At 47.4% G+C, this 72,089-nt stretch overlaps 2 protein-coding genes across 2 annotated transcripts; one reads left to right on the top strand and one right to left on the bottom strand.

Moving 5' to 3' along the window:
- The first annotated feature begins 23,837 nt into the window (after positions 1–23,837).
- On the top strand, positions 23,838–28,162 carry LOC135914164 (myb-related transcription factor, partner of profilin-like). The gene is made up of 4 exons (XM_065446905.1): positions 23,838–24,108; positions 24,770–24,958; positions 26,149–26,384; positions 28,130–28,162. Exons 1-4 carry the CDS (start codon positions 23,838–23,840, stop codon positions 28,160–28,162), a joined length of 729 nt encoding a protein of 242 aa, XP_065302977.1.
- Positions 28,163–28,689: 527 nt separating this feature from the next.
- Positions 28,690–35,580, bottom strand: LOC135914165 (putative nuclease HARBI1). Its single transcript, XM_070528516.1, has 3 exons — positions 35,002–35,580; positions 33,762–33,973; positions 28,690–28,711 (listed from the first exon to the last, which is right to left on the bottom strand). Exons 1-3 carry the CDS (start codon positions 35,578–35,580, stop codon positions 28,690–28,692), a joined length of 813 nt encoding a protein of 270 aa, XP_070384617.1.
- Positions 35,581–72,089: the final 36,509 nt, after the last annotated feature.

Below are 72,089 nucleotides of genomic sequence, written 5' to 3'. Positions count from 1 at the left end.
TAATTATTTGAACTTGTTGTATTTTTATCGATTATTGTACCCACCCCTTCTGAAACGCCCTTCTGGGCCCTGAGGGGACTGTAAATAAATAAATAAATGACCCTGCTGAACAAACATGCGTTCTCGCTGATCTAATAATGATGTGCATGACTGCTCACTTCAAAGCAGGGGGTTCCAAGCTGAATTTCCTGCAGATACTAAAATGGTTAAGAATGGACAGAAAAGCTTTAAAAAAGTAAATTATGGGGTTTTACGTGCCAAAACCACTTTCTGATTATGAGGCATGCCGTAGTGGAGGACTCCGGAAATTTCGACCACCTGGGGTTCTTTAACATGCACTTAAATCTAAGTACACGGGTGCTTTCGCATTTCGCCCCCATCGAAATGCGGCCGCAGTGGCCAGGATTCACAGAAAAGCTTAGATACTAAAAGTGGTGGAATGAACAAAAGAGTAGCAGTGCTTGAACAAAGAAGAAAAGCAGTTGACCGGTACGTGGAACATCTCGTGACAATGCAAAAGTCACTTGAAGAGCTGACCGCTAGAAACGAACTGTTAGAATCTCGACTTAATGAACAAGAAGACTGGTCACGTCGTGACAATTTAATCATTTATTTCCTACCGGACACCAAGAAAACTTGGCAACAAAATGAACAGAAGATAGTTGCAATTTTCACCTCGGCTCCTGGCTGCATTTTTTTTTTCTAATCTGATCGAGCGAGCACATCGAACTGGTCGCTCAGCACTGAATAAATGTCGGCCAATAATTATAAACTTCAGTTGCTTTAAAACAAAGAAATGGCTTCTTTCGATGTGGAACCCGTTTAAACAAAAAGGAATTGGCGAAGAATGTTCGCCTGCTACACTCATCGCTAAAATGAAGCTTCTCAATTTGGTAAAAGCCAGGCTTATTCTTCTGCGCTTTTCAAACTCCGTCATGCCAAGTGCTATCTGAATGGGAAGTGCAGTTGTTTTAACGCCACTACTACCTTCGTTCAAGAATTCGTGACACAGCGCGACAACACTATCAACACTGACAATCATTCACCACATACGACGCGTGGATCATCGTAGGAAAACGCGAGAGGTAGTAGCTGTCTACCATCATCCAACATCAACGGTCTTGTTTAAGGCTGATCCACATGACGGACCAAGTCTGTGGGCCGATCGGTCACGGGATGCGACGTCACGGCCCGCCGCGGTCCGGTCCGGCGCAGAGCGCATCCACACGGCGGACCGCTATAGCAGACGGCAGAGCAGACCAACCAGCTACACTCTCGGCCAGAGTGTTATTATTGTTATCATTCCGGCTCCAGTCCCACAAAGCCGGGAACTGCTCAGCGAGGTATACAAAATGAAAAATACTCCTCGTCACTCCAAGAGGACACGGCGTTTAGAAAATGTATCTGCTGCACGCACGTGTAGGCGGAACGGCGGCCATGAAACGACTGGCTTGACTGGCTTTTGCTGAGCCGAAAACTAGATTGGATTTGGCTGAAGACACTCTGTTGCCGGACAACATTCGTTGGCTACGCCAAAATCGCTGCGGTTTGGATGCGGTCCGCCGCCAAAACTGAAGCGGGGAAAGCCTCGGCGATTTGTTGAACCACGAGAGCCGCAGTCTTGCGCGGGCCAACGGCGGTGCGCACGAACTGGTGACGTCTAATCACGTGATGCGCGGACCGCGGTCCAAAAGTGCAATTTGGGCCGTCGTGTGGATCGGCCTTTACGAGCGTTTGTAGCATTCTTAAGAAATACGACTCCTTATCACCCGCAATAGGCTCATGCGAAGCCCAAATCGTTGTCTTAACCGACACATGATTGCCAACTCATGTCAGTGACGCTAACCTTTTCATTGCACACATAAGTAGATTTTATACAGTTGCGATCGCACTGCGTACACACGAGGCGGTGTTCTCCTGGCCGTATCAAAACACACACCGCCATCTCCCATCAGCCTCATGGGGGTCGTGGAAACTGTGTGGGCTTACATTACCCTTAGTCATCAAACCATAGTAATACGCGTGTTTTACCGCCCAGCTTCTACGTCATCTTTATTTGCCAAAGAATTACATGACACTGTCTACCGTGTATGCAATCACGTTCCTTCATCGCCCATAGTAATCCTCGGCGACTTCAACTTTCCAAGCATTACGTGAAACAATGACCAACTCTTGCTGTCGCCTTTTCCCCTATATGCTCAGGAATTTTTAGAAGCATGCTCTGTTTTTTTTTAGTTTTTCCACTCGTTAGTGATCCTATGTGATCCTCTGCCAATGTATCAAATACCCTCGACTTAATTCCAACCTCCCATTCTGACCTAATATCTTCGATCCCACATTGACCTCGAATAAGCGATAATTGTCTTCTTTATTTCGCTTTCAACTCAGCTAGTTCCAGGACGACTCAACAACGGAATCATCACCATCATCACCATCATCAGCCTGTTCTATATCCACGGCAGGACGAAGGCCTCTGCCTGCGATCTCCAATCCGCCTCTCTCATGGCGCGATGACGCATGCACCCTGCCGTAGTGGTTTAGTCGCGAAACGTTTCGGAAGGGTTGCACGCATTGCCGCGCGCTGGGAAGTCCCCCGAAAAAAGAAGCGCTCGGGCGCGCACTGCCACAAACACTCGTGCCGTGTACCGTGTTGAAACTCTACTGGTAGCTCGACGGCGGTGCGGTGCCCAAAACGTGCGTAGCGTAAGGCCTCAACTCCATTTTAAAAGAGAAAGTGGCCAGCTGCATCGTCCGAGTTGCCCGGACTGCACCGTGAGCCAGGTAGTTGCCGCATTTCATTGATGGCTACCAAATCGAACAAAAAACCCGTGCATTACAATTGGGCGACACTAACCCTTAAGCCGCGTCGCGCAGTGGTGCAATAAATGGCAGATGGTTATGAACACAGATAAAACTGTTTCCATGACTATTACGAAGAAAAAGGCGCCATTAAATTTTGAATATCGCATTAATAACGTACCACTGCGTAAACTGCATGAGTATCGATACTTGCGCCAATCAATAACTTCAGATCTTAGCTGGCCAACGCATGTTCCAAATTTCACCAACAAAGCTACAAATAAACTGTTCTTTCTTAAAGGGACACTCCGTCACTCTACCCCCAGCACAAAGCAACTCGCATACGTCACCCTTATTCGTCCAGTTCTTGAATGCGCCAATATAGCCTGGTTTCTGCACGTGAAAAATGAAGCGGCCAAGTTAGAAAGCGTGCAGCGGACGCAAGGCTGTCCGGTTTATCTTGAACAGATACCGTCGCACCTATTCCCCAACGGAACTACTGCATCGTGCTTGGCTCCCGACAGTGAACAATCGAGCAAAGGTACATCGCTTGAAATTTTACCTCACATGAGGTCCGGCTTTTTCCCTTCACAGCGACCGTCAACCTATAGATTTCCTGGAAGTAACCATCACCACTACTGCGGGAAGTCATCCAGACTACGAAGTGATCAACATCTCGGCAAGTGCTTCCTCATCCATCCATAAAACGCCACATTTCGTGTCCGGTTCGCCAGCCGCCGCGTTAACCCTAACGCCGGTTCGGCAGCCCGGCATCTCTACCAACTCATCAGGTAGCTATGGAAATAGAAGAGGAGGGGACTGGAATCGCCACCAGAAGAACTAAACGAGGCAGGATGGCTCGCCGCCCATAGGAACCTACAGCGAAGGAAACCAAACCTTAACGAATCCAACGCCATACCGCGTACAAGAAGTAATTCGGTAGCGCAGACGCCGTCGTCCCGTCCGCGTCGGCAAGTGCTGAAGCCCCCACCGCTGCCGGAAGACGACTTCAAAGTGGTTCTCCGACCACGTGACGGATTCAATACAGCCAGCTGGAGCTCCGCGCTCATCACCGACAACATCATGAGAACGGCCGCTCGGGAAGCGGCGACGCAACTAGAAGACACGATCCGAATAACACCAGCCAAAATATCATTATTGTCAGCACACCAAGAGAAGACAACGCCGTCATGTACAGCCAAATCAAGGAGCTCAAATTAGAAGAGAAGAGATTCAGCATGACTACCTTTATTACGGCGCCCGAAAACTCGGCCAAAGGAGTCATCCATGGGATTCCGGACTACGACACACAAGAAGACATTATTAGAAGTTTGGCGCGTAATAGCCCTCGGGTCCTGCACGCCAGGCGCATGGGCAAGGCGTCCTCAGTTATCATCGTTTTTCAAGGTGAAGAAGCACCACACTACGTGAACTACCGAAATACTTCGTACCAATGCCTTCTGTACAAGAAGAAGATCGAAGTGTGAGGAATCTGCCGAAAAGTCGGCCACCGGGACGATGTGTGCCCCACCCCGAACGAAAAATGTTGTATCCGGTGCGGCAAGCAAAACCTGCCAACGGACCATGACTGTGAACTAGTATGCGTTATCTGCAACGGCAACCATCTCTCCGCCTCAAAGCAATGCAAGAAGCGTTTCCAAATCCCCTACATCATCCGACAACGAAAGTGGCAGAAACTATCGGTGGAAGAACAGATCCACCCCAACGAGGGCAGGCAAAGTAGATCGCGACAACGCCGATCGACACAGAACAGCCAAGAAACCAGTGCAAGCATTTTTCCCGGAGGATCGAGCAGTGGGAGCCGATCTCGATCTTACCTGAGACTAAGCTCAACTCCGAGTGCCACCGACTCCTACGGGACATCGCGGAACCGGTCGAGTTCCGGGAGACGAACGACCCCGACTAACAGCGCTCCGCAGGTGAGCTGGGCTAACATGGTCACTTCTCCCAATGCTCAGTATCCTAAGATGCAGGCTCTCGAAGCAGAACTCCAACAAATGAGGCAGTTAATAGAACAATAGGGAACCGAAATCACTAAGCAGCGTGCAGAAATCACCCGACTACAAAAAAGACAATAGGAGCGCAGTCAGACGCCGCACCCAACCCCACCATCTAATGCCTCACACAACACCACACCACCACCACAGAAACGTAAGGCAGAAGATCATACAGACAGCTCTTCAGACATATCCCCACAATTCGAGAAACTAGAACATATGATTACTGAACTTGCCAACCAGATGCTTCAGAAATATCAGGAGAATGGTGCTCACTTGCAACAAATAAGCGCACGTCTGCACGGTCTAGAAACCAGAACCACCAATCTAGAGTCTCGGGTAGCCGCGACCGAAGCCAAAGTACTTCGCTGGGAGTCGAGATTTGCATCCACGGCCTCCGGCTCCCTTAAGGGCGTGGCATCCAAACCCTATGACCATCCATCTCTATCCGAAATCTCCAAACCAATCGCTGAGCCCCCGCCACCTCAAAATGGCTCACACTCCTAGCTACAAGATCTGGCAGTGGAACTGCCGTGGGTTTCACCGCAAACGGCAAAACCTTCAGCAGTTCCTTGGGGGTAAGGCGGCCCCGGATATCATTGCCCTTCAGGAGACGGGAAGCCACGCAAAATTGGCAGGGTACAAATCCTATAATGCTTCTGGGTTGGATTCCACCACCGCTATTCTAGTTCACAGAAATCTAACAGTCAATAAACATGATATTGAAGAAGTCGACATAGACCGCGTCCTTATTGAACTCACCCCTAAATGTAAGGAGGGTGAAAGCATATTCATTCTTAATGTCTATAGTAGCCCAAAGTGCCGACGTCACAAGTTCGGAACTCTATTCAGGAAAGCTCTCAGGATCTCCCAGCAACAGGCCATATTATTATTAGGTTATTTTAATGCTCCCCACACTGCATTGGGTTACCGCACAGAGGTAGTCAAAGGCCGCAATCTTTGGCTACAAGCCCAACAACAGCGACTGACTCTCATCACAGATACCCACACACCCACCCATATCGGGAATAATGTCAGTGTTGACACCACTCCCGACCTAACTTTCATCAAAAACATAGCAACCATGATTGGACTAATACCGGGGAAAGCATCGGTAGCGATCATTATATCATAGAAATCCACATTCAGGTGGGTCCACCCCGCAAGAAGGGCAAACGAGTTTCGCTCACTGAATAGGACCGCTTCTGCCAGATTCGGGAGACAACCGCCACCGAGCAATAAACGATCTCGAGGCCTGAATCAGGGATCTCCGAGATTGCGTGAAACGCACCACGAGGGAAATCCATGAAGACGATGGTCTGGTCGAGGTAGATAGCCGCCTCCTACACTTCTGGGAAGCCAAAAAGAGCATGCAAACCCGCTGGAAAAAGAATATACTAAACCGTACACTCCACTTGCGCATCACGCAAATCAACATAGAAATCGAGGAATACGCTAACCAATTAACCAAAAACCAATGGGAAAAGGTATGCGACAGCATGCAGGGACAATTCGGTCTAGCCAAAGCGTGGAATCACCTCCGATATTTTATGGACCCGGATAAGAGTGAATCCGAACAGAGGAAATGCCTCAATAAGATCACTCACCAATACCAGGGCACGAACGACGAGCTCCTAACAGAGCTCAAAACCCGGTACATAGGCACAAATGCACAAATCCCCCAGAAGCCATACACTGGTCCAGAGAATCTTAACCTAGACGCACCCATCCTAGAGGCTGAAGTACGAGCCGTCTTGCTAAAACTCCGAACTAAATGTGCACTAGGCCCCGATGGCATAACAAATAAGACACTCCGAAATCTAGATGACGTATCTATCACTGCCCTAACAGAGTACTTCAACCGCTGTTAGGAAACAGGTTCTATCCCCTCGCAATGGAAGCATGCACAAATAATATTCATACCTAAACATGATAAGCGACTACAGCTCGAGAACTTACGCCCGATCTCTCTGACTCATGCGTAGGAAAACTCATGGAGCACGTTATACTTACATGCCTCCACAATTTTGTGGAGGACAAGAACTTATTCCCGAACTCCATAATTGGCTTTCGTCCAAAACTTTCCACGCAAGACATCATGCTTCAGCTTAAACATCAAGTTCTGGACCACATACCCAAGAATGGTACCCGGGCTGTCCTTGGCCTTGATCGTACAAAGGCCTTTGACAACGTAGCGCTTCAGGCTATTCTAGAGAATCTGCAGTACCTAGGTGGGGGCCAGAGGACCTACAACTACATTAAAGATTTCCTCAACCACCGCACAGTGGAGCTAAGAATGGAAGAACTACAATCGGACAAGATCCCTCTTGGAAGTGGTGGCACACCACAGGGATCAGTCATATCCCCCTTCCTCTTTAATTTAGCGATGATCCGATTACCGGAACAACTTAACCAGATTCCACATCTACACCGCAGTCTGCATGCCGACGACATCACGCTGTGCTTGGTTAAACGTAGCTATGGAGATATAGAAACCACGCTGCAGCAAGCTGTAGACACGGTTGAAAAGTACGTTACCGACAAAGGCCTAGCCTGCACCCCGCAAAAATCAGAACTCTTCCTACTCAGAGTCCCTACAAATCGCAAATCCGACACTGCGCCATCCCCAGAAATCACTGTGCGTGCCGGAGGAGGCGCGATCCCGGTGGTGACCACCATCCGTGTACTAGGCCTCTTCATGCAAGCTCACGGGCGCAACGGCAACACAATTCATAAACTGGAAGCATGCGTTCAGCAGACGATGCTACTCATTTCAAGAATTGCCAACTGACACTCTGGCATGAAAGAAGCCAACCTCATAAGGTTGGTACAAGCCTTCGTTCTCATCCGCATCACCTACATCACCCCGTACCTCTGCCTCAAAGCGGCTGAGAGAGAGAAAATAGAGGGAATTATCCGGAGGGCCTATAAACAGGCTCTTGGGCTACCTATAAGAACGACGAACGTTAAATTGCTAGCCCTAGGTGTGCACAACACCCTCGATGAACTTATAGAAGCGCACCTTACAACTCAATACGAAATGCTGGCTCAGAGTGCCGCCGAGCGAAACACCCTCCAGAATCTCGGCATCAACTACGAGTCGATGCAAAGCATTAAAGGGACCCTGAAACGCTTTTGACTATTTTCTACAAACGTACTGAGTCGTTAGAGTAGGTCCTTCTGATCATTAATTGACACATCTAAGTGCTCTGCGTAAAGCGTGTAATTTATTATAAGGTTTTAAAAATGCACATCGATGCCGATCGCAGCGCACTGCTCGGCGGAATTTTAAGCCGCCCCTACCCATATGACCGAAATAACCCATATAACGTCAGTGGGGTGAGCTATCCGATTGGCTGACCAGGGCGCGTGATCGATAATTTTTCCAACTTTATGATAAACAAATGATCTTCGTAATAGTTGGAATGTTAGTTAATTTGTTTTTATAAAGAGAAAGTAGCAGAAAGAGAATGCACAAGAACAGTTTTTCAGTACACTTAAGCACTTCCGGCACACAGCAAGTGTCGTCTGCTTGTGTTACAACGTACTCCATTTTGACGAGAGCTCCGCGGTCAGAGTTGGTCTCAGTCTTTTCGCGAGCACTATGATTCGAATTTGTTGCCTTGTGGACTGCAAACGTAGCGACTGGCAATATGTCAAGCTGCGACATCGTGTCCCACTGCGGGGCAGCGTACGAGTGAACTGGCTGCTGCGCATCAGACTGCCGCTATCCTATCGGCGTCAGGATTTTGCACGTTTGTGGCCGTCACTTTACACCGGAAGATAACTAACGCACTAGCGTTTCGCGAGTCCCGTATTAGGGCAAACGTAAGCGCAAGGGGACAGGGTCTGGCCGCTTGAATGTGCCGTAATGGGATGCGCCGAGATGAGCAGAAGGGCGAAGATGAATGGTCTGCACGGTGCAGCCACCTGGTGGCATAGGGCTCAACCATACACAGTAGCAGCAACGAAGCGTATTCTTTTTTGCTGCCGGTGCGTATTTTTCGCAGGAGTGTAATCATCAACACGTTGTTTTTATAAATGTTTAAAATGTTTTACACTTGGTTAGAGCAATATTAGAGCTTTGTTTGGCTGGTTAAGCGCTGCGCCAACAAGTGTCTGGACCGTGCAGACCGATCAGGCCGCTCACGTACGTCTGCGCCAAAGTTCCTTCATCAGCTTGAGTTTATGCCTCCAGTCATTTGCCGATATGACCAGCTTGCCTGTGGCTAACGGAATACCAGACACGTTCGGCGCTACGACAGAATGCTCGCAACGCACGCTGCTTCGATAGCTCTCGCTTGGGGTCGACAGCCAAGCGTCTAGCGGAGAGGTTTCGCGCGGACGGGGGCGGGCTTCAAAACAACCGGAAGTGGACGATGTGACGTCGCATCGTGACGCAGGACCAGTGAAGGCGGAGCTTAGCCCCGCTCGCTCGGCGAACGAGTTGAGGAGGAAAAGCATGGCTGGGGAGGAGGGTAAATTCTAATCGCTTGCAGCTCCATTAATACGTAACGCTTCACTTAAATTGTGGTGCGAATGTTCTACTTAAGCTGTACCCTACGCGTCTACAAAATTTGTCCGAACCGTTTCAGGGGCCCTTTAAAGTACACATTCCTCACGATCAGAGGTGCCATCTGAAAATTAATCCACTCCCTAAAACATGCACCCCGACTTCCACAAGGAGAGGAGTGCCGAGCGGTCCAAAGCTCTACATCAGAAATTCCAAGCATTCTTTATTCTTTATTCTTTATTCAGACATATCCCCGCTTAGCCCGAAAGCGTTACAGCAGGGGGGTTACAAGCATGAAAAGAATACATCTTGATTTTCACTGCACACCTGTTCACATGACAGTCTATTCCACTGAGCGATAGTTTTTACAAAAAAGAGTTGGCATACAGGCCCGTCCTAGCCCGGTATTCTCTAATTTTGCACTGGTGGTCAGTGCGTGCCGATATATAGTTTGGCGGTTTTAAGTACATTTCCCTATCAATTCCAGTTTTGTTATGATAGATTTCATACAGAAGCTTTAGCCGCAGCCTCTTTCGGCGAGACGACAGGGACTCCCAGTTGAGCTCTGTTTTCATTGCTGTGCAACTGTGCCTCCTCCTGTACCTACTCAAGACGAACCTGGCTGCTCTGTTTTGTATTTTTTCTAGTTTATTTATCAGACATATCTGTGACGGGTCCCATAGGGTACAAGCATATTCCAAAATAGGTCGTATACAAGTTATGTACGCCGTGCTTCTAAGGTTGGAATTTGTGCATTTTAAATTTCTTTGAATGTAATTCAGAGCAACTGCCGCTTTGCCAACTACATAGTCCACGTGTGCCCGCCAAGAGCAGTCGCCCGACAGCATTACGCCCAAATACTTAGTCTTGGATTTAGTACTTAATATATGATTCATTAGACTGTAGCTGGCATCGATTACTTTTTTCTTCTTAATAAACCGCACATGGACGCACTTTCCGGTATTCAAATTCATTTTCCACTTTGAGCACCATTCGCAAATACGATCTAGGTCGGCCTGCAGTTTGACAACATCGTCTTCATTATCGATTTTTCTATACACAATACAGTCATCTGCAAAGAGCCGCATGTTAGAGTCAATACCTAAGTTAATATCATTATTATATATAAGAAAAAGAAGAGGCCCCAGAACTGATCCTTGCGGGACGTCTGATGTGACCTCAAGATAATCTGAAGTAGTACCATTTAGGACCACACGTTGACGGCGACTTGACAAATAGTTCTTTATCCAGCTAAAAACACTAGAATCTATACTTAGCATTCGAAGTTTATGAAGTTGTAAAGAATGGCAGACAGTATCAAATGCTTTGCGGAAGTCCAGAAATATGCAGTCTATTTGTGCACCCATATCAACCACTGCCGCCAGGTCATCATAAAATTTAATCAGTTGTGTCGAACATGAAAACCCCTTGCGAAATCCATGTTGTCTGTTTGTAAGCAATGTGTTGTCCGTTAGATGTTCCATGATAGCCTTATATATTATGTGTTCCATGATCTTGCACGAAATCGAGGTAAGTGAGATAGGCCTATAATTAGTAACTTCTTTTTTAGAGCCCGCTTTGTGAATAGGGACTACATTTGCAATTTTCCAGTCCTGTGGCATCTGACCAGTAGTCAATGACTTGTGAAATATTAAATAAAGGTAAAGCGAGATGGCGTGAGAACACTGTTTTAAAATTCTCGGAGAGATACCGTCAGGGCCAATAGCCTTACTTTCATCAAGGCTTTTTAGCAGAGATTTAATGCCGCTAACACTGAGTTCGATTGGTTTCATAAGAGGAACGTTGCTTTTGGATGATTTTGGGCTGCATGCAGATTGAGAAAGAAAGACTGATTGGAAATATCTGTTTAGGCATGTCGCTTTTTCTGCATCGTCAGAAAGAATGCGTTCATTGTAAATAATTTCATTTATTCCAACAGGATCAGACCCACATCCCTTCAAATATTGCCAGAACGGTTTAGGATTTATTTTCATTTTGTCATTTAATCGTTTAAGATACTCTTCTTTTGCTTCTTTCGACAGGTCTTTGTATTCGCGTGTTAATTCTTGTAGCCTTTTAAAACACGCGTGTGTTTTTGTTCTTTTATATCTTTGAAACACATGCCTTCGTTTTTTAAAGACGTAGTCTATGTCTATGCAGCAGAATGCATAGAACGCAACTGTGTGTCCCTTGCAGTAGTGGACTCCTCAGGTCAAATACGCGCTGGTGGCTCAATTCACACCAGAAGCTCCGAAACAGCGGAAGAGGCGGCTATGGCTCTGGCAATAGCCTCCACACATTGTCACCACATTATTAGCGATTCCAGAGCAGCAGTACGCAATTTTGCGAAAGGTTGGGTCTCGGCTCCCATAGAACACATAGTACACACCAACCAACACCCACGGCCAATCCAGATCATTTCGGCACCAGCACACTCGTCCCTACCCGGCAACGATGCCGCCCACACCGCCGCTCGAGGACTCGCCAACCGAGCACCCGGATGGCTCACGCTAGGATCAGAGAGGGATCGCATGGTCAGTTACCAGGAAATAACTCAGCACTACAGGTTAGCCAGGGCAGTGTACCCGCCAGCACACAAATAGCTTAACAAGCGACAAGAAGTAGCTTGCAGACGACTTCAGACGAACACCTACCCCAACCCCGTAGCATATCACTGCTACTACCCGTACCAATACCCTAATACATGTAAGCATTGTAAGCAAAAAGCGGATCTATTCCATATTATGTGGTCTTGCCCAGCCGAAAATCACACAAATCATGAAATAAGTACTGAGCAGTGGGAGGCCCTGTTGCTCAGCTCCGACCCTGACCTGCAGGCCAAGGTCATCGAGAGAGCTGAAGAAGCCGCCCGGACCCAGGGGCTTGTGGCTGCCTAACAACCAGGTCATCCGTCAATACCTTGTTTTTAAATAAAGTCTTTACTCACTCCCTCACTCACTCACTCAGGCTTACTGTGCCACAATTGGTTTAAGGTCGATCCCTCAGCCTTTATAAGCATCAACCATTACAGACAGACATCACAAACATGCTGTCACACTTCAGGAATTTTCGTGCTACAATAACAGGTTTTTCTATTCCTTCTTGCCACTTGCAGTGCGCGAGTGGAACAAACTGGATCCGGTAATTGCTACACAACGCTCCCGTGAAATGTTTGTGGACATAGTAGAAGAAACACTACTCTGGCCAAACGCACAATGAATATTTTTCCTGATATGATATCTTTTTTTGTGTTGATACCTTCTTTTCAGTGTGTACTGATACACTTGGTTCTGCATGTACATTAAGTGCCTAATCGTACCACTTGTTTTATGTACAGTACTCACGGATTGAAATAGGACATTCGGAGCGCGTGGCCGTCGCTACATGCAGCGCCCCCGTGGATGCTCATGGAACCAAGGTGCTGCATTGTGGTATAGCGCGAGGAGGAGAACATCTACGGAGCAGAATTACTCCTTCTGGTCGCCAACGGGCCGGCCTGTGGTTTACCATACTGCCTGCGTGGCGCTGCACGGCTTGCGCGTTCGTGTGCCGACCGAAACGGTTCGGCGTTGCGCATTGCCCGTTTTGCGGCGGCGTCTGCTTGCGGATCTTGCTTGCGCGTTTTGATGATGCGGCACGCATGCTGTGCAATTAAGACACAGGATTCAGCTACGCGATAGCGCCGTACGTGCCTTCATTGACATGATCAACACTTGCACAAAAGAAAAGAAAGTTTATTTCGTCTGTTTTGTAACGACAAAAAAGAAAAGAAGCAGTCACAGGCCTGTCCTCGTGCAACATTTAAACGAAGTCTCAGTATTTTGTTGCTTCGCCCCTAGCAGCGAATACGGCGGCATTGCTGCTCGTGTCTGAAACGGAGACGCGTCTTGTGTTCGCTTCTGCTGACGTCAGTACGACCAACAATGCCAGGTGTTATCATTTCGAGGCTGAATAAAGAAGGCAGTTTCTCGTCGGCTACTCCACAGGTGTTCGCACGAAATAAGCTATTCTTTAGTGGAGATGTTTATCATATCTACAAACGCACACAAGGCGCAATCTCGCAGCTGGATCCCATGTCTTGCTTGCACAGCATGCGTGCCGCATCGCCAAAGCGCGTGCAATGATAGCATCATCTGCTCGCGCAGGTGTGCACCGTCGAGCCATTTCAGTCGGCACACGAAGGCGCGCAAGCCTTGCAGCGCCCCACTGGCAGTGTGGAAAACCACAGGCAGGCCCGTTGGCGACCGGAAGGAGTAAATTTGTTCCGTAGATGTTCTCCCCCTTGCGCTATACCACAATGCAGCACCTTGGTTCCATGAGCATCCACGGGGGGCGCTGCATGTAGCGACGGCCACGCGCTCCGAATGTCCTATTTCAATCCGTGAGTACTGTACGTACGCTGATACACAATAAGAATTATACTGCTCGCCTATTTTTGTGTAACTATCCTCGGGCTTGCACTGTAATTATTTCGAGCAGTCAATTGTGCCGCTCTGTCTCCTGGTATACTTGTTTATTCCAAACTATGTACCAACATGTTGTTGTACCAATCCCTGTCAGAATCCCACCTGGGATTGACAGTATCTTGAGATAACCTAAAATAAAAGAATAAGTACATTCCGTTGCTTACGAAGTCTTGCAGCGTGGGTTCTTTCTTGCTGGTGGTGGCAGAGCGTGCCTGACTTCACGTACTCGTAAGGCGCGGTAAAACTGGGTCGATACGAGACCGACAAGACGCTCACTTCAACGACTAAGCGTCTATTGTACGTCACCGAAACCTTTTTATCATACCAGGTCCACAACGACGCAACTGACGAGCACGAGCTGTACTGCGACTGGCTTTTTTGTCGACGGCCCCGGCAAAATCAGCATGCCGACCATCGTTCGACCGAACCACGCGCGATCGGCAGTCCAACCGACAACGTGATAGCGACAGCGTCTTAGTTTGTATATACAATTGATCGTACTCAAAATGAGTCCAACACGCCTACGAAGTCTAAATGCACAAGCTTTAGCCCTCTCAAGCCGTGCCCATGAAGTTTGAGCCAGTGTGATCTTGTTCAGCGAAGGTTAACTTGGCGCCGTCGAGTTCATTCACCCGCTACCGGCGGAACTGAAACGTAAGCAGTTAGGTCGAACAAAACTGCTTTTATCATTAAGTTCTGGCCTTAGCGATTCGAAATCAACTACACTTCGCACGGTGCGCGCACAATAGGCGGTAAGCGGCGACACAACGCTTTGCCAACATCTGTACGTCACCGTACCTTTATAAAGGCTTTCGGCCGAATTCACTAGGTATATGGGTGGGCCTGTACATATTGCTTTGCCGACAGATTTCTCAATTTCAGAGATGCACTGTTTGCCTGTGCGTCAAGCAGCAAACAAGAGGCTGTGTATAAAGAGGCTGAGCAAGAGGCTGAGCATAAACAACTGCCTCGCTTGGTTATACCAACGCCGTGTGAGCGATGGCGTCCGCGAGTTTTCATGAGAGAACAACACAGCCTACCAATGAGCATTTATGCGAGCACAGTTTGCGCTATTAATGCTCTGTGCCACGCTTAATCTGTACGTATGATGGAGTTGAAGGAAAGCGAAAACGAGTTAATTAACAGCCCGTAGTATATGCATCTGGATCACAGTGGCCCTTGCTTAAGAGGTTCGGCCAATCATATTTAATCATCTCAGCGTGTAACACGGCACATATGCGCAGATATGCATGTTTTACTGCGTTTTGACACTATTTAATGGCAGCGATGCACCATTTCTACAATATTTGACGATAACAACGATCTGCGGCTGTAGATGTCGATTTAAACAAGTGCACCGCTTTTATAAACCCAACGTAGAAGGCTATGCTTGAAGACTCGAATATGTGAAATGTCTAAATAATGTCTAAAATATTTCAAAAAAGTGGTGTCCAAGTGCACAAATCAGTGACGAATTCCAAGGCAGCCGTGTCGCCTAACGGAACTCAGCGTGCCTTTGTCGACCGCACTGTTTGCAGAACAGCACACTCAGGCCTGCTCACCCAGTAGCCGGTGAGTGCTGCATGGCTTCCAGGAACTACATGCTGTTCCGAAGAAGCCATTTATAAGGACTCGCGATCCAGGAAACGCACAACCGACGCGCACTCCATAGGTCAACCGGACAAAGCCCCGGGACTTTTCCAAAACGTTTCATTGGCGTGCGGCAGAGGGCAGCACAGGAAAATGAAAAAGGCGGATTACTCCTGTCCTGCGCCAATCGATTCCAACTAGCGCCCGCGAATTTCCTAATTTCATCGCTCCACCTAGTCTTTTGTCATCCTCGATTGCGTTTTCCTTCTCTTGGTACCCATTGCGTAACCCTAATGGTCCGGCGGTTATCTAACCGGCGCATCACGTGACCTGCCCGGTTCCATTTTTTTCCTCTTGATGTCTATTAGAATATCGTCTATACCCGTTTGCTCTCGGATCCAAACCGCTCTCTTTCTGTCTCCTAACGTTATGCCTAGCAGTCTTCGTTCCATCGCTCTTTGCGCGGTCCGTAACCTGTGCTCAAGCTTTTTTGTCAGTCTCCTAGTTTCTGCCCCATATGGGAGCACTGGTAAAATGCACTGATTGTACAGCTTCCTTTTCAATGATAATGGTAAGCTTCCATTCAGGAGCTGGCAATGTCTGCCGTATGTGGTCCACTCCATTCAATATTCGTCTATGTATTTCCTTCTAATGATCAGGGTTCCCTGTGATTAATTGACCTAGGTAAACGGAATATTAAACATGATTACAAAAAGGCCGACTTTGAAGCAATTAACCGAGAAAAAAAAACAAATTTCTAGGCGACTTCCTCCCCGTTTTTGACAACCGTTCAGTCCAAACTAAATGGAACTTGTTCGTTACTAAAGTGAATGAACTAACCAACAAACACATACCTACTCGCAAAATTGTTATAAATGCACAAGCGCCCTGATATGATCCCCACATCAAGCAGCTTGAAAACCAAAAGAAACGATTTTTTCCCTTGGCTAAAAGCTCACCCACTGAATCGAGATTAGCTACTTACAAATTAGCATTTCATACTTACGTAACTACAATAAAGGCTGCTAAGCATAAATTGTTGTCTGCCACTGTTCCATTAGTGGTAACAACTACCGTTACAAAAAATTTGAGAGCTATCAATCTGCCATCTAGTGACCACATCGCCTTGAACGACTCTTCAGTTTCCCGTCTTCCACGCGAGCACTGTGCTACTCTCTTCAACGAAACTTTTGTTAAAAACTTTTCCACAAAGTGTAAGAGTGTTCAGCTTGCCACAGGTGAATATGACTATATACATATGTATCCAATTATTGTTGAAATGTCTGGCGTCCTAAAACTAATTAACTACCCCGAAATAAGCTCTTATCTCGGCTATGACTCATCATCATCATCATCCTCAATCTTTTTTATGTGCACTACAGGAGGAACGCCTCTCCCTGCGATCTCCAGTTACCCCTGTCCTGCGACAACCAATTCCATCTGGCGCCTGCGAATTTCTTAATTTCATCACCCCACCTAGTCTTCTGCCATCCCGGACTGCGCTTCCCTCCTTTTGGCACTCTTTCTGTAATCCTAATGGTTCTCTGGTTATCTAAACTACGCATTACATGACCTGCCCAGCTCTATTTCTTTCTCCCAATTCCAATTAGAATATCGCCTATCCCCGTTTGCTCTCTGATCCACACCGCTTTCTTCCTGTCTCTTAACGTTACACCTAACATTATTCGTTCCATGGCTCTCTGCACGGTTCTGAACTTGTTCTCGAGTTCCTTTGTAAGTCTCCTAGCTTCTGCCGCATATGTCAGCAGCGCTAAAATGCACTGATCATACAGATTCCTTTCCAATGATAGTGGTAAGCTTCCAGTGAGGATCTGTCAATGTCTTCTGAATGCACCCCAACCCATTTTTATTCTTCTGTATATTTCCTTCTGATGATCAGAGTCCCCTGTGAGTAATTTACCTAGGCAAAGGTACTCCTTCATAAACTCTACAGGCTGACTGGCGATCCTGAACTCCTGTTCTCTTTTCAGGCTATTGATCGTTATCTTTGTTTTCTGTATATTAATATTCAACCCCGCTCTTACACTGTCTCTGTTGAGGTCCTCAATCATTTGTTGTAACTCGTCCCCAGTGTTGCTTAACAGGACAATGTCTTCCGCACACCGAAGGCTGCTGAGATATTCGTTGTTGATCCTTACTCCTAAACCTTTCGTATTTAATAGCTGCAATACTTCTTCCAAGCACGCAGTGAATAACATTGGATAGATTGTGTCTCCTTGTCTGGCCCCTTTCTTTATAGGTATACTTTTATTTTTCTTGCGGAGAATTAAGGTATCCGTGGAATCTCTAGATATTTTCCAATATATTTACGTAAGCCTTCTGTGCTCCCTGATTACGTAATGCCTCTATGACTGGTGCTATTTCTACTGAATCAAATGCCTTTTCGTAATCTATGAAAGCCGTACAGAGAGGCCGATTGTGGTGTTCAGATTTCTCTATTACCTGATTGATGACACAGATGTGATGCCGTATCCTTTCCTGAAGCCACGGCCTGTTCTCCTGGTTCACTGAAGTGAAGTGTTGCCCTTATTCAATTGGAAAATACCTTGGGGAATATTTTATACAATACAGGAAGCTAATGGGCCAACAGTTTTTCAATTCTTTAACGTCTCCCTTTTTGCTGATTAGTATAATGTTGGCATTATTCCACTTCTCTGGGACCCTTGAAATCGTGAGAAATTTTGTATAAAGGGCCGCAAGCTTTTCAAGCATGCTGTCTCCCCCTTCTTTGATGAAATCCCCTGTTATTACATCTTCTCCTGCCACTTTTCCTTGTTTCATGTCTTGCACGGCCCTTCTAACTTGATGGCTAGCTAAAAAAGGAGCCTCTGTAATCTGTTCATTACTACGTAGAATGGAGGCATCGTGGTTGCTCTCTGTACTGTACAGGTGCACACGTTTTGGCGTCCCCTGTGCCAAGTTTTCTTCCTATTGATTTCATGCAGCCTTTATTTTTTACTGTTTCCTCAGTCTCTCTCACGTTATGATTCCGAATATCCCTTATTTCCTCCCTCTTGATCAGTTCTGACAATTCCGCGAATTTGACTGATCCCTTGACTTGGGCACATTCATTCTTTGTAATTTTTTAGGTCTTTCGTTGCTTGGGAGAGCTTACTTATTGGTTGCCTTGGTGCGTTACCTCCCACTTCAATTGCTGCTTCTGAATTCAACTTAGTTACGGTTTCCTTTATTACCTGTATGTCATCTTCTTCTCGCTACACATTTTACACAGACTACATATTTGTCAGTGAGTACTAGCCTGGATTTGTCTGCTTTTACCCATACTGCGTCTAGGTTGGCCTGTTTCTTCCTCACCAATTTTACTGTTCCTCTCTTCAAATTGAGGTGACTGCTAGACATCACTAAACTATTGTGGCGACGAGCGACCACGTAGACCGGTAAAGTCTCGGGCTCTCGCAGGAGAGGAAGAACTGACACTCGATCCCTTGGAGTAGCATTCTTTTAATAATCTCCTTCGGAACGCTAGCCCGTGCCGGAGCGTGCAAGCCGCTTGAGCCTCCTGTAGACGCGAGCGTCTACGTCATCGCCCGTGCGACGCCGATGCTGCTGCCGCTACAGAGGGCTCCCCCCCCCAGAGAGGAGGAAAGTTCGACGAACGATGGAAAGTCCACGTGACGCGGCGTGTGTTGGCGTTGGACTTGGGTGTCACGTGCGCAGGCGCCCGCGAAGGATGCAGCAGGGTCGCATCGCATATTGGTGGAGCTGATGGCGCGGGTGCTTCGATGTAGGCGGGTTTGAGACGTTCGAGGGCAATTGTGTCTGATCGGCCGTTGACATTCACAACAAATGTCGTCGGACGATGCTTTAGAACACAATATGGCCCGGAGTAGTGTGGTTGCAAAGGCTTCCGCACAGCACAGTTACGCACGAAAACGTGGGTAGCAGAGGTGAGTGCGGGAGAAACGTATGGGGACCTTGTTTCTTGTGAACGTGTAGGCACGGTGCGTATCTGGCTGAAGAAAGCTTGCAGTTCGGCAACCTAGTCGGCAGGTGATGGCATAGGGGTTTTGGTGGTGGCGGCAAAGAAATCGCACGGAAGGCGTAGGTGAGTGCCGTAGACTAGCTGAGCACAGGAGCAACCTAGGTCACTCTTGAGTGCGGCTGTGATGCCAAGTAAGACGAGGGGCAAATGCAGGACCCACTTCTCCGGTTATTCATGTGCCATAAGGGAGGCGTTCAGATGCCGGTGAAAACGTTCAACTACTCCATTGGACTGCGGGTAGTAAGCAGTTGTGCGAAAACGTGTTGTTCCGAGTAGATTGTGTAGCTCGTTGAAGAGCGCCGAGTCAAGCTGCCGACCGCGATCGGTGATTATTCTGGATGGGCAGCTGAACCTTGCGATCCACGTAGACACGAAAGCTGCTGCAACTGTGGGCGCTGAGATATGAGATATAGTTGTAGCTTCTGGCTACCGTGTATAACGGTCGATGCATGTCAGTATGTAGCAGTAACCTTTCGAAGGTGGGAGAGGGCCGACGATGTCCAGGTGTACGGTGTAAAAACGAGCATCCGGTGGAAGAAAAGATTTGCCAGGCGGAATGGAGTGGCGCTGGATCTTCGAACGTTGACCCGACAAACAGCAGTGAACCCAAAACGCAATCGCGAACTTGCGCGTTTAGCCGAGGCCAAACGAAATGACTGGAAAGAAGCTTCTGTGTCGCGCGTATGCCAGGGTGCGACAGGTTGCGCACGGTTTCGAATAGACGTCTGCGAAGGGATGCCGGAATGTATGGTCTAGGTGTGTCGTTAGAAGTGTCGGAGACGACGGACGTACCATCTGGGGTCACAATGACGTCTTCCAATTTCAGGGGCGTTGAATAATTCCGGAGTGTACGAAGTTCAGTGTCGTCACGCTGTTGACTGGCGAGTAAGTCGGCCTCGATGATGAAAGGTTCCGATGTCAACGTAGAAACGACATTGACACGACTCAGAACGTCGGCTGGAAGGTTGTCGGTGCCCTTGATGTTGCGGAACGTTGTTGTGAGCTAGGAGATGTAGGAAAGGTGTCGAATCTCGCGGGGCGAGTAGCAGGACGCCGAACGATTCGTTGCGTGCACAAGGGGCTTGTGGTCAGTCAAGACAGTGAATGCGCGGCCTTCTAGGAAATGGTGAAAATGCTTGATAGCCAGGTAAACAGCGAATAATTCACGGCCGAACACGCTGTAGCGGGACTGCGCAGGCTTCAGTTTCTTGGAGAAAAAAGCGAGTGGATGCCACGCATTGTCGATGAATTGCTGCAGAATGGCACCAACAGCGGTGTTGGAAGCGTCGGTCATAATGGGAGTGGGTGCGTCTGGCTTTGGGTGTATAAGCAGTGTGGCGTGGGCGAGGGCAGGCTTGACTCTTGTGAAAGCGTCGGTGGCCTCTTCAGCCCACTGAAGCACTTGTTTGCGTTTGTTTACCAGGAGAGCGTCTAGCGGAGCCATAAGTCGTGCGCACTCGGGAATGAATCGGCGGTAGAAATTGACGAATCCGAGAAATTGGCGAAGCTTGGTGAGTGTGGTCGATCGGGGAAGATTTTCGATGACGCGAATCTTGGACGGCAGTGGTCGAATGCCGTTAGCGTCGACGATATGACCGAGTAATTCGACTTCGGCTTGACCGAATTCACTCTTGGCGGCGTTGATGACAATTCCTTTACTGGCAAGGCGTGAAAACAACTACCACAAGTGGTGAACATGTTCTTCTGCCGAAGAGCTTGCGACGAGCAGGTCGTCCATGTATGCAAAAACAAAAGGCAAACCTCGGGTGACGGAATCGATGAAATGCTGAAAGGATTGGCCCGTGTTCCGTAAACCGAAACGCATGCGGAGAAATTCGAAAAGACCGAAGGGTGTGGTAGTGGTGGTGTTGGGAATGTCTTCTTCAGCGACCGGTAGTTGATGGTAGGCGCGAACGAGATCGATCTTAGAAAATATCTTCGCACCGTGCAACGCTACCGTGAAGTCCTGAATGTTCGGTAGAGGGTAGCGATCAGGAACTGTGACGTTGTTTAGTGCCTGGTAATCGCCACATGGGCGCCAGTCTCCCGTCTTCTTAGGCACCATGTGAAGTGGTGATGCCCAGTTACTGGAGGGAGGGCGGATGATGCCAAGTTGCAGCATGTGTTCGAACTCCGCGCGAGCGATCTTGAGTTTCTTCGGGGAGAAACGCCGGGGTCGGAAATAGACTGGTGGGCCGGAGGTGACGATGTGATGGCACACGTCATGTTGCACTGGTTACGTCCAGTCTGGCAGGTGCGTCAAAATGGGAAAGTCGCGTAGGAGCGCAGCGAAAGGTTCGTCCAACATGGCAGAAATAGGCGCTATGGGCGATGTGCCTGATGATGGGACGCCGGGAACGGATAGCTGGGTCACGGGGTCCATGGGATGGCGTCGTTGGATGTCCACAAGGAGTCCGTAGTTATGCAAGAAGTCTGCTAAAATGACCGCATGACGGACGTCTGCAACCAGGAAAATCCAGCGGAACGCTCGTCGAAGGCCAAGGTTTAGCATGATGGCGTGTGACGAGAAAACTGGAATCCTGGTGCCGTTGACTAATTGCAAAAACGAGACAGGTGTCGCTTTTCGGTCGGAGTGTTTTCCGGGAAGAATGCTGAGGTCAGCAACGGTGTCGGCTAAGAATCGTTGTCCCGTAACTCTGTCCATCACGTAGAAAAGGCGACTTGTGTGCTGGGCCGGACCACTTGTCGCCGTTGGAGGTTGGCCGGCCTTTTTCCCTGCCAAGCGCAGGGACGCCGACAGTGACGAGCGTCGCTTCCAAAACGGCGGTGGTAGTAGCAAACGCCAGGCGTTGTAGTTGAGGTTTCATTTTGGGTGCCCGTGCGTCTTGATCTGATGGGACTACGGCTGCGTGGGCGACCAGATGTATGGCGATGTTCCGCTCCACAGATGATGCGTTCCAGGTGCTCACACAAGGAGTCGAGCGGAGATTGCATGGCAGAAGAGCAGGGAAGAGTTTGCAGAGCAGTTGTATTGTCACCCGGAGACGGTGACGTGGCTGCGATGGTTGGGGTGGCTACTTCCATGACTTTGTCGGTCAAAGTGGCAAGTCTGGTAAGGTCCCTGGTAGAGGCTGTCGCCAGGACCATCTGCACGTTAGCCGGGAGTCGTAAAAACAGTTCGCGGAACAGCATGTCGTCGATGGATCTCGAGTTGTTTCCGAGTAGCTGGCTCATTCGGCGAAGAAGTTGACTAGGGCGTCGGCCGCCGAGTTCTTCAGCGGGCAGAAACTGCCGGATGCGAGAACGCTGTGACGCTGCTGTGCGGTGTAGCAGTGCTGCCTTGAGATCGTCATAGGCGGCGGCAGACAATGGGGAGTTCAACAAATCTGCTACCTCGTCAATGGCGGCGGGCGAGAGCGCTGCGACGGCGTAATGGAACTTCGAGGCTTGAGACCGGATACCAGCGACTTGAAATTGCGCTTCGGGCTGAAGAAACCATGCCGAAGGATGCTGGTCCCAGTACTGTGGGAGGAGGACAGCGATGGCGGAACAGGAGGGCTCACCGCGTTCCTCGGAAGCGTTCTGGCCTTGAGCTCTCGTAGCGTTGGTCGGGTCCATGGTCGTTTCTACCACAGGAGCGTATGGCAGTATCACGTCCGGAGTCACCAAACTCCGGCGACGAGTGACCACGTAGACCTGTAAAGTCTCAGGCTCTCGCAGGAGAGGAAGAAGCGACACTCGATCTCTCAGAGTAGCATTCTTTTAATAATCTCCTTCGGAAAGCTAGCCCGTCCCGGAGCGTGCCAGCCACTCGAGCCTCCTGTAGACGCGAGCGTCTACGTCATCTCTCGTGCGAATGCCGATGCTGCTGACGCTCCGCTATCCCCCGTATTCACAAACCAAACTTAACGTATCGCGATAAGGTCACTTATGAAAGGACGAGAAAAGTATAAGTATAAGGAAAGAACAAGGTGCGTTTCGAAAACGCACCTTAACGCGCCATTAGTGTGCCTTATGAAAGGCACCCTTCACTCGTTAAGTGTTTTACCTGGGAGCGAGGCTAGAGAATTCTTTGCTACGAAATAGATACTTTGACGACGTTTAAAGTGCTTTTATTATAAGAAAGGAATAATGGCATGCACACAAGCATCTCTACATAAATAATGTATAAATGCTTGATAAAACTTGATGAAACGCTCGCCGTTTTTGGTGAGTCCGCCATTTACGTCTGGCCACCTTGGTCTAAACCACTCGACGCAGCGCACGTTTTTGTACCGTCTTCTCCAGATTGGTTTTGTCCGTGTTGTGTTTGTATTTCGTTCGTCCGTGTTGTTTTGCCTTGTTATTACTTCCTTCGCCTTTTCTTGCTTATTGATAATTAGCTGTGCATTATTTTACTCATTTTTTATCAGTTTAGTTGTTTAAATAGTCGTAGTATTATCTTTTTTTGGTAAACCGCGTTGAGAATGGAGCGGCGCAAAATTAACTTCACGGACGAAGAGCGTACCATCCTGATGGACCTGATGGAGAGGCACCGCGATGTGCTTGAGTGTAAATGGAGTGACGCGGTGTCGATCAACGCAAAGAAGAAGACCTGGGAAAAGTTGGCCGACGAATTTAACAGTCGGCACAACGTCCGTCCACGAACGTCCAAGCAATTAAAGAAGTGCTGGGACAATCTCAAAGAAATGTGGCGCCGTGCCAAAGCCGAAGACACGCGGAAGATATTCAAAACAGGTGAGCATTATTCCTCATGTGCCGAAATTTCTGCATCTTGCTTGTATATATATTTGATGAAAGCACGGGGAGCCATCGCTACAGCTGATTTCTAGCGCACTCTGCAACAGCTTGTGCGTGTGCATACGGAACAGTGGCGAGGACATAATAAATTCATCGCCAAAAATAACGTTGCAGTAAACTTGCTTGATCGTAACATGCAGGCAAACAAAGGATGTGCCTACGCATGTTTGTTTTCCACGACACACTTGCACGACCGGCAAATTTGCTCATGTTTTGGTTTCTTGAAGGCGTCGTTTGCTACCTCAAAGGACGTCTTGCTGTGAAAGAAACGCTACCTTATTTGTTTGCAAAGCGTGCTAATGCAGTCCTTGGGCGAACGCCATCGACTAGCTTTGTGTGTAGGCTTGTCGTGTGCTGTAATGAAATACCAGGGGCAAGGAAAACTTGGGCACAGTTGCAGTTCATTAGCATATGCCTGGTGCTATGTGCGTGTGAGCACGGCGACCTGTGTCTGTATTTCCTTTGTGCTCAGCTAGCAGGGCTCCAAAATGACTTAAGCTACATCATGATGTGTTCATATGTTTCTGCCAGTATTTTCGAAGCGGTGAAACTGAAGAGGTATCGTTATTTTGCTAACGTTGATATTTGCTTTTCAAAGGTGGTGGCGCCCCGGCAGGACGCCACATGAATGACGAGTTGCTCAGGGTCGGTGAAGTGGCAACTGACATGGCCACACGCCTTGTCAATCCATTTGACAGCGACTGCTCTGGCCCTGGCACAGAGCCGACGCCAGCTGTAGCAGCACTGCTGGCTTCGTCACAGCCGGGACGAAGCACTGATGCAGATGGTGAGTATGAGTTTATGTGCAATATTATATCTGGACTAATTATTTAGGAAACTAGATTTGCTAGTACAGAAAGGCACCAAATGAGGCATTGCAGGTGGCTAATGAACAACTCGTTCTGTATTACGCATTTGACACAGCAGTATTGCAAGAAACTAAGCTACTTTTTAATGTCGAAGTGCTGACATTACTTTTGGGCATCATGGTGATGAGGTTGGAGCAGTGCAGCAAGGGTTTTATTTATGGTTTGGTATAATGGACACTATAACGAGGAATGATGCAGTCATTGGTTTTGTCTCAAAGGCTTCCAAAACTGGTTTTTGCAGTTGCATTTGTGCACTATTTCATTGTTTTCATGTCAGTGTTGCAAACGGAAATCCCTTATTTTTTTACAGTGGAGTGGTTACATCGCCAAAGTTGTACGTGTGCAATGTACAGTACACATGGATCGATATGCTCTTGCACTGTCTGGATCCAGAGGAGATGTCATAATGTTATCTGCTCTGAACATACGAGAGGCACCATGTCTTGTGGAGATAACTGTAAATTGACCATGTTGTGTCGTGTACTCGATATATGATTAGCTGTGTATGTTCATGGGTGCCTATGCTGTGTGTTTGTGGTCATACATGTGTTTCATTTGTTGCCACATGCGTGTGGCATAGCAGGTAGACTTGCTATTGGGCAAACCTCTCCAGCGTTTCCAAAGCGCCTCTTTTTCCCATGCAATAGTGCCCATAATTTCCTGTTTATTATGTACCGTCAACAAGCAATATACACAGAAAGCCACCCTGTGATGCAAATAACTGTCAGCATAGACACCATTGGTTTAGTTATTTTCATGGCCCATGAAACAGAGAATGAGTCCTAATATGAGGATGAGCGGCTTGTATGCAAAAGTTTGAATGCAACCGCATAGTTATTACTGTCACCGTTTCATTCAACCTGCTTCAGCTGGATGCACCAGCAGGAACATGCTGTATTGTTGTGTGCTCACGGGCTTACATTGTGTCAAGTTCTTTAGTATGTCCTAATAGTAAGTACAGTGCAGTATTTTGTTCAACATCGGTGCATTATGTAGCAAGGCAAAAATGTCTGTATAGCTCACAGCGCACTCGTAAAAGTGGATTGTAAAAGGTACAAGCACTGTGGAAACGACACTAATGTCAACTCTGATTGCAATAACTTTGCAGATGCCGACATGGAGTATGATGACTCCTGGCAGTGGGACATTGAAAACCAGGACGAAGCAGCGGCTTCGCAGTGTGCAGCGCCACCAGATGCTGAAACTGCTCAGCTTGTACCAGAGCCAGCATCACCCCTAGCTACATGCCCACCAGCTCCAGCACCGCCAGCTGCTGTGCCGCCAGTGCCGACAGCCCGCCGGCGGATAAACGCAAGCCGGTCATCCTGCACAAGGGATGATGCTGTGAGGAGCGAACTTGGCGCTCGGCTTGCTTCAATCACAAAAGATGCTCAAAGAAAAAGGAAAGAGCACTGGCTCAAGATGAAGCTAACTCGTGAAGACCATGCACTTCGCATGGAACTCGCTCGTGAGGATCACAAGGATAGACTTCAGAAAAGGCAGGCAGAACATGCACAAATAATGGAAAATCTTAAAGCAAAGAAGGCCCTTATTGACTTAAAAATGAAGGTTCTGCAAAAACAGAATGAGTGAGGCAGAAGAAAAAGTTTTCGTATATGATCATACGCCGTATTTACTCGCATAATCACACTTCTTTGTAAAAAAAAATTGGTGCAAATCCAGGGGTGCGATCATTGTACGAGTTAAATTTCCCACGAAAAGAAACTTTTTTTGATCCCGCATTTGCAGCACGGGGACAAGCAGGCGGCTGCCGTTGTCAGTGTGGGACGCCGAAACAAAAATGACGGCCGGCGGAGCAAGCCGAACGCGCTGAACGCGATTATTTTTCTTCTTGTGAGTACATTACGCGCATTGAAACGGTTTCTTCCGTATCAGTAATGAATAATGTTAATATCGGCACGTTTGCGACATAGCCATGTCCACTTTGAGGGGACAGAAACAGAGATGGGCACGCTTAGCTGCCAGTGACACAGAAACACATAGCGGGCATGCTGTGGAAACTGCGACATATGTCTTCACTGTTATCCTAATATGGCACGTTTCCACTAAGGGTGGGCGAATATCTTAGCTGCGTTACAAGCATGGGCGTATGAATAGGGTACATTTCTAACTTATCAGCGTAAACGTGGCCACTATTGTTGCCGCCCGCGATTTGTTGCGTGCCCACGAGTGCAGACGAGAGGAATCAAAAGGCACCCTTTATGTTGTTGCTGTTGACCAAATCCATTATGATGCCTACAAATAAAGCCGAGGCAAGCTTGGTTGTAGTTTTTTTTTTCATGGAAGTGCAGAAAGTGATCGCATCTGCTTAAGAATGTTCGGTGCATGCAGACCTCTTGGTATGTTTTCAAGAATCGTTTGCGTAGCATTCGACCGAAGGTAAGTGCGATCATCATTAGCTAGACTTGGCACACGACATATCGCTGCGACAAGTTCAGGGTGCGGTCATTACACAGGAAAGAAAAAGTTGAATTTGGTCGACAAAATTCAGGGGTGCGATCATTATGCGAGTGCAATCATTATGCGAGTAAATACGGTATGTCTTGTAATATATGTTTCGTGTATATCAAAGTACATGGGCATTGTGCAATTCTGCCACCATCAGAATGTATCAGCTACCGCAGCTTGGGTCAAACATGTAACCTCGAGCTCAGCAGCCCAACATATAGCCTCTGCATTAGTGCCAGTTTGCCTACATTGTAGCTGAAAATTAAATTAAATTCTGGGGCTTTACGTGCCAAAACCACAATCTGATTACGAGGCACGCCGTAGTGGGCCACTCCGGGAATATGGACCACCTGGGGTTCTTTAACGTGCGCCTAAGTACATGGGTGTTTTCAGATTTTGTACATTGTAGTTTTGTACTCTTTCTCTCTCTCTCTTGTGATCCTCACACTGTATTTGCAGCATCAACAAATGAATAGATTGAAAAATGGCAGTTGTAGACGTTGGTGCCTTTCACAGCCATTCAGAAATGGTAAACTTCATGTGAAGCTCAAGGTCATCACGGGTAAACTTCATGGATTTTAGGCCCTGTAATTGCTCATTGCGCCATCCTCTGCACGCAGGTAGACAAGGGTAGACAGCTGCCCAACATATAGCCTCTGCATTAGTGCCAGTTTGCCTACATTGTAGCTGAAAATTAAATTAAATTCTGGGGCTTTACATGCCAAAACCACAATCTGATTACGAGGCACGCCGTAGTGGGCCACTCCGGGAATATGGACCACCTGGGGTTCTTTAACGTGCGCCTAAGTACATGGGTGTTTTCAGATTTTGTACATTGTAGCTTTGTACTCTTTCTCCCTCTCTCTTGTGATCCTCACACTCTATTTGCAGCATCAACAAATGAATATATTGAAAAATGGCAGTTGTAGACGTTGGTGCCTTTCACAGCCATTCAGAAATGGTAAACTTCATGTGAACCTCATGGTCATCACGGGTAAACTTCATGGATTTTAGGCACTGTAATTGCTCATTGCGCCATCCTCTGCACGCAGGCAGACAAGGGTAGACAGCTGGCTAGACGCCTTGAAAAGCACATGTGTATGTTTTGACTAGTGTTCCACGTGCCTTGCCTTGTCAGACTTCTCAAAAAGTCAACACATTTTTCAAGGCATTTGGCCAGTCATCCACCCTCATCCGACCACCTGCAAAAGGCAGATTGAGCAAGTACAGGCCCTTACACAATTCATCTAATTCATATCTGTTTGACACATTGTTTGTTGCATGTTTTTGAAAGAGGCTTCAACAAGAAGCATTCTGCCGAGGGATGAAAGCGGCATCTAGATGTAGTTCATGTAACACGTCACGGCAAAATCTTCTGCTACATAGAGCTTGACACATACATGAATCTCAATGCAGCAGAAGCCACCATGTCGAGAAATATGTGAAACAAGAATGAGTACTGTTTATTTCATTCTGTGCAGAGCATGCTGATAACATTTCTGTTGTGCTATGTGCACGAATGTTCAAACAATCACATTTTTAATGCTAGTCTCCTGAGAAACACAGGCATGATGTTTTGTACCATCAATTTCAAAGGCTCTGTATGCGATAACCATGTCTCACTCCGTTGAATCCATTGGACAAGACAACTTATCGCTGAAATGTTCTAGTGTGGAATTTTAATGTCATTGCACATGTAAAAAACAAAGCAACGTTAGGTAGCTCCTGCTCCTGGCCTTGAATTCGTAACAGCCAAAGTGCATAGGATCACTTTGTGGGGAAGCAGCATATTTAAAAGTTGTAAACAGTCTTGAATTTGCCAACGGTTAGGTGCTATTGATGGAGATTGTTGAAAAGGCATACGACAACTAGCAAAGCTGTGTTGCTGATGATAATCGGTGCACAACTGCCAACTGCATATTAAAGGGAAGCTGAAGAGTGCCGACTTCAATAAGACGCTCATATACGGATGCGGGAACCTTATAAACCATGCAGGTAAAATTTGGAGGGGGGGGGGGACTTTTCACTTAAGAGTGACGTAATTGTCGGCTAAAATTGCGCTGTCGCTCCACCCCCCCGTCAATAACTGCGCGCTGACGATGTCAGCGGAGACGGGAAACCGCGGCATGGTGACGTCAACACTGGTGTTCCGTTCCTTCGCAGTCAACGCGACCATGCCTGACCGTGCTTGTTTCTGCGTGCGTCGCGTCATAATCTGCTTCGCTCGACCCTGCATTCCTTTGTTTGTATGTAGAGCGGTAGTCAACGTGCGCAGCATCAATTGAAGTGGTGGGCCAATCATGCCGGCGTTCTGTGCAGCCTACGCTTGCACGAACACCAGTGGCCGCGACAATGTTGTCTGCTGTGAAGCGAAATAAATTCAAGCGCTCGAGAACAACAGTGCTTGGAAAACAGTGATGGCAGAAAAACCTATTAAAAGTGAAGTGTGTTTACAATGGCATTGCTGATCTGCCAAAAAAGCTTTTGCATTCATGAACACATGCAAAGAAATAGTAACAAATCACAGTCGACGACTGATTTCTCGGATGCCTAATTTTTTGGACATGCTTGATTTTTCGGACTTTTTCCCAGCCCCAGGACATACCTCATAAAGTCAATGTATTATGTGGCTTAAAATTTCAGACACTCTAGGGAGGGCTGTTCGATTTTTTGGACTTTCCAAGCGTCAGCCGGGCCAACTGCCGCGCATCTTGAGCTGTGTCGCTGCCATCTTGTTTGTTTATATTTTCATCCTGTAGTTTCGAAACCGGTGCCGGTCTTGCATGGTGGTTCCTCTGCTACTCGGACGCTGGGTTGAGGCTATATGCTAGCAGCTTCCGCAACAGCTTCACTGCCGTAACGCAATGCTTTTTTTCCCTTTGTTCCTTCGATTGCCTGTTTGTGTTTGCAGGGTGTTGACAAGCTTAGCAGTAGCAAGCTACTGTGGCTCGCATTTGACTGAATCGGCTTCAGTGCTTCAAGACGCTGTTTACGGAACTTTATTTTTTCGTACAACGTGGCAGCACTCAACAAAGTCGGTGTGACAACTTCCCGACGACTGCGCTGTGTGTACTGCTTAGCCAAGCATGCTAATTCACAATGGAGAAGAAATCTATGTTGTCGGCCTCGAGAATTCCGATGAATTGAGGCAAGTACGCCACAATGCCGATGGCGAAGAAAGTGGCAATCATCAAGTTCGTCGAAGGTGGCCGATCACAGGCAGATGTCGCAAAAGAGTTTAAAATTTCCAAACATACTCTTTCGGACTACATGAAAAACAAGCAAAAGATTTTGGAGGCAGCGGGAAAGTCTACTGGGTGTTGGCAGAAAAATGTAAGCCAAGGCACCTATCGAAAGCTCGAGGAGGCCCTTCTTGTTTGGCTGAAGTCAACAGTGGCAAGCAAATCCGTCTCCGGTCCCCTCCTCAAACAGAAAGCCGAGACGATGGCACTTCAGATGAGCATTGAGGGATTTAAGGTCAGCGATCGCTGGCTGAAACTTCAAAAAGCGTGCTGATCTCAATTTTATGAAACTGTGTGGCGAAAGTGCAGCTGTTGACCTGAGCGTTGTTGCGGACTACCGCTGTGAAAAGCTGCAGTCGTTCTTACGGGAGTACTCGCCAGACGACATATTCAATTGCGGCGAGACCGGACTTTTTTTTTAAAGCTTATGCCAGAGAAGACCCTTTCCATGGTGGAAAACACAGTAAGGAACGAGTTACTGTTTTGGTAGGCAGCAATATGTCGGGGACAGAAAAACTGCCAATGCTCATCATCGGCAAGTCGAAAGCTCCGAGGTGCTTTAAAGGTGTAAAGTACCTGTCTGTCTTGTATGAGGCGAACAAGAAGGCATGGATAATACAGCAGGTTTTTGAAAGCTATGTGAGAAAACTAGATCATAAATTTGATCTAGAAGGCCGCAAAGTTTTGTTGTTTGTCGACAACTGGGCTGCACACGGGCACATAAACAACTTGCGTAGTTTCAGTGGAACGAAAGTCTGTGGGAGATATCGAGAAAAAAAATCATTTTTTTCTCTCTCTCGAAGTCTGTGTGAGTCGAGTTCTTACCCCCAAACACGACAAGTATCCTACAGCCGATCAACCAAGGCGTGATACGTAACCTGAAGGTGAAGTATCGGTCACGCTTGCTTTCGTGTGTGGCGTTGTGCCTCGACAGTGGAAAAGCCTACTCTGTTGATTTGTTTGGAGCACTCAGCATGCTCGCTGATGCGTGGAAGTCGGTGGCCACCCACAACGCTGCGAAACTGCTTCCACCACGCGGGATTTGTGTTGAATGGAAACTCGGCTTTCTTGGACGAGGATAGTGTCGTCGAGCAGCTGTCTGGCAGTGAGCACCTCATCGACAACTTTCGCACTGCAGGCGTCAAAATTCCCTCGACCATTTCGTTTTCGGAGTTCACGGACGTGGACAGCGAGTTGGAACTGTGCGCCGGGCTCACGGATGAATAAATCATTCGCCAAGTGCTTGCAAAGTCCGAGAGCGACGATGACTCGCATGCAGCAGCGCAGTCGACCTAAGCTTAGCTGATGCAAGCGGTCGCAACTCTTTCGTCGGCTTATGGCGACACGACAGCTCTTGCCAAAATTCAGGCGGACCTGCTTGCACGCAAGCGAAGCATGGTTCAGAAGATCAATCACTTTTTCCAGCCTCTGACTCAATAGTAAGCAATAAATTGAGTTTTTGGGGGGCACATTTGTTTTTTCGGACTGCCTGATTTTTCTGACATTTTCGCGGTCCCTTGAGCGTCCAAAAAACCTGTCGTCAACTGTACCAAGTGCAGGTTAGCTTGATACATGTTATGGGCGTGCAGCACGTGTGCTACAGCCAGCCCTGCAGTTTGGCCTACGTAGTTACTGTATATGGCCACAGAATGAGTGAGAGGATGACTTGCTGCTAGCAGGCTTTCTAAATGCAGCGCGAGAAGGTCGGGGCAACGAACACACATAGACGGGACGGGTGCAGATAGACAGATGGTAACTGGTCTTGGAAGACGGTATGAATACATAAAGTCACCCAAACCTGGATTTTGATTTACTGCTAGCTCCTTCGTGTTAGCACGCTGAATGGAAGGTGCATGTTTATCTCCCACCCTTGATGCCAGTTTCGTCGCAAAGCACCATGAATTTTCTATTCGCACATGTGTTGTGAAACAGCCTGCATGCAGCTACCATAACACAGTGCAAGTTTAAAGTATGCATGTGTTGGAAAGCTGGCGCACGCCAGGACGCTGCACTCCCCCTTCTCTCGCGGACAGAGAGAAACGGACCGTCCGGTTACGAGTAGCGTGCGTATGCTGCGCTGATGAAGTTCACTACACATGCTACAAGAGCCGGGAAACTTTTCCCCCGTTTAAACCGTCTGCGTAGATTGCCGATAGATTTGGGGCAGCACAAAAAGAGCGCATCCCCGCTTACGTTCCATGAGGAGGCATGCAAGAACATAACACTACAGTTGTTTGCCCGGAAATGAACGTACTGAATCGCTGAATGCACCACCAGTTCAACCTACCTACCTGCCTATTTTTGTCCTTTTTAATTAAAGAGTAATCTAAAGTGAATGCGGAGTTTATATAGATTTACGAGAAATAATCGGCAATAATACGAGCACGGGTTCTAAACCCACTGGAATCTTGTACTGCGGTCTGTGGCTGTCCATTCGGAAATGTTGGTGCAGGTTGGTGAACACTGGGTGCAGTGAGGGGCTGTACATCGGGAGGGCATGGGTCACGCAGAATTCTGCTGAGGTTGTGAAGCGCCGCACATGCAGTGATAACTACAAGTGTAGTGTTTGTTTGAACTTGCAGCTTCATCTGAAGGCACGGAAACCTCCTCTTCCATATGCCGAACACACGTTCCACACTGTTTCGTGTTTTTGCTTGTGACTTGTTGTACCTGAAAAAAATAGCTGCTATATTTTTTCTTTGCCGTGAAAACATTACCAGAAAGAGAGGCGATCAATTGCTCTTGATGTAATATGAACAGTGCTTTGTCTTTCTTTCTTTGATGCATTTTGCCTTTCGGCGATGATCTTTTGAAATGAATTGCGGGAACATTATTAAAAATGAGCAAATAAAAAGTGTTTCAATTCTGTGTTGGCTTTTGTCTAGTCTTGTACGTTCAAATATGTTGCTTTGCATGCAAGAAGCTTTTCGACCATTTTTGCAGGACACTTTCTTCTTCAAAATAATTCTGATAATCTGCAGCACTGCCTCATAGAAATTAGCTAGCTTGCCTGTACTCTGGGCTGCCTTGGTCAGGATCCTTGAGTGGAGTCATGAGGTATGGCCTGCAGGCATAGCCCATATCTCCGAGAAGAATCCCGGGGACGACACCAGTCTCGTAGAGCACTCTTGCACGGCTGCTGTCGAAAATTCTGCTATCATGGGCAGACCCTGGCCAGCTGGCCACTACATCATAAAATTGTAGGTCAGGGCCCATGATGCCCTGCAAAACAGCAACTTTCATTAATAAGGGCGGTAGGTATCCAAAATGTACTTGCACATAGAGAAAATTCTGTACAGGTAAGCATTTTATGGTGGCGTCACATTCATAACCGACAGACTGGTTGACTTTTTTTGTCATTAGTTAAGTATGAGCATTACTGTAAAGCCCCACAGTAATGGTTATATTGATTGTGCAAAATGCGCGAATACACTTGTTGAAACCAGAGTGGTAAAACAAAAGCGGGTGCTCCAATAATCCTGTTCTCGTAATAGTGTAGCTCTGTGATAGAGTTATGCAGTGGAATCTGATTACATGATCATGTTCGATACGAATTTTTGAGTCGTCCCGGCCCACGTACATTAGCTTAACAACGTGCTAAATTTCAGATTTTGCGAACCGCTTGTAACGCGCTTGGTGATCCGAAGAGCCGAGTCTTCGTGTGATCTGCGGTACGTGCGAGCGTGAATAATTAACGAACGCGTGCAGCGTGAATAATTAACGAACGCGTGCATATGCTTCCCCAAATTTCATGACGCAATCTTCGCCGCATAACAGCACTGTATTCTGACAAAGTTGACTTTAGCAATTATATGTACCCTTGCCGAATTTTCAGGCGTGCTTGTTCTCATTACATTCCGTTACATTGAGGTTAATAACCTACTGATATTTTTTTATGTCCCTAAAAATACACACACAATCGAGATTATACTGGGTGAAAACATAAAGGGTTATATACTGGCGGCGCTGTGATTTCATCGGAACGACGCTGAGGAAAACGTTGCCGGTTCAAAGTGCTGGTCACGGCACTTGCATTTTAATGAGGGGCAAAACGTTGGTGCAGATTCGGGTTAGCAAATTCGAAACATCGACAACTGTCGTTGCACAGATGTACACTGGCGGTGTGAAACCGCGGCGTAAATGATTCTGGTGGTTTACTTGGTGTTATGTCTGTTACATACAGAGTCGTACTACCAGCGGCATTCTGTACCGCTTCTGTTAGCGTTTCGGTATTTGAAATGGGCACTCACTTGAACATTTATCGAAAAGTATCCTTTTCGGTTGCGATAAACCTCGGCGTGGTCACCACCAGGGCTCTTAATCGGCACATGGGTGCAGTCAATGCACCCGCTGACACCGGGAAACGTTCCTAACTTATAAAATTCGCTCATCACACCGCTCACTTCTGCAGCGGCAGGGAATTTCACAAGCGCAGTGAACAGGCTTCTCGCGATCATGGTAGATACGCGCTCGATGACCCGGGAGACCGTCGGCTGCGAAACATTTACGAGGTCCCCGGTCACAATTTGAAATGTGCCTGCTCCATAGAACCGCAGTGTTATAAGGAGCTGCAGGAGAGGCGGCACAGGGAACCCACGTCCGTCGGTGTGTTCCCGCAGAGGCAGCATTGCGAGCAGCTGCTGCACGGCACTTTTGCTGAAGCGGAATCGGCACAAAAACGCGTCGTCGTTGTAAAGCTCCATCGGATTTAAACGATCCCTGACTACTCGACGCGGCGGCGATGCGTATTCGAAGGCTGCTCCAGTCGATATTTCTTCGTGGCGATCCAGGTAGCCCACAAACTCCTCGAAGTCGTCCATCGCCGCCATTTTGTTTGTATACAAGGGAGCGTTAAGGTAGGTCAGAGGTTACCTTAACCGAGCCTTACTTATCATGACCATAAGTACGAGAAAAGTTCTGCGATAAGTACAAGGTTGGTTCTTGAAACGCGTTAAGGGCTGTTCACTGACTTAAGTCATAAGCATAAGTATAAGTTTGGTTTGTGAATACGGCGGTATGATCACTGTACTTTAGCCTACCTGCAAGGAGCTTTATCGGACCAGTCCAACAAACGGGCGGTAGCTCGGAACAGTACGCAGGGAGAACAAGATGATGGTGTTCGAGCGCCGATCTCGTGCCCTCCGCTCTTGATGATGATCGGGGTGTCATTCTCTTCCTTTCTTCATTACAATTGCCCCCGTCGAGAAAGGTGGAGCCATCCTGGCGATCTAACAGGTGGGGACAAGAGGGTCGAAGTACGGCTTGAGGTGGTCTACGTAGACAACATCACGTCCACGTCGACGACGGTCGCCTTGCAGCGTAAAAGGTTCAATGACGTAGTTTACGCGGGAAGTCCGCTCCACGACGCGGTAGGGGCCATGATAATTTGGGAGTAGTTTGGACGACAAGTCAGGGGTGCAGGGTGGTACAAGCAGCCACACAATTGCTCCAGAAGCGAATGTTGCGGCAGGAGAGTGATTATCATCGCGGGCGTTTTTCTGGCGTTGTTGATCGGCTGTAGTAAAGCGCTTGGCTAGCTGTCAGCAATCTTCAGCGTAACGGGCGGCTTCTGACACGGGTGTGCACTCTGAGGCACCTGGTGCGAATGGCAGCAACGTGTAGATAGTGTGCGTCGGCTGGGTACCGTACAGAAGGAAGAAGGGGGAAAACCCGGTCGTGACTTGCGTAGCGGTGTTATACACGTATGTCGCAAATGGAAGAACCAGGTCCCAGCCTGATTGATCAGATGCAACATTTGTCGCAAGCATGTCGCCCAGTGTCCGATTAAAACGCTCAGTGAGACCGTTCGTCTGAGGGTGGTAGGCAGTACACGTCCGATGTACAATGTTGCACCGGTGGAGAAGTGCTTGAATTACATCGGAGAGAAATACGCGGTCATGGTCACTCAGGAGTTCGCGAGGAGGACCGTGTCAAAGGACAAAACGCATGAGGATGAAAAAGGCGATGTCCTGTGCTGTCGCCGTGGGAAGAGCACCGGTTTCGGCGTATCGTGAAGGTGGTCGACAGCAATGATAGCCCATTGGTTTTCCGCCGCAGTCAAAGGTATAGGTCCATAAAGGTCAATTACAACGCGGTCCAATGGGCGGTCTGGGCAAGGAAGGGGCAGTAATGAACCGGCGGCAGGATGCGGTGGTTTTTTTCGCCGCTGACACTCGTGGCAGCCGCGAATGAACTTGCGGACAAAGCGAAACATTCCGCGCCAGTAGTATCTTTTCCGTAAGCGTTCATAGGTCTTGAAGACACCGCCGTGAGCACACTGCGGGTCGGAGTGAAAGGAAGCGCAGATTGTAGAGCGCAGCGTTCGGTGGATAACTAGGAGCCACTTCCTACCATCTGGCGAGTAGTAGGCCATCACGGATGCTGAAGTGCGAAGCTTGGCATCGCAGTGTTCGAGTGGTCGAAAGGGTGGGTGCCTCGGATAAAACGTCAAGAAGCGAAGCGATCAAGGGATCGTGGCGCTGTGCAGAGGAAATGGTGGCGACATCAAGAGCTGACAATGGGTGGTCTATAGTGGATATGGACGCAGTTTCGGCTGATAGTGGTGACGGCGACAGTGTATCAGCATTGGCATGCTTGCATCCGGAACGATGTATAACGTGGATGTCAAACTCTTGACGTCGAACAGCTCAGCGGGCAAGGCGACCGGACGGATCCTTCAACGAAGACAACCAACATAATGCATGATGGTCCACAACTACATCTATTGTGCGGTCATATAAGTAAGGGCGGAACTTGAGAAATGCCCAGACTATTGCCAAGCATTCTTTCTCGGTGACGCTATGGTTTGACTCAGCCTTGGTGAGCGTTCTGCTGCCGTATGCGACAACGTACTCTGCGAACCCAGGCTTTCGTTGTGCGAGAACAGCACTGAGGTCGACGCCGATGGCGTCTGTGTGCACCTCAGTTGCAGCCGTAGGATCGTAGTGGCGCAGTATAGGTGGTGACGTCAAGAGACGGCGAAGGGTGGAGAAGACTTGGTCACACTCAGAAGACCATGAAGAGATTGGAGGCGCTGCTCAAAAGTTGGGTCAAAGGCGCAATCGTAGAGGCGAAGTTGCGCACAAACCGACGAAAGTAGGAACATAACCCTATGAAGCTTCGTAACTGCTTTAGTGTCGTCGGTTTTGGTAAGTCGGCCACGGCACGTAGTTTAGCTGAGTCCGGAAGCATACCAGCCTTTGATAAGACGTGACCGAGAATCGTAAGCTTTCGTGCAGTAAAGAGGCAATTCTTGAGATTTAGTTGCAGCTGAGCGATCTTCCGACACGTCAGGACATGGTTGAGGCATTCGAGATGGGTTGCGAAATCTGGCGCAAAGACAATAATGTCGTCGGGATAGCAGAGGCAAATGTGCCACTTCAAACCCCGCAGAACCGAGTCCATTATGCGCTCGAAGGTGAAAAGTGCATTGCACAGGCCGAAGGGCATGACATTGAATTTATATAAACCGTCAGACGTGACGAAGGCTGTTTTTGAATGGTCGGCCTCTGCTAAAGGCACCTGCCAATAGCCGGAACGCTTATCTAACGCAGAAAAAGAACTCGTCACCTTGTAGGCAATCAAGCGCATCGTCAATTCTGGGTAAAGGGTACACGCCTTTTTTGAGTCTCCTTGTTTAGGCGCCAGTAATCCACTCAGAAGCGAATCGACCCATCCTTTCTTTAACGAGAACCACAGAGGATGCCCGCGGACTTTGTGAAGGGCGAATAACGGCGCGTTTAAGCATATCGTCAACCAGGTCGGTAATAACTTGACGTTCCGCGATGGAGACACGCTAACGGCGTTGTCGCACTGGCGAGTTGGAGCCGGTGTTGATGTAGTGAACTATGGTAGATGTTCGGCCAAGGGCACGGTGGGCAACATCGAAAGAGTCACGGAACTGGTAGAGCAGCTGGAGAAGAGCAGAGGGTTGAAATGGCGACAGTCCGTCTGCGATCAAGGAATCGAATAGGTCGGCAGCTGGTACATCAGAAGGATTAAGAGAACTGACGACATCGAAGTCGCGTCGAGCTGAATCTTGCTGCACGGAAAAAAATTTGGCCGATATCAATGGATTGCACGCATCCAAGGGATTCATCTTTAAGCAGTTTGATGGGATACGGAAGAGGATTTGTGAGGCAGAGAGCGCTTGTTCCATTCGAAATAGAGAGGGTCGAATAAGGCAAAAGAAGTGGCTTCCGACTTAGAAGGAGGCGTGATGGTTGAAAGAATGCAGCTTCATCACATATGCTGTTGCAGAACACGGGGAGCAAAACAGCTGCTGTCGGCGGAATTTCTTGTTTTTTGTTACGACTATGTTGTGTGCGGCTTGATGAGCGGGATTGTAGGACTGGTTACAGAATGGGAAGAGCTCAAGTTCATCTCTGGCACAATCAATAACGGTGTGATTATATGATAGAAAGGCCCATCCAAGTATGATGTCGTGCGAGCAGGATGAAAAGGTGATAAACTCAAACTCAACAATGTGGTGCTCTTTAGCGATAATAAGTCGAGCAGTGCGGGCAGCTATAGGCCGAACAGGGTCTCCATTCGCTGTATGTAAAGGCATCATCTCATGAGGCGTGGTCCCCTTCCGAAGCTTGCGGCAAAATGTGGCGTCTATAGCAGAAACAGCAGCACCGGTATCAACAAGAACATATGCACGGGTGCCTTGTACAAAAACTTCGACAATATTCGAGGGTAAATTTCGAGGACTTGAGCATTTCGACAGCGCAGTTCTTGCCTCACAAACTGTGAGGGCTAGTTTCCCTCATTTTGAGGGGCTGGTCGACGGCGCATGGGCGACAAGGAGCGGCGATGGGGTGAAGGTGAGCGACGAGACGTGGGTCGCGGATAGTCACGTGAAGACGTGCTCGTTTGGGGACCCGGACATTCATAACGATAGCGGGGACGATCCATGTAGTTCGGTGAACGGGCGCCTGAGTATCCTGGCGCGCGACGGTGGCAGAATCGGGCGATATGACTAGGGCCACCGCATGCAAAACAGATCGGCGGTTGTCGCGCGTTCGCCAGGGATTTGCATTGATGGGAGGAGCCCATGTCACTGACGGCTGAACCGGGGATGCATCATACGACACACCATGGGGTGTGAGGGCTGTTGAAGCTGCTGCCACTTTGCTACCTCAGCGTAGCTAAGAGGCGCGGCGACAGGTTGCTGCTGAATGGGCACCAGCATGGCGTCAGAAATCTGTTCTTGAATGACGTGTCGAAGCACGGGAGCCAACAGGATTGGCCGCTGCAGTTGCTTCTGCTGTGGGAGCTCCTGACGCTGAGCAAACGGCAGGAGAGACAACTGACGGGCCACCTCCTCACACACAAATTCTTTCATTTGTGCGAGTAGGTATGACTGGTCAGGCATGATGTCCAGTGCAGCGAGTGGTTGATTATACGTCTGAGATGAACGTCGGGTGAGAGCCCGATGCCTTCTCAATTCGTCATAGCTGTGGTACAGAGCTACAACTTAAGAGACAGTGCAAGGAGACTTCGCAAAAAGCATTTGAAAGACATCGTCATTGACGCCCTTTATAATAGGCTGTGTTTTGGCACTTTCGCTCGTTCAGGCATCGGCGCGCCTGCAGAGATCGATTATGTCCTCAATATAGGCGGTAAATGTTTCATTCGGTTCCTGTGCCCGTGTGCGCAGCCGTTGCTCGGCGCGTAACTTCCGCACGGCCGGACGACCGAAAAGGGCAGATATTGCCTCCGTGAAAGCGGACCAGTTCTGAAATTCCAATTCGTGGTTCGTATACCACAGCTTCACCATGCCAGCCAGGTAAAAGTTCGCGGTACTCAACTTAGCAGTGTCATCCCACTTGTTGGGTCCGCTAACTTTTTCGTAGGACGAGAGCCAGTCCTCGACGTCGTGGTCTTCCGTACCCGAAAATACCAGGGGGTCTCGCTGGCGAACCAGGCCGGGGCAAACGGCGGCCGGGAAAGGTGGCGGTGGTTGGGCTGCGTCAGCTTTGCATGGTCGAGTGCAACGTGCGGGATCGGAGTTCCAGGGTGTCGGCGATGTGTGTACCAAATGTAAGGAGGTTTAATGGATGAGTCCAACAAACGGGCGGTAGCTCGGAACAGTACGCAGGGAGAACAAGATGGTGGTGTTCGAGCGCCGATCTCGTGCCCTCCGCTCTTGATGATGATCGGGATGTCATTCTCTTCCTTTCTTCATTACATACCTAACACTTCTACACCCTGCGCCATGCTAGGATCGGCAGAAAGTATGAAATCAGTTTCATTTCACGTTTCACCATTAAAGCTTTTCCAGGTCCACTATTTGTTGCTACGCTTCCAGAAATGTGTGTTGTTTATTCGCAGCTTATTCCTTTCCGCGAATTCTACCCAAAACTCTCTAGTGTTTCTAGAATCGACGCCGTACTAGCCAATTGCTTGTTTATCAGCCTGCTTGTTCACACTTTTGTATTGAGATCGCTCATTACTACAGCATACTGAGTTTGCACTTTCCTCATCCTTAATTCAACATCTTCATAAAATTGATCTACTTCATCATCATCTTGATTGGATGTTGAGCGTAGGCTTTTACTACCTTTAATCTATACCTCCCATTCAGCTTTATTACGACTGCCGCTACCGCCTCATTTATGCTGTAGGATTCGTCAATGTTGCCCGCTATGTCCTTATGGATTAAGAATACTACTCCGTACTGCTTCTTATCTGGAAGTCCTCTATAGCAGTGGACGTGGCCATTAGTCAGCATTGTATAAGTATGGTGACTAGAAGGGGGCAGTGTAAGGGGCGGCGTATTCCCGCCGTGCGTATAAGAGGCACGATTAGCGGCGAAATTTCTCGGCGCCTCTAGAGGCGCTGAAGCGCGCTGGTGTTCAAGGACAAGCCGCAGCGCAGCCCTTCCCAGTGTAGCGTCAGCGAGGTCTGTCGAGCAAGCGTAGGCATGTAGACCGCGGTTTTAGCACGTCAGTGGTGATCACTTAGGTGCTGGGAAGAGTCGCACATGTGCCACCATGATTATTTTTAGGTGCCTAGAGCGTGATATTGTGCTGTTGCTGCGTCATGTGTTATGCATTCGATAACGCGGTGTGCACTGATGGCGTCGAAAGCGCAAACATGTTTTGTACCCGGTTGCAGAAACTGGTACCGAACTTGCGAAGCCAAGGCTTCTCTTTTCAGACCGCCTACGGCGCAGCCCGGCGTGAATTGTGGCCGTGAAACGTTAAACCTGCTAACAGAGTGTGTCGTTCGCGAACCGCACTTCAAATTGAAGTACATCTAAATGGCCTTTCGGCATGTGATAAATGGGGAAGTAGTCGAGAGAGAGAGAGAGAGAGAGAAAGCAAGGACAGGAGAGGCAGGGAGGTCAACCAGGAGAGCATCCGGTTTGCTACCCTACACTGGGGGTGGGGAAGGGGAATAATAAAAGGAAAAAGGGAGAGAGTGAGACTCAGTGCATGTGGGCGGGTCACTATGCCCAGGGACAATATAAACGGTCTCTTAAGCCGGTGCACTTCAAGTACTGCCCTAATGCACGAGTCGCTTTTCTTGCCAGTGATGAGTGTGGCCGCGGTCCGAGTATCTTTGACTCGGTGAACGGTCTTAAGTCCAGTCACTGCAAAGTTTCACGCAGAGAGAGGCGTTGTACATCGTAGCGGGGGAAGGTACACAATAAGTGCCCGATGGTCTCCACACACCCACAGGAATCGCACATCGGGCTCTCGGCCATTCCCAAAAGATAGGATTAAGAGTTCGTGAACGGTACGCCCAGCCACAAGCGGTACAGTGAGGTTGCTTCACCGCGGTAAAGGCTAGATGGCAGTTGTAGCCATAGCGTGGGGTCCAGTTTATATAATCGGCAATTGAAGGCACTTGAACTCCAGAGATCTTGCGACTTTTTCCGTGCATGTTGGGGAAGTTCCCTGGCAGCGTCCGACCTCGCTAAAGGTATTGAACGCGCCTGGATATATTCGTGGGCAGACCGGGCAGCTTTGCCAGCTAGGTTGTTACCGACGATGCCACATTCAGGAAGAATCCATTGAAGTGTAATGGTGTGCCCTCTTTCCAGAGCATGGTGGTGCACTTCCCTGATGTCAGATATCATATGCTCGTACGTTCTGCGACGTAATGCAGTCTTGATGCTGTGACGGGCTGCCTTAGAGTCACAAAATACGACCCATTTCTCTGCTGGCTCTTCGATGGCGTACATCATAGTGATATGGAGAGCTGCAAGTTCTGCTGATGTAGATGTAGTCGTGTGCGACATATTGAATTTAACTGTAACCTTCTTGGCTAGAACTACGAATGTGGCAGTTGAGCTGGTACGTGAGGTCGGGCCATCGGTATATATCATTTGTAAATGGGACATTTGTAAACAGAAACTCAAACATTTGTTTGGCAAGCCAGTTGGATGTCAGCGCGCCGCCCAAAAAGACCTCGCTTCGCGTGTCCAGACGTGCACAGTATCCTATCTCACTTACATCCAGGACATGTCCGCTCTGTGCCGCAAAGTGGACCCGAAGATGTCCGAACTAGATAGGGTTGCACATGCCATTAGGGCACAGTAGATAATGCCTTTCACCCCCTTGTCTTCAAGAATTCTTCCACTGTGCAAGCCATCATTACCGAATGCCGGTGCTTTGAAGAAGCCAAGAGTCGCCGCATTGCCCAGCCATTTCCCCGCCTTCCCAACACGGCTGCTACGTCCACCTGCGAAGACCTCCGCATTCAGTCCACACCCAGTCGCTCTGATGACATCCTCCATGTCACCCGACGTGAAATAGAAGCCGCATCTTCTGTCACGACCCCAACCCATGGCCCCGACAAGTGCCAGGCGGCCGTCTCATTGATACAGTCCTTCGTGCGCCAAGAATTGGCCATCGTTGGCTTGACCAACGTCTGCTCAGTTAATCGGCCTCACTACACTCCGTCCAGCGCTGTCATACGCACCCGCCGCCTGAATGCCCCAACGCGTTATCGCAACCCGGCCGTGTGGTGCACTCCAGACGACAGGCGTGTATGCGTCACTTGTGGCCGTATCGGCCATATTTCACGTCACTGCCGGTCTTCGTGGAATTCGACCCCCTGGTCCTACCACCCATCCCACGGCCCTCATGCTGGTCCCCGGTTCACCCCGCAAACGCAGCCAGCAAATTCTGGCGACACTTCTCGTCCTCCCCGCTCTAGCCGCTCTCCTTCGCCACGTCGCCGCTTCTCCCGATCACCCCCATCTCGCCGATCACCGTCCCGTAGTTCCTTCCGGCGCACCCTTCCGGAAAACTAACGGGTGCAGCACCTGGAGGTGATGCTGCCAAACCGACCCGACGCAAAAACCCTCTTTTGACCTTGCCCACACAACGGAACCTCATTAACGTGAACGTGGATGGTGTACCTGTTACGGCCCTGATTGACACTGGCACGCACGTATCTGTGATGAATGCTCAGCTTCGAAAGAGTCTGAAGAGAGTCCTCACTCCTGCCCCTTCGCCTGTGGTCCAAGTCGCCGACGGTGGAACACCAGCCGTTATTGTCATGTGTCCGGCTCGCGTGAGTGTCGCCGGACATCATGCTTTTGTTTTATTTTATGTACTAGAGCACTGCCCTCACGACCTCATCCTGGGCCTTGACTTTCTGTCTACATATTCCGCTTTGATAGACTGTTCTGCTGGTGTTGTGCAACTAGCTCTACCTGTTGCTATTGACCCTCCCGATAGGGCTCCGAAATGGCTATGTTCTAGAGAGCATATTCGTCTCCCTCACCGTGCCGTTACCTACATAGGTGTCTCCCCCATTCCACCTGTCCCAGAGGGTGACTACATCGTATCTCCTAATACGGATGTCCTGCTCTTGCATAACATCGCTTTCCCTCACACCATCGTTACCATTTCGGACAACACATCCTGCCTTCCGCTTGTGAACTTTAGACTCTTTACACAAGTACTCCCGTGCGGAATATCCCTGGCGCAAACAACGCCAGCCGGAGACTACCACATTTCGGCTTTAACATGTGACAGCTCCTCGTGTTCAACGCTTGCTTCTCCCCCTGTCCCTTCAGATTTGAATGCCCTAACAAAAATCATTGCTCCTGCCATTCCTCCCCAGGGTGTTCGAGAGCTTCGTTGCCTCCTTGCCTCATGCTAGGATATATTCGACCTTGGAGAACGCCCTCTAGGACAAACATCTGTCGTAAAACATGGAATAAACACCGGTGATGCGAGCCCGATCCATCGGCGACCCTACCGGGTCTCGCCTACTTAGCGACATATCATCCAACACGAAGTTGACAAGATGCTTTCACGAGACATCATCGAACCTTTTTGCAGCCCATGGGCATCCCCTATTGTAATAGTTAAAAAGAAGGTCAACAGTTGGCGATTTAGCGTCGGTTATCGACACCTCAACAAGGTAACAAAGAAAGACGTCTATCCGCTACCACCCATAGACGATGCCCTTCATTGCCTGCATGAAGCACAATATTTTTCGTCTATCGACCTTCGCTCCGGCTACTGGCAAATTGCCGTCGATGACATGGACGGCGAGAAGACAGTTTTTATTACTCATGATGGCCTGAATCAGTTCAAAGTGATGCCTTTCGGTTTATGTAAAGCACCGGCCACATTTGAACGAATGATGGACGCCCTCCTAGACGGTTTCAAGTGGTCCATCTGCCTCTGTTACCTGGACGACGTGATCGTTTTTTCTCCGACTTTTGCGACACACCTCCAGCGCCTGCCGACGATCCCATCTGTTTTCCGTCAGGCGGGGCTACAACTAAATTCGTCCAAGTGCCACTTCGGTCGTCGTGAAATTTCTGTGCTTGGGCATCTCGTTCATTATTCTGGTGTACGCCCTGATCGCGATAAAATAAGGGCAGTCAAAGACTTTCCGGTGCCAACATGTGCCAAGGATGGTCGCAGCTTCTTGGGCCTTCGCTCCTACTTCCGTCGGCTTGTCCAAAATTTTGCGAACGTTGCGCGCCCCCCTCAATCAGCTCCTCAAGAAAGACGCTGCATTCAATTGGGGCCCTGAGCAAGCTAGTGCTTTCACCGAGCTGACTGGGCTGCTTACGTCCCCGCCCATACTCGCTCACTTTGACGCGTCAGCTCCAACAGAAGTCCATACCGATGCCAATGGCCACGGTACTGGAGCTATCTTGGCACAGAAACAACAAGGGCGAGAACGTGTTATTGCCTATGCCAGCCGCCTTCTTTCCTCTGCGGAGAGCGATTATTCTATCACCGAACGCGTGTGTCTGGCTCTCGTTTGGGCAGTGGGTAAATCCCGCCCCTATTTGTACGACCGCCAATCCACAGTCATCAGTGATCATCACGCTCTGTGTTGGCTTTCGTCTCTCAAAGATCCTGCAGGGCGCCTTGACCGTTGGGCTCTGCGCCTCCAAGAATACAACTATTCCGTTGTATACAAGACCGGCCGGTTACACCAAGATGCGGACTGCCTGTCGCGCCATCCTGTCGACCCTCCTGATGTTTCTGCGGCCGGTTTACCTGTCACCGTTCTCTCTCTGGCTGCTTTTTGCGACATTGGAGCCGAACAACGTCGAGACCCCTCCTTGCAACACCTTATTCAACGGCTCACGTCAACGACGCGCGAGCCTTCCCTTTGAATGGATGAACTTCAAGATGGCACACTGTACCGCTCTAACATGCGCCCGGACGGCCCTGCCCGACTTTTCATTGTGCCTGAGCATCTGCGTCAGACTGTTCTCGCCCAGCTTCATGATGTAGCGACTGCAGGTGACCTTGGCATGTCACGGACTTATGACCACGTTCGTCGGCGCTTCTTTTGGCCTGGTCTATACCGTGACGTCTGCCGTTATGTCGCTGCGTGTGATCTCTGTCAACGACGCAAAAAGCCGACCACACTCCTTGCTGGTCGGCTTCAACCACTTCACGTACCATCAGAACCATTCTTCCTTGTAGGTGTTGATCTTTTAGGCCCTTTCCCCACGTCTGCTTTAGGAAACAAGTGGATTGCTGTAGCAACAGACTACGCCACCCGATATGCAATCACACGGCCTCTTCCGACATGCTGTGCAACCGATGCCGCCGACTTCGTCCTAGAAAACATCATCCTTCACCGCGGCGCCCCTCGACAGCTCCTCACCGACCGGCGCCGCTACTTTCTTTTTAAAGTTGTCAATTACATTCTACACTCGTGCGCGACTAAGCACAAGCTTCCTACTGCTTACCATCCACAAACGAACGGCCTAACCGAGCGCGTTAACCACACCCTTAATGAAATGCTGTCCATGTATGTCTCCGATGACCATCGCGACTGGGACGTTGCGCTGCCGTTCGTTACTTTGGCCTATATTTCTTCTCGTCATAATACCACAGGCTTCTATCCATTCTTCCTCTTGTTTGGCCGTGACCCTACGTTACCTTTCGACGCCGCTCTGCCTACTAGTCTTAATTCCACATCCGAGTACACCCGTGAAGCCATCCTCAAAGCACAAGAAGCACGCCATATTGCTCGACGTCGACTTGTGGAGTCGCAGGACAATCAGCGGCGCTTATATGATGCCCGCCATCGTGATGTCCATTACACACCGGGCGCCCTACTTATCCTTTGGTCGCCGTCGCGACGCGTTGGCCTCTCGGAGAAGTTACTTTCTCGCTACTCCGGCCCTTACCGTGTCTTTCGTCAAGTAACTGACGTCACGTACGAAATCACCCCTCTTGAGCCAACCGTGACTGCGCATCGCTCCGACGTGGTCGACGTCGCGCGTCTTAAGTTGTAGCACTCGCCCGCCTCCTAACCAGCACCGAGCCGGTGCTTCAGCCGCCGGGGGTCATGTGGCACGCTTACGAAGAAGGCGTTTTAATCATCGTCGGAAGACGACGATGATCTGGGTTTCGCGCGCTGGCTACCATCTTGTCAGCTGATATAATTATTGTAACTATGCTGTAAATATACGTCTGACTGTTTTTAACCCCGTAACATTTTGTATGCGGTCGTGATACGTCCGGTGGATTAATAGGAGCCTAAGGGGCTTCAGAGCCGGCGATGGATGATTGGACTTTCTTGTAATTCCAGGAATAGCAAAATTCACTTGAGGCTGTCGTAGGCACCACAGGGGAGATGAAGGCTTCGTCGCCGTTGTAAAATATGACGGTATGCGCTCTTGATGAGCGTTAATCACTCTTGAAAAGGTCGCTTGAGATCTCTCGGCCGGTAAGGAGGCCAAATCATGGTTGGGGATGCTTGACAGATGGGGAATGTGCGTTCTTAGAGATTCGACAGCTACGCCTCTCTGGATCATATGGTCCCCAGCGATGGCAATTGTTGCTGCTGTTGACGTGCACCGAGGCAGCCGTAAACACGTGCGTAGGGCTTGACCTTGTGTGCTCTGCAAAGCGCGAAAGTTCGTCTTGCATGTATTTGACAACACTCATAGACTTTAACGTAGGAGTCCGAGAAAACGTAAACTGTAGAGCTGCATCATAGAACGGACTGGTGTACCCCAACTTTTCCCGCAGAAAAATTTAAATACCTGAACAATGGCAACTAATTTCTTCTTTAGGTAGACGCAGGGAGGGCTCCACGAGAGGTTGCGGTCAATGATTACACCCAGAAAGCGACGTGTCTTAGCATAGACTACAGCTTGGCCATTCATTGAAACAGTATACGCTGACATTTGTTTGCGCGTAAAGCCAACCAATACGCACTTTTCAGTAGACACGCTGAAGCCTTATTCTCAGAGATAAGACGCCGTCATGGTTGCCGCCCGCTGAAGCCTGGCTCGTACCTGAGGGCGAGTCACCGCAGAAGCCCAGATGCAAATGTCGTCGGCGTATATTGAGACGTGAACTGACCGTGGTAGGTACTCCGCTAGTCCTACCAAGACGAGGTTGAACAGAATGGGGTTCAACACTCCACCCTGCGGCACACCATGGTAGATGTAATGCTCCGAAGTTGGGCAGTCTTCAGTCTGTAAGAAAAAGCACCTCTCAGTCAAATAGTCCCGAATCCACTGATACATCGGGCCACCAACTCCAACAGCCTCAAGTGAGTTCAGTATGGCCTCATGGGCGACGTTGCCGTATGCTCCTTTTATATCTAGAGAAAGTGCGAATAATAGGCGCTTGAGGCTTTTTTGATTTATGAACCAGGTTACGATGTCAATGACGTTGTCAATGGGCGAGCGACCTCGACGAAAGCCCGTCATGGCGTCCGGATAGATGCTGAATCGCTCTAGGTACCATTCCAAGCGATCAAGAATCATTCTTTCCATCACTTTACCGACGCAGCTCGAAAGCGCAATCGGACAATATGATGAGTTCTCAAACGGAGCCTCTCCAGATTTCAGAATGGGGATCAAGCGGCTCGATTTCCATTGTCTTGGAACGGCGCCGTTCTGCCAAGACTCATTGTAGTAGCTGAGCAGCTCATCACGTGCGTCATGTCCAAGGTGGCATAGGGCAGCATACGTTATGCCATCAGGTCCTGGTGAAGAAGAATGCCTGCAGGTCGCTAACGCAGCATCGAGCTCTTCGAGTGAAAAGAGCAGGTTTATTACTCGTACACATACCTCAGGGATGTCATTCAAGGCTCAGCAACCCATGCACAGAACTCTTCAGCCACTTGAAGTTCCGAGCGGAGTTGGTAGAGGGCCAGAGCAGCTAAGGGCTTCCTTTGATGCAGAGATGAGCGAAGACCCCTAACCATTGTCCATATGTGCGAGAGCGATTTTCGGGTATCAAGCTACTGACAAAGTTTTCCATCGCTTGTCTTCCAATTTATCCATACGAGGCTGGACTTTCTTCTGTATGCGTCGTCAAGCCCTCAGATCCAAGACGCACTTCGTACACCGATGCCTCTTCTCCGCCTGTCGGCGCGCCACACGCAGCCTCTCCAGTTCAATATCCAAGTCTGTTCGGCTTGCTGACCTTGTGAGCGAGCAGATGGATGTTTTCAATGTCTCTGCGATTGCATCTTAGATAGTGTGTGAAAGGCCTTCCCGACATGCGTCATCCATATCCTTCTTAAACGTTGTCCAATCAACTGCACACAAAGCAGTAGAGAAGCCTTGCTCGACTCCTCTAATCTTTATGTATGTTGGAATATGGTCGCTTCCATGCGTGGATGACCATATTCGTGGACGACCATATTCGTGGACGACCATAAACCAGTGGACGCTCGAAGCAAAGCGCCGTCACACCAAAGTTAAGTCGAAGCAGCTACTATAGGTCGTGCCTCGCAAAAACATGGGGCTGCCGTCATTCACACAGCACAAACCATGGTCGGCAGCAAAAGAGGCGACATTCCTGCCTTTGGAATGAATTTTAGTGCTTCCCCATAGCTGGTTATGCGCCTTGAAGTCACCTGTGATAACACATGGGTCATTGTTCATCAGTAATATTTTCTTGAGTCATTCGCCGTCAATGTGACCCGCTGGGGATATGTAGGCTCCAGTTAGTGTATATGAGGCATCCTTCACTTGGATATTCAGGCAGACATATTGGTTGTCGTCATGACGCTCTACCACGTTAGCGACATTTGTAAGGTCCGTGCGGATGTAAATGACTACTTTCGTGCTCGCACCGCATGTGGACGAGACGAAACATTCGTAACCGGACAGTGTGAGTGGACTTAACGTATTTGGTTCGCAAATGACCAGTATGGGAAAGCGACTTGCAAAAATGAATTTTAGAATGTCTGCTATACGGGTTCTTAGAACCCTAGCATTCCACTGAAAGATCGACGCACTTTTAACTTCTGTGCGAAAGAGGACTATTGGTCGAGCCATGATGCTTAAACGAAGCTAGCAAGCACTGGGGTTTAGTGCATTCAGTATTTGCATAACACTTCGAGCTGCTGGGGTTTGCAGCTTGTTCAGTATGATGCGCATTGTATTAATTAGCGATTGCAGCATGTCAGCCACCTGCCTGGCTTGGTCGCACAAAATCACTGACAGTAGACGTCGGGGGGTTGTCCAGCAAAAATTTTGCTGTAATTCTATCGGTGGATGCTGTCGTTTCGGTAGAGCCGGCCAAGATTCTGCAGATGTGGTCTTCTCAGTGGCTTTGTTCTTCGCGGTCCTTTCCACAGTGTCTGGCGTGGGTGGCAGAGGACGAGGTGGTGTTGTAGGAAGTGGCATGCGTATCGCAGGGACAACACCCTTTCTTGAGGTGCGCCGGCGACGGGAACGTCGCCTCCTGATTTTTATCGGCGACTTCGGGATGAGATGAATAAACTCTCGCCATCTCTTTCAAGATAGCCATTTCCTTCTTAATATGCGGGCTTTTCTTCGATGAAGCTTCGTGTGACCCTCCGCAGTTTCAATACTTCATTACAGTCGCGCCACATTTATCTGCAGTGTGGGGCTCGGCGGACCGGGGGGCGTGCTGCCTGATTCTCGCAGACGCTGCTCACGTGTCCCAGTTTCATGCATTTGCGGCACTTAACAGGTTTCGCAATGAAAGGCCGCACTGCATGTCTGAAGTGTGCCACCTTAACATGCGAGGGTATATATTTACCCTTGAATGCAATCTTCACGCAGCGTGAACTGCCTAGCCACTTAACATCAACAATGACCTCATCATTGGCTGGATTGATAAGAATCAGCAAGTCGTTATTAAGGATAGCAACGTCTACGTCGTAGATAACGCCTGTTACTACGTCAGATCCCAGAGGGATCTACTGGCGGTTGATGTCCAACATGCGGCCACTCTACGCAGCGTAACGGACATCGATGGCATTGGGGAAGTAGTCGAAATCTTACGTGATAGTCCGCAGCTAACTGACGACGCTATTCCTAGCGTCTTTCCCGATGCCCCCAATACTTCAATATGAAAGCGCTTCTGAAATCGAAAGGGACGCATTTGCGAAACCAAGTCGCGCTCATTAAAGTGCTAGTGGCGGCATTCACATTATTTTTTTTTCAGTAGACAAGCTTTATGCTTTTAGTGTGCATAATTTTATGCCGTTCTTGAGCAGTTTAACTCTCCGCGAAGTGGGACGCGAGCTCCATCTCAAAGAGCTCTCTTCAAAAATTATCCAGTGTGTGGTGTTGATTGGCTGCACTTTTTCACAAAATGTTTGAACGAGGACAAGGCTCTTCAAAGGGAGCGCCAGATATGTTTGAAGTTAACGAGAGTGAAGTAGAGCCTGCGGTTAAGTTAGGTCTGATGTGTGCATGTGGATTACTGTACTATGTAATAAGGTGTTTCCTCTCGTCTTGTGGGCCTGTACAACAAAAGCAGTGATTGAAAATATTTAATGCATGTTGAGGTTCGCCAAAGCGGCCGCATATGTACCTATTTTTTTTACAAAGCTAAATCCTTTTAAAGAACATGTTGCTGGTCATGCGCACGCGGAGAGTGAACTGAATGACGCGGTGATGCGTGCCTCTCCAGTGTTGTTTTTGTCTGCTTGCGTGTACTACTTGCTCTACGCTTACTGGCTATATTTGCGGCATATTACCGAATGACAAAAGTTGAGAGTCGTCGTTTCGGGTTGTAAGTGTTCATTACCCACGTTCGCTTGCGTTAATGCCAAGCCTTTTAGTAGAAAGCAACTAGTCCAGAGCGGCCGTCAAATGTGGTCTTCCTCCTTTTCTAAATCGCATGGTTAAAAATCTGCTGTGCCTTCCGGTGTTGCAAATAACACATCTTTCCATTTTCTGCTCTCCGAACAAGTCTCACCCGTCTTAATAATGCATCTCAGCTGCAAACATTTCCTGATGTTTGGACCACGCATTTCCTTAAAAATTCAAATGCGAGACAAAGTATACGTGACGCGCGTGCTAGCTGCCATGCGTTGCCCCCTTCAAAAGCCGTTAAAGCTGCACACCAGCTACAAGTAGCGCCATCTACAACGTTCATCGCTCCTCTTTGCGCCCCGCCGGCTCCCGCCCGTCACACTGCCCCCTTCCAGCCACTCTAGTATAAGCCTCTCCAGTTCTGCTAAACTCACTAGGGCAAATGATATCCCAAATAATGCCCGATAGTTCCTCAAAAAGCCCTGCTAGGCTTGCTTTACTCAACAGAGTTCAGTTGGTAAGGGTTGCCAGTGTCAGTTCCCATTGGCGGCCTGTTCGGGTCCAGGGACTCCTAGCAGCATCTGCTGTGTTACAAGTCCGACCACCGCCTTGGTCAGCTGCTGCGCAGATGCTGGGGACTAATGCCCCAACCACTGGCACGCGCTGGAAAGCTTCGGCCCGGGCCGAAGGGTCAAATGCGTCAAAGCATCGGTCGGGAACTCGGCGAAGCGGAACGTCGCGCAGCGATTATGTCTACTGCCGATGCTAGAAGTTTGCCGACGCGCGGTGAAGCTGCGCCGGCGTGCACCAATGAGAGGCTGCGACGCCTCGCAAGCGTCAACTAATTGGAGGCTGCGGAGTCTCCGGCTGCTAGGCCTGTAATGGCCGACCATACGAAGGCGCCCGGCACCAACGATCGTCCGAGTTTTTTGGACGCACGACGCGCGCGACAGTGTGCCTGAAAGACAGTGTTGTAATAGTAGGCCGACAACGACACGACCGACCGACCGACGACCGTGGGTTGTGGCAGTGCGACGTGGATCCGAAGTGACTTCGAACGACGCCGAATAATCCAACCTGCCCACTGGGTTCCGCCGTGCTCGGTACGATTGTCTGCTAAAACAGCCAACCCAATCACGATTGCCGCAACGTCTGTGCTTGTTGTATGTGTATTTTGTTGTGCTCAAAACGAATGGAAACACGTTTACGAGCTCCGAAGTCTCGATAATCAACACTCGCCTATCGCCGATGTTGTTTACGTTACGCGTAGGCCTAGCGCGTCCATCGAATTCGTAACTGGCGAGTGAACGAACTCACCTGACAAACTCTGTCGAAGAAAATGAATTTTCAGGTCTGTTTGGTGCTGCAGTCATTTAAAATATGGCACTCTTGACTTCGTCTGACCTGTGATGTGGTGAATGAACCGTGTGGAAGTTGGGTTGGTCAACCGCGGCGTGTTTCATGTGGTGTCGGTTGACTCAAGTTTAACGGGCGAGCTCTGCGCTGTTTTCAGTGGTAAAGATAACTTCCGAAAGCGAAATACATTAGTAGCCGAACTATTCCAAGTACTTACATAACCAGCCGTGCCGCCTGTTTCAGCTGACACTGCGCCCTTCTCTTCGGCATGTGAATCCAGTTCAGTACAAGTTCACTGTACTCATTCACTCACTTCTTTCTAGTGCGTCCGTCTTTTGGGCTAGTTGGGCATAGATCGCTCGTGTAGCAATCAAGAACACTGACGCACTGAAGCATACGTGACAACGCAGCCATGTTTGAGTCAGTGTGTCGTTATAGTTCAACACTGCAAAAATAAATTATCGGTTTGCAACGTGTGCCCTGTGTGCAGTGTATAGCAGGACCTGCATCATGCAAGACCTATGCATGTAGCAGCGTATACCATGATTGCTTCGATGCCCGCTTCAGAAGCAGCATGTACTGAGTCAATGAAACTGTAATTGATTTTTTAACCCACGTTTTGCTTATGGAAAGTGTAGATGGTGTGAGTGCATTGTGGGGAAGGTGAAAAGGTGTCATCAGTGTTTTTTGCAGTCAGTATGCTTAAACTGCTGGAATCCCTTCAGCCTCTACTAAAATGTTTCTTGCTGCAATACTATAAATTGTAGTCAGGACAAAGATCTACTCAAAACCAAGTTACTAATGCATCTGCGCAGAATGTGTTTGATTAACAAGTTAACGCTTCCACAACAACAATATGCCGATGCACAGCATATGTGCTTACAATAAATACATTCCGTAAAGGTGAACGACTGGGCCTACAATATGAAACTTTGTAGTAGCACCGTAAAAAGTGCTGCCATGCGTATCAGACACAACGAAACTGCTGCACGTCCAACCTTCTTCCTTGGAGGCACTTCTATAAAGACTGATCGGGCCCTTCCCATTCTGGGTGTAGCATTTAGCTGTTTTCTCAACTTTTCCGCATATGTCACCAGCACTGTATGTAAGCACCAGCCCTTTCTTGGGTTTGTGTCCCGTGTCTCCCTTCCCTGATGACCTAAGGTGTTCCGAGCACTCTACACTTCTGTCATGCTGTCACGACTTGAGTACTGCTCATCAGTATAGTTCCCGTACCAAACTCGCGACGCTAACAAACCTAAGCTTGTTCAGCGCCGGACAATACGCAGCCTTTACTCCCGTCTTTTCGGTTGTCACAAGCTCATGCCAGCCTTCGAGGATTGCCTCAAACCCCTCAAGTAGCACACCCTGCAATACCAGCGCAACATTGCACTAGTCTATACTACAGGGTGTTTGACATCTCTCTGGACAGCACTAATCTTTCTTCAGTTCGTCTGAACAAGTGGTCAGCACAGCCTGAGCCCTCATCACCACAACTCCATGATTATATCTGGCATGCAGAGCTTTCTCTCCACCCCCCTGGTGATTTGGATTCTCCTTCCTTGAAACCAGACTTCAGTGGCACTCCTGTGTGTTGTGCACCTGTGGAATATGTGCGTGTGTGCCGTGCTGTGTTATTGAGCAAGGGTGTGTGCACGTGGAGGGGAAGGAAGTGTCTTCTGCATCCTGCAAATTCCTGCTTTAGATGGCTAGTTATCAGATGCTCTAACACGCAGGCATCAGCCTTCTTTTTAGTCTAGTGTGCCAAGTTACCACTAAGATTATTGTTGTTGTTGTTGTTGTTATTATTATTATTATTATTATTATTATTATTATTATTATTATTATCACTTTGACCACATTGCTTGTGTTGAAGCCAGCGTGACACATGATTCAAATTATTTCTGGAGCTTTGTGGGCTCTCTATTCTAAAAGTAGTGCCAAAGATGTACATCCTCTTCAGGAAAATAGTAGTGTTGTCTCGAACACTGCTGATGCCTTTTCAGAACATTTCTGTTTGCTATATGGTGTGAAATATGCTTCAAGTAACCTTCCTTCTCAGTCTGGCACAGTGTATGCTAACAGTCAATGAAAACCTCGTTTCCAAGTATATGAAGTGCCTTAAACTTTCCCTTTCTTGTGGTGTTGATGGTATTTCCTCCACAGAGCTTAACCCTTTGAGAAGCTGTCTACACAATTGGGCACAGCAGGAGCGTGCATCAATAGCAAAAGCACTGATGAAAGTAATGGTATTTAAAATGTGTTTCATACATCTTGAAACACTTATTATTGGAACTGCACTGCAATTTTGAATATTGTGCAGAGTGTTTTAACAAAATGAGTGGGAAGGTAGACGGCTGGGTGTTGTTTCGCTGTGTCAGTATGTTGTATGTAGCGGGTTCACTTCTTTCATTGTTTTTTACAATGTCGTGCACCGCGCATAATTGTCAAGTGGCTGGATAAGTGCTTTTCAAGCTTTTCAAAACACGAAATAGTACATGTTTTCATATTTTGTGTTCCTTTAGTGAGTTTTCGCATGGAGTCGAAATTTTGTAAACTTGACAAAACTCGCTAAACAATTGAAAATTCTTAATATTTGCTGCAGCTGTACACTTTCTACGATTCTGAGGATGCAAGAGATGTGGTGAAAGCAACTTTTCAATCATCGGGATAAAGTGGTGTCTGAAAGGGTTAATACGTATAGAAGCATACTTGTTCCTCGTTCTCACAAGCATCTTCAATAGTTCCCTAAAGTCTAGTACCTTTTCTAGCACTCGGAAGGTAGCATGAACATTGCCCATGCACAAATCAGGTGCTAGATGTGCAGTTACTAACTGCCGACCTATATCTATCCTCTTCAGTGCGTCAGGTGTTTGAATCGATATGGGATTCCTCACTTTGTGTTAGTGCTAAGAGCATTTTAATAAATTAACAGCATGACTTTGTGTGCCGAAATTTCAGACTTTCAGACTATTTCAGACTGTCAACAGTGTTCACCACTGCATCGACTTCCTAAAAGACATTTTTTTCACTCTCAAACTGGTGCAGAAGCAATAAATGCTGGGCAGCAGTGGCGGCGATTCGAACAGTCGCTTACAACGTACTTTGCCTATTTACAGCACTTCTGCCTCATCCGAAGATTTCTACCGAAGCCTGCGAAGCTGCGTCGGAGCCCCTCTGCTGACAAAGCAGTCTGCATCAGTCACCGTCTCTGCCGGTTATCTGCGCCTGCGCCTTGGTCTCCTACACCAGCACCCTGACCGGCTTCTTGGCTGTATAAAAGGCGCTCCCCTGCTCGGTCCCTCTTCTTGGCAGCAGTGGCGGCGATTCAAACAGTCGCTTATAACGTACTTTGCCTATTTACAGGTTAGTTTACAGCACTCTTGTTCCGTCCGAATTGTTACGCTTTATTGCTGCCACTGCTGCCAATTTGAAATTGACTCTGACACTGCGCTGTCTGCTTTGTCGACATTTTCTTCTTGTACCAGTTATCTAGTGTGTTTTTGCTACGCCTAATGAAATTGAAAAAGTTCGAGACGAGCTGAGGAAAGAATTTCAAAAGGAGATTGCAGCTATGCGCAACTCACTAGAACACGACTTACGCAACGACTCGAGAGAACTAACTAAAAGTGTTGAGCACTGCAGCGATTAGCTTGATGACTTGCTTGCTAAGGTTTCATCCTTACAAGCGGAAAATAAGGCACTAAAGTCTGAGAACGCTGCAATGTCATCCGAGTGCGAGCAACTGAAGACGCGATGTTCTGACCTTGAACAAAGATTGACAGGTGTGGAACAATATTCCCGGAATAAAAACATTGAAATTAAGGGACTTCCAGCAAAGGGAAATAAAAGCCTTCCGAACATGTTGCGAAAAATGGGCGAAATGATCGATGAGCCCATACTGGAAAGTGATATAGACGTTTGCCACCGGGTTCAAACGAAGAACAAGAGAAATACAAATGTAATTGTGCAATTCGAAACTCGAGCAAAGCGTGACACTGTGCTAGCGAAAGCGAAGAAGACCAATCTCGCAGCAGAAAGCCTTGGCTATAGCAGTTCAGATTGTGTGTACGTTAACGAACACTTGTGTCCACTGCTGAAAAAATTGCTGGGAATGGCAGTGGCACGAAAAAGGGAGCAGAAGTGGAAATTTGTGTGGACGCAAAATGGGCACATTCTGGCCAGGAAAAATGAGTCGTCGGCGATTGTGCGCATCACTTGCGTACAAGACCTAGATAAGATAGCGTAGATGCAAAGTATTTTTTTTTCTAACAACTAACTGACAAAGTGCACTTTAACATGTGCTCAACCGTGTCGCCTTCTCACCTTTGTACTACGTTTACTCAGAAAAACAAAGCTCTGTCCTTTTCTCATGTTAATGCGCAATCGTTGTGCAATAAAGGTGATGAGCTAGAAGCATTTTTCTGTACACTGAGCTTCCGTTTCAACGTAATAATGATTACTGAAACCTGGTATCAAAGCAGTAGTGATGTTATGCACCTACCCGGCTACAATGCATATGTGCAGAATTGTACTGATAAACGTTGTGGTGGCGTCATGATAGCAACCGAAAAGACGTTCAAATGCAATATTCTTGTCGACTTCACTATAACCCATGAGGACTACGAAATTCTGTCACTACAAAGCGGAAGAAACGTGTTTTCTGTTATAGGCAGAGCACCCAGAGGTAGCGTTTCGAATTTTGGTCGCTTTCTTGATGAATATCTGCAGTGGATCACAGAAAACAACCTTAATCTAGTTCTGGGTGGTGATTTTAATATTGATTTCTTATCTTCTTTTGCGCGTAAATATGAAGCCGACTGCATATTACACAGCAATGCATTCGCTAATCTCATAAATAAACCGACATGGCTAGAGACAACGATGGCAATTGATGTCTTCATTACTAACTGTCGAGTTGACTGTCTTCACTCAGGAGTCATTAATGTCCAAATAAGTGATCATCTGCCCATATTCTTGTTTGTAGATTCTTTAACTCCTCAAAAACAACGCATGTTTCCTGCGGTAGTGTACCGGCGCATAAACCAAAACACAATGAATTCTTTTCGGTCAGCACTTGCAGGTGTGAACTGGAGTACTGTGCTCCGTGAAAGCGATCCAGAGGACGCTTATAATGCCTTCATTACCACATTTAAGTCTGTTTATGCGCAAAGTTTTTCACTTGAGACGCTTAAGAAACCTCGTGAGGCTCGTAAACCCTGGATAAGCGCCGAATGTCTTCATATATTAAAACAAAAAAATGATCTTTATAACCGCTTCATCAAAAGCAGATCACAGGATGACCTGGCGCGAAACAAAGTGACGTCTTTTCTACGCCGAGCAAAACAAGAGTATATGAAAAAGTTATTCAACCCAGACGTGTTAAAAAGGAGTGACCTGGTATGGAAAACAATGAATGAAATTTTGAATCGAGGTGTACATGCCAGCGGCATGCTTGAAGTCTTAGTAGAAAACATACCACTGGGTGGAAAATTATTGGCCGGAAAATTTAATGATTTTTTCGTGTCTTTGGCAGATAGAAATAGTGCCCCCCCCCCCCCCCCCCCGAATGTCAAATGCCTTGACTCGCGAGTTCCTTCCACTGCATTCATGATGCCAACAGACACCAGCGAAATCGAAGCTTGCCTCTTGACCCTCCGCAACAGTAGCTCACGGGACATAGATGACCTTGAGATTCAGCCAGTAAATTATGTAGCCGATATAGTAAGCCCAGTCCTAAAACATATTTTTAATTGTTGCCTCGAACATGAAGTGTTCCCTAAACGAATGCAGCATGCTAAAGTAACCGTTGTTCATAAAGGTGGAGACAAAAACGGCCTATCAAACTATCGCCCAATTTCTATTCTTCCAATTTTTTCAAAGTGCTTTGAAAAGATACTGTATACCCGAATGTCTAGTTTCTGTGGGAAATTTAATATACTAACGCCAAGCCAGCACGGTTTTAGGAAGAACTTTTCGACAGAGACTGCACTTCTAACCCAAAAAGAACTAATCTTGGAATCCTTTGAGCAAAAGCTTTTCACTCTTGGTATTTTCATCGACTTCTCGAAAGCGTTTGACCGCATCAATCACCACACAATGTTAGCCAAACTCGAACACTATGGTTTTCGCGGAAAATGTCATGACATAATTAGATCCTACCTCAGTTCTCGCGTCCAACAAGTAACAGTAAACAACGCACTATCAGTTGTTAAACGTATTTCTTCTGGCGTTCCCCAGGGAAGTGTTCTGGGACCTCTGCTTTTCCTCCTTTATGTCAACGACATAGTCTGCTTAAGTAAGATCCCAACATTTGTGATCTACGCAGATGATACCACTCTGTTCTTTCGAGCAGCACATGTACGAGATCTTGAACAGCAAGCTACAGAGTGTCTGCGCCGACTTCATGAATGGTCTGAATCGAACTCGCTAATCATCAACACAGAAAAAAGTAAAGCTGTATTATTTAGGCCTCGTAACAAGATTGCTTCTACTCCACAGATCTGCTTAGAAATGGGTTCGTCGTCCATTCAAATAGTTCCCGTGGTCAAAAGCGTGGGTGTTTTCTTTAACGAAAATTTATCGTGGGACGATCACGTTGAAATGGTCAGGGGCAAGTTGTCAAAGGTTGTTGGTATCGTGTCCCGACTGCGATATTTCCTACCGAAGCGTGTTAAGCAAATGCTGTACAATGCACTGTTTTCTTCAGTCGTTAATTGCTGTATCTTGGTCTGGGGCACCACGTCATTTACCAATATCAGACGGCTGCACATGCTTCAGAAGAGAATTGTTCGAAATATTGTTAATGCTTCGAGATTTGAACATACCGCACCGATCTTTGCGTCACTTGGCATCACCCCCTTTCCCCAACTGCGTGAAATTTTACTGTTAAGGCGGTATAAAACAAGTGTAAGACAGAATAATACATTCATGTTAGACCTGGCAATCTTGAAATGCAAGGAACTTAAGTATGCTGCCCGCAATGGCTTCACGTAGTTTGTGCCGAAAACGCGAACGACTTATGGTCGCCAAATGCTTACATACATTCTTCCACAGGCGTTAAATAACGCGCTGTTAATTGATGGTAATTTATGTACTGCTGACACTTATGTCATAGTGCTTTGTGCTTGCTTTTGTTTTTGCCTGTAATGTTCAAATACTGTTTCATTTGTGTCAATGTTGTTATTGCGAATGCTTTACACATGCTGTATGATACACTGCGACACTGTTGCCAAGTCATTGTAGCGTGCGTCGACCTCTGTCAAGCCTTTCTTCTGGCTTTTTGTCGATGCACCCAACATCCTCATGACGATGTTGAATAAAGAATTGAAAAAAAGGTACTCTTAAATGCTTCCAACGCTATGGCATTAGGGTATATGCACAAAATGCACCATGTGAAATTTTGATGCACCCTACGTGATGCTCCACTCCTTAATGTCGATGAAATGAAAGATCTTGGTGTGTACTTCGACAAAATGCTAAGCTTCTCTTCACATACATAATTACACAAGATGGCCTTCATGCTCTTGGAATTGCATGCCGTATATTGCGTGATTTCCACTCACCTGTTGTGTTTCTGAAATTCTGCTGTGTGCCTCCAACTACTAGAGTATGCCTCTGTAGGAGCGGGGTGCAATAAGGAAATCTGATTCTGACCTCATTGAACGCATCCAGAATAAATTGATGTCTATCTTCAAGCACCACTTTTTCCATTCGGGCGACCACAGTTGAGCTTTCTCAAATATACTTCAACTCGCACCTCTACATTCAAGTCTTAATTAATCGCACTTTTTGTTCCTGTATAAGGTGGTCCATGACATTATACATTCCTTAAAGCTTCTTGATCATATGCATTTGTTTGTGCCGCAACAGTATACCAGGTAGCATTCCACATTCGTTGCCTGGGCTTGTTACAAGATTGTGCTAATAAGACTGGACTCCAAAACATACCTCAGAGTTCACTTCCTGTGTTTTGTGTATCTGTAGATAATCACGTAGGATTAATTCCCTTTTACTTTTCTGCGTTTTCTTTTTTCCCTATTTGTTTCTCTATCTTCCATTTTTTTGTCTACTACATTCATGTTTTCTCTACATTTTGTCTCACATAGTGTTCGTTAAGTGCACCAGTACAAAGGCTCTCTAGCTGTTCCTGAGCGCTACAATAAAAATTTGAATGATTGATTATTATCGTAGTATAAAATTGTGGTTTTTAAGTATGTACTAGTATACTATTTTAGTGCAGGAGCTTTCGTGCAATTAAACAAAGGGCATGAATTAGGAAGAGAGAGAGAAATTGATAAATGAAAGGCAGGGAGGTTAACCAGGGCTGAGCGCGGTTGGCTACCCTACACTGGGGAAAGGGAAAGGGGGATGGAAAGATTAAAAGAAGAGAAAGTCCACTGGGGATATCAGTCGGTCTCTCAGTCTGGATCACAGACGCTGACTCAATCCGGTATATTTCAAATATCGCAGCAGCACTTTTGTGGCCTTTTGCAGCTGCGATATGCGAGGCCATGGTCCCAAGATCTTGTTCAAGGTGAACGGCTTTCCATCTAGCTGATTGAGAGCTCTGCCGAGGTCTTGCCTTTCATCTTCAAAAGATGGGCAGTAGCACATTAGGTGTTCTATGGATTCCTCGACACCACAGGCATTGCACTCGGCGCTATCAGCCATGCCAATCAAAAATGCATATGCACTAGTGAATGCGACGCCCAAACGTAAGCGGCACAGCACTGTTTCCTCATTTCGCAGAAGACCGGGTAACAGCCGCAGTGCATAGAGGGATCGAGGGAATGCAATCGATGTTGAGTGAATTCAGGTATGTGCCACTTTTCCAATGTCAAAAGAGTTCGCTAGCTTGCATAAGTGTTGGGCTGCGTCGGTCCGCGATAAAGGTACAGAAACAAGGGTTGCTCCTTCGTCGGCTTTCCTAGCAGCTTCGTCAGCGAGGTCGTTGCCGGAAATACCACAATGACCAGGCAGCCACTGAAACACGACGTCGTGTCCTTTCATGATCATGTGATGGTGCATTGCTCGTATGTCCGACACGAGTTGTTCACATGACCCGCGACGAAGAGATGACAGAAGACATTGTAAGGCCGCCTTTGAATCGCAGAATATTGCCCACCAATTAGCCGGTTGGTTATTAATATAATCAATGGCACCTCGGAGGGCAACAAGCTCCGAACCGGTCGATGTTGTCAAGTGAGAAATCTTGTATTGGATGCTTAGTGATGGTGATGGTATAACCACTGCGCTGGTGGAGCTGGTCTGAGTGGAAGAACCATCCGTATATATGTGGACTCGATTAAAGTAGAAAGTGTGCAAACAATCCAGAGCTGCTTGCTTCACGGCCAAGGTAGGAAGGACGGTCTTCTTTCTTATCCGTGGAACCGTAAGACGCACTTGAGGTTGTTTTAAACACCACAAAGCTGAGTTTGAACGGGCTGAGGGTGTGAAGCCCGATGGTAAGGAGGCACGACGGATGTTGACCTTGTTGGAGAAGGACTCCTGTGGTCGTCGTGCTGGCATGAATTAAGAAAGTGCAATAATATGCTATGTGCCTGATCATATGCATTGTGCTATTAATTTCTTCTGAGTTTTAATAATGGCTGCCTACTGTATGCAGTGTTGTGCAATAAAATAGTATGCCACAGCAATTATTGCGTGGCTCGCAGAACAAATTGATTACATCTTTCTCAGTCAAAACATCATAGCAAGCTGAAAACAATAAACTGCAATTTTTCTTTTTGTGGTGACGAAGTGCATAAATTGTGAAAATGACCTGTTTATATATTTCTTATACTATGCAAATGAGCTGCTCCCATACATTCGAATAAGTGCTTCAATAGTACGACTTGGCAAAGGGCAACGAAAGATTAAAACCCTCTAATTCTCAAGCTTGTATTATCCTACGGTATGTCATTTCATTAATGTAAAGAAAGGCAAACTTGATATGTGGAAACCAGTTACAATAGAACATGGCCCTTACACTGTGAAAATGTTTTGTAGCAATACACTCAATGTGAAGGCATCCTGGTGCAGTGTTGATGCATCAAAACAACCTAGAATAATAAAGGTGCTCCATGGGCGAGATTTGGCAGAATCAAGAATTGGGAGGAAACAAGATACGAATTACATACATTTTAGCTATTCTAGTTGTTTTTTGTGAGTGCTACAGGTGTTTCAATTCTGTTTTGCTGATTTTCTCAGAACCCACTTTTTAACGTTTATCTCATGCACCAACAAGCATAATTATATTGACACGGATGCTTTATCTGTATCCGGTTACCGTATTTCACCGGCTAAAAAAGTTAAAACGTTATCGCTCCGTGCAGGATGCGCCTGAACGTATCGGAAGTTTCGCGAATGTTATCGATGGTTCTGTCTGTTGTCGACGAACCTTGCTAATCTGATTGCATACGAGACACGAATTGTGTTGTAGTTTCTGGAAGGCGCGGGGGCACCAGCGAATAGGCTGTAACTTTCGACGACTGCCGAATGCAAACCGACGCGCTTGACCCGCAGATGAGATTTTCTACGATTGCCGACATTGCTCGCCGCTATCGTTGCGATTGAGCCGGCACTATTTATTTACCGTCACTACTACGTGGCAATATTTCCAACACAGATTTTTTTCAGTTATACATTGCACGCCTAATTCTTACATAGTTGGCTGTGCAATAAGCTACCAAAAATGAAATGATGCAACAGTTTTTGATATATGGCATCGTCGTGCAGGTGTTTGCAAAGCGATCTTGCAGACAGACGACGCGCGAGCGCTGATGTCGATATTTTGTACACTGTTGTTACTTCAAAAATAAAGAACTGTTGCGGCAGGTGTATATTCATTATTCAAACGTGTTTTTTTTATATCTAAATGCACATACAGATCACTAACTTATTGTTTCAAGCTTAGTTTACAGCGGGCTGTTTTAGGCCGGACTTTGACGGATGAAGACAGAATAGTCCAGCAACTGTGCGCCGCAGCCGAGGAGCGAGCTTCAGTGTGCGTCGGAGCTTATCTCCAGTGGTTGCGCGCCCTTTCCCTCCAGCCGAAACGAAGCGACGCGTTTGCTTGCCAGCGCGCGCCGAAGCTTTCGGCGCCTGCCACTGGTTGGGGCATAAGAGCTATTGGTTGATCGAATGAGTCATTTGGCAGGGAGTGGCCAAATGCTGCACCAGGGAGGAGATTTCCTGTTTTGTTAAGGGAGTGTGTTTTGTTGAAGCTTAGTGGGTCTTCCTAATTGGATTAGTGTAGCCCCACTGACTCTCGGCATTTTTGCCGGTGTCAGGCGCCACTCCAAGCCTGAAGATGTAGTGTACTGGAGGAGGTGAATTCTAGCTTGGAGAAAAAAAATTACTGAATTAACATAAATTCCTAAAATATAATAATGCTGTAGATCACTTATTCTTACAAAGATTTTTCAGCGGTCCCCAGATGCGTCAACGCTACCCAAAATATGGAGGATCGGGAAGGTGGTTCCCCTAAATAAGTCAGGTAAAAAAAAAAAAATTCATCACATCACTACCGTCCCATTCGCTGACAAGTACGTGTTGTAAACTACCTGAACAAACAAATTTTTCTAACCTTATTAAGTTTATCGAGTATAATTCATTCTTCACCCCAACTCAGCAAGGCTTTCGCAAAACTTTCTGGCCTGAAACACAACTGGTTCCATTCGCTCACGAGCTACAACAAATTTTGGATTGTTCAACATTTGCAAACTGTATTTTTCTTCGATTACTCTGAAACGTTTGAAAACGTTTGCCATGAACTTCTTCTGCACAAATAAAATAAAGTAAATCTAGATCCTAATCTTCTCACATGTAATACCCTTTCTCTACCGAGTTTCTTGGCCAAAATAATGGTAAAATACCGATTTCTTTTACTTGCCTAAATAGTGCTACGCCTTTTGTAACAACCAAAAATATAATTAAATCCACTTTATTTGTGAGATACATGCAAAATATTTTTTGAAAGTATGGAGAGAAGAGTGCCTTCACTGCACTGCACAGCGGAGAGAGTCCGAGTTTCTGTAGTCGTCATTTCAAAAAATATTTTTTTTGGAAATTCAAAAACTGCTGTAACAAACGGGGCTCATTGAGGCAAAAGCTTTCCCTACCGTAGACGAGCTCAGCTCGTCTACGGTAGGGAAAGCGTTAAGCTCTTTCTAACAATTTGCACTCAGATTGTTTCATTTATCGGTTTTAATTCTTCTTTCAGTGATGTAAATTCTGGGGTACCGCATGGTTCATTTCTGGGCCCTCTCCTTTTTCTCATTTATGTTGAAGACCGTCCTGCTACACTATCTTCTAACGTACGCTTTTTCGCTGATTATTGTGTCATGTTTCACGAAATAATCAATCAAACTGACGTTAACAGTTGACAACGCGATCATAACGTAATATCTAACTGGTGGAAATTGTGGTTAGTGAAACTAAATACTAACAAATGTAATGTACTTCATGTACCCCGTGTTTTTCGTCAACATGCCACTTACCACCTAAACAGCTTTCCTGTAGAAACAGTTAACACTTCCAACTACGTAGGTGTCCATATAACTACAAACCTGTCATGGTAAATTCACACCGAATACGTTATTGACAACGCTAACCGTATGTTAGGCTACTTGCGCCGTAACTTCGCTAGCCCACCATCTAATCTAGAGCACCTACTCTAAAAGCTCTAATACGTCCGAAATTAGAACATGCTACTTCTGGATGAGATCCCGGCCTTAACAACCTGAAAACGGGCTTAGAACTTGTCCGAAATAACTGCGAGCCTTTCTTACATGAAACATAATCTCAGTCTTCTTTAACTGTCTGCACGTCTAGTGCAGATTGCACGTCTAGTGCTATTGCACGTCTAGTGCTATTTCATAGCATATGTCATCATCCTACATTGCACGTGTATTTTTTTACAAAACCATATTATGTATCGTATCAAGTCAACCACTTTCACAAAGTTGCGACGTATCTATGACACACAAAGCATTTTTTCCAGCCTTTTTCCCTGGCACATGTATAGACTTGAACCACCTTGCCGTTGACATCGTAAATGCTACTGATAAGAGCGTTTTTCATGAAACTTTAGCTAACATTGTATAACGAGCTATTTCTTTTTGGGACAGAGCATCTAACAATGTATAGAAGGAAGCCTCTTCTATTCTTGTATTTTCTTCATATTAATCGCTGCGTTTTGTTTACTTCCTATGCACCACATTTTCTTTTGTGCCACTCCCCACTATAATGCCTCTGGCCCTGAGGCTATGCTAGATAGATAGATAGGTAGGTAGATAAAATAAATAAATAAATAAATAAATATATAAATAAATAAATAAATAAATAAATAAATACTTTTCCATTCATACACGTAAGGAATCTTCAGTTTCTCTCCCGATATAAGTTTTTTTGCGCCACATGAAGGTGCTCGACCTCGCAACCCCAAACAAATACTAGGTTGCCTCAGAACGTCCTTACTAATTTAATGTACTAGGCTTTCTACGAGCAAGTTTCTGTTTATTTACGAGGAGTTGTAGGGGATGTATAGCAGAAGGAAGTCACGTTGGAGCACAACATCGTGACGTTCTGGTACTCCTTCCCGCTCACTCTGTTGTCTACTATGCTGCTATTCGTTGCACGACCCACTGTAGCAGTACAACAGGACTGCAGAGCAGGCGCGAACAAGGGCCAAAACGTCACAGTGCTCTGCCCCCACGTGCCCACCTCCACCATCATGACGTCATGACTTATACGCCTCCTTGGAAACGAAAGCGAAACTGACTCCTACAAAATCTCTCATACTAAATTATTTAGGACATTCAGAGGTTTTCCAGCATTTTTAGGGGGGCGAGGGGGAGTTCCGTGGTCCTTCATTTGAGGCAAAAGCAATCATGAAAGGTCCGAAATGTCATCTTCAGCACTGCTTTAAAGTTTTACCGATATTATCAATAAAATGCGCGAGGCTGCACTATGACGCAGCTACACATGTGGTCCAGTCAACGCAATAATCAGAACGTCAGATGGATGGCGTGAGACTATAGTCACGTAATGGAAACCTACATGGAGCGCATTACATTTCTTTACGTGTTGTTTAGCAGAGCCTGCACTGTGCATATGTCTATGCGCTGCTTAAGGTCGCCGTAACAGGCAGGCTGTATTCTGATGGGCCATAAATATGCATCTTATGAATACCACAACGCTCAACTTGTTTGCAAGGATGTATTTCTCATAGTTGCGTAGGTGCGTTAGCCTTTCGGGTAGCTGTGTTAGTCGTTAGTCGAAAACTAGCCGCTATAAAGAATTGCAGCCGCAGGGTTTACGTATTTTGGGGTATATTTATTGGTCTCACAAGTTCAGTGATGCCCTTTTTCCATATGTATAGATCAAGCGACAGTGCAGTAAGCCAGGTTCGTTACAGAAATTTGTATGTACCCTCGGTTTGCATTATAACTTATTTCTACCTTTAAGCACAAAGCATATATATATATACCTTTAAGCTCAACATATATAGGACCTGACCGCATGACCAACTAACCAGTGAGATCATCTAATTATTTGCTAGAAGCTCCGGCAGATGCAGCCATACTCTCCACCCGACTGATCGGATGGTTTTGGCCCACAGAGTTCCCAAGGTTCCTCTCCAGTGCTGCCGGCCACCTTCGTGGAGCAGAACGCTTTGAACGTAAGCGATGTTAGAAAGCCGCACGTGTGGTTGAACGCACAAACTCAAGATTTATACCCGAGTTTTGGCAGCAGCATCCTATTCCTGTTCTGTCTGTGTACTCACATTAATGGCCACTCCAGCCTAAACCGCGCACTCAGTCTTGCAGTACGGTAAAATAAATTACGCTGATCGCTGGCTGCTTTAACAGCTGTTCAGCCTCTCCTTTGGTGGCACAAGTGTTGGTTTTAACGTTTTCTCGATGTCTCCAGCGTGACGCAAAGAGCTGATCGCGCAGCAGCTGCTACCATCGGGCTGTAGAACATGAATGGTTTCATTAAAACATTCAATGTTAACGCCTATGCCCTTGTGTGCTGATGCTACACAAACGCCTTGTTGGCGTGAAGTTGCATATTTACATAGGTTGGGGCACCTTAACCGGATAAGTAAGGCGGCCACTAAGAGAATGAGATAAAACCTGATAAATTCTAGGCAATTCCCGCCTGTCTGGTATCTCTGGTCGTTTGACAGTAAACTTTTCAGCAGCAGTACAATATACACTACAGTCTAGGTGTGCTATGCAGGATGCGCATAGTTTGGCGAAACTCGGGACCTTCACGAGCTGTGGCGACACCCAAAGATGAAATCACGAATGGTACCGAGACACAGTTTATCTTTCGACAAGCCTCCAGTTTCATTGGTTTATCTAGATTCACTCTGGCTGGCTATCATTCCTTGGGCGTTGCCTTCTGGGCGGCCGACAAACTGGGCCTCACGTGATCATACCGTCGGTGCATGGTCGTGCCTTCTTTCACTTGTTTGTCGTTCCACCGAGTGCATTGCATGCACAAGCGAGTTATAAAACAAACGCATTTAATACAATATTGTTAGTTAGTTTAAAGTGGTTTAGAAGCATTTTAAAGCTTACAACATGAATACTGAATGTGCTTTAGACTAATTTGTAATTTAGTACGCTTCGCATTATACCACGAGCGAACGCTGTGGTGGCGTCATCCCATCCTTTCACCGGCGAGCATGGCGGCTAAGCATCGGAGGCGCCCAGTGTAAACAAACTCGTACAACGAGCTTGCAGTGCGCGACGTAGTGATCAGGCTCGACGATGACCATCATTTCTTGGATAGTTCTGTTCCTCCATGAGCAATCTTTCCGTGCACCCCGAAAGACTGCCAATAGCTTCGGCGATATTACAGATCGCTACGCGCACCTACTGATCACAGCGCTGTGCTGAAGAAACAACTTATCCGGTGCTGCTTCTGCGAGTGCGCCGAGTTCCTACACTCTGCGCGACTGCGAGCGTCACGAACATTACATAGTGTGGGCAAAAGGCAGACATCTTACATAGCTACGATGCGACAAGGAGGTGGTACCGAGGATAGATCTCGCTACCAACACAGTGAAGGAGACATCGACAAACTGCCGATAAGTACATTTCTACTGTTTCATATTTAGCATAATAAGAGTGCACGGATTAAGTCACTTTCGTAGTAACGAACTGAATGTCCAGCAGTTTAAAGAAGGCAGTGAGAACCAATGAATGTTCGTGCTTTTACATGCAAGTGGGCCCGCTAAAATATGGAAAAGATGAAGGTAACCTTCACTAACTTGGTGAGATGACAGAAATTCATGAGTGATGTTAAGCCCGCAAAATTTATGGAAGAGTATCTTTATCCAGGTGAAATATCAATAGCAGGTACTGATATAAAACAGGAAACTTATACAAAAATTTCATGGGTTGAACAGCACATGGAACGTATTACCTAATCGTGATTGCCACGTTCCAGATATCCTTGAAAAAAGTTTAGAATCATTGCATTCTACCGGTTATGCAATATGGCGCATAAACTTGGAGGTTAACAAAGAAAGTTGAGAAGTCGAGGACTGTGCAGAAAGCGAAGTAACAAAAATTGGTGGAGATAGCATTAAGGCAGGAAGACAGTGGCGTAGTAAACCGTGGCAAGTGATATGCTTGTTGAGATTAAGAAAAAAAAGGAATTGGCAGGCAGGCCATGCACGTATTCGATCACTTGTTGCCAATTCATAACAGGTGATTACATAAGCATGACAGAATGGATGTCAAGGAGAGAGAACTACAGCTGCGGATGGTAGAAAATTGCGTAATGGGACAAAAATATGGTGTTTGTAGGCATAGGATGCAATCAGCTCGTATAAGACGGGATTGTAGGTTGAGGGATTTGTTTTGCAGTGAACAAAAAGGTTTGTGGTGCTGACAGTAGAGACTCGTGAAGGTGCGGGGCCACCTCAGCTGCTGGCACACTAATGAACATGACAATTGGCTCTGAAAAAGAAAACCCCAGTTATGAAAAATAAAGCAACGTTGTCCCAACGCATTGTTTTATTCTGCATACTACACTAGAGGCTTCCACAGTTAAGGGAACTTAGTACTAATAGTGCAACGAGCATTTTTTCTTTGTAAATAATGGTTTGTATGCGGCTGATTCATTCCAATAAACTTTTTTGCAGCAAAACATTCTGCTCCTGGAGGCACTCAACCGCCGGGTGGCAGTAGGCGAGCGCCAGGCACGTGCTCTTGAGAGTGTGGCAGAGGTCCAGAGGGCTGCTCTGCAACAGTAGTATCGGTGCCCTCACTGCTCTCCGGTCGAGCCCACAGAAGGCACCTTATAAAGGAGCTTTCAGTTTAATATTTTGTTTATTATTCAAGAACATGAATAAAATTATTGCAGTAAACATTGTGCTGTGCATATTAGGAGACTTGTAACATGCACTTGGTGTCCCTTCAAAGTAGGCAAAAATGTAAGACAACCTGTGCCACTCTTGGACCATGTAAATAAAAAATACACTAATGCAGCATACACGTCATTGCGGTGTTTGTTCTATCTGTGTGCAAGAATAGAGTGCGTGTTGATTAGCCACAAGATGAACGGTGTAATTCACAACGAAGACAGGAAACAGCAGGAGCTTAATAATGCTATCACCTAAAGACTGTGCATATGACTTCAACACTCCCTGATTCAAATGTGCCATTACTAGCATGTTCGATACCACATATTCTTTAACATTGTCTTATAATTGCATGTACCATATTTCAGACATATTAAGCCCTTGCATAGCACACTTCTGATGTATCGATTTCATAGGCCAAACAATTGCACACTTTGTCCTTTTGTGTTGTATGAAAAGCAGCATCCTTTACAGTCGGATAAAACTTGAGAAGACAGGAGAGGCCCCGCCCGGATCACCAAAGCGCAGCAGCCGATTGCCTCCACGTCTAAAGAAATAGTCCCTCTCCAACGAGCAGGTATTAGTCTGTCCGGCGGCACGATGTCAGTGTAGAGTGCGTGCCCATTGGTGCAGGCTAGTGTTCACCTGCCTTAAAGTGCAGATTCCACAGCCTCCTAAAGTTGTATCCGACTATAGAAGCACGTAATGCCTTGCACCAGTTGCATAGACTTGTGCTACTGGATAGCACACAATGATCAGGAGCAGAAATCTATAAAGGCATCCAAGCAAAGCTGGCTGGCCACACTTCTATTATGAGGGGCTGTAAAAAGGTCTCGCCAAATATTCCCATGACGTCCTTGAAGAACAGGTGGTGTTTGGCACTTCTTTAGAATAATAATAAATAATAATAATAATAATACTTTATTGATGACTTGAGAAACATACAGTGCAAGAATCGGGCCTGCCAAAGCCACAGTGCGCTTGAACGGCAGTGCCTGGCAGACAGCGACAGAGCCATCAGTAACTCGTTATTAAACAGTGAAAAAAAAAACTCACACACACTCACATGACAAAATCAAAAACAGATTACACTGAATGCTGTGTAG

The sequence above is a fragment of the Dermacentor albipictus genome, unplaced genomic scaffold (genome assembly GCF_038994185.2).
Source record: "Dermacentor albipictus isolate Rhodes 1998 colony unplaced genomic scaffold, USDA_Dalb.pri_finalv2 scaffold_12, whole genome shotgun sequence".
Lineage (NCBI taxonomy): Eukaryota > Metazoa > Arthropoda > Arachnida > Ixodida > Ixodidae > Dermacentor > Dermacentor albipictus.
The sequence above is the reverse complement of the archived record's forward strand: the minus strand, read 5'-3'. Positions and strand labels throughout refer to the sequence as shown.

Excerpts from the sequence above, each read along its gene's own strand:
- LOC135914164 (XM_065446905.1), top strand. The coding sequence starts at position 23,838 with ATGGAGCGGCGCAAAATTAACTTCACGGACGAAGAGCGTACCATCCTG. Across the intron at positions 24,109-24,769 it reads GCGGAAGATATTCAAAACAG|GTGGTGGCGCCCCGGCAGGA; the intron begins GTGAGCATTATT and ends TGCTTTTCAAAG. Across the intron at positions 26,385-28,129 it reads CCTGCACAAGGGATGATGCT|GTAGACAAGGGTAGACAGCT; the intron begins GTGAGGAGCGAA and ends CTCTGCACGCAG.
- LOC135914165 (XM_070528516.1), bottom strand. The coding sequence starts at position 35,580 with ATGGCGGCGATGGACGACTTCGAGGAGTTTGTGGGCTACCTGGATCGC. Across the intron at positions 33,974-35,001 it reads ACTTTTCGATAAATGTTCAA|GGCATCATGGGCCCTGACCT; the intron begins GTGAGTGCCCAT and ends GCTGTTTTGCAG. Across the intron at positions 28,712-33,761 it reads CAAGGCAGCCCAGAGTACAG|GTGGTCGGATGAGGGTGGAT; the intron begins GCAAGCTAGCTA and ends TGCCTTTTGCAG.